General features: G+C 51.8%; 3 protein-coding genes and 1 pseudogene across 13 annotated transcripts in view; all 4 read left to right on the top strand.

Moving 5' to 3' along the window:
• Positions 1–6,395: 6,395 nt before the first annotated feature.
• CYP2D50 (cytochrome P450 family 2 subfamily D member 50) lies at positions 6,396–11,670 on the top strand. Of its 2 annotated transcripts, none has more exons than XR_011433440.1 (9): positions 6,396–7,513; positions 8,211–8,382; positions 9,044–9,196; positions 9,288–9,448; positions 9,800–9,976; positions 10,151–10,292; positions 10,520–10,707; positions 11,165–11,320; positions 11,418–11,670. XR_011433440.1 is itself a non-coding variant. In NM_001111306.1 (9 exon segments), coding segments are annotated over 9 exon segments (1,503 nt in total).
• A 12,971-nt stretch (positions 11,671–24,641) lies between these two features.
• Positions 24,642–30,035, top strand: LOC138921151 (cytochrome P450 2D14-like). Of its 6 annotated transcripts, none has more exons than XM_070253752.1 (9): positions 24,642–24,985; positions 25,682–25,853; positions 26,520–26,672; positions 26,764–26,924; positions 27,279–27,455; positions 27,630–27,771; positions 27,999–28,186; positions 28,657–28,798; positions 28,896–30,035. In XM_070253752.1, exons 1-9 carry the CDS (start codon positions 24,797–24,799, stop codon positions 29,072–29,074), a joined length of 1,503 nt encoding a protein of 500 aa, XP_070109853.1. In that variant the 5' UTR covers positions 24,642–24,796; the 3' UTR covers positions 29,075–30,035. The 6 variants fall into 6 exon arrangements, 5 of the variants coding, with proteins under 5 accessions (XP_070109853.1, XP_070109856.1, XP_070109854.1 ...); XR_011433472.1 differs by having other exon boundaries at positions 24,665–24,985; positions 28,643–28,798; XM_070253753.1 differs by having other exon boundaries at positions 24,665–24,985; positions 26,764–26,801.
• Positions 30,036–36,645: 6,610 nt separating this feature from the next.
• LOC100147428 (cytochrome P450 2D14-like) lies at positions 36,646–41,071 on the top strand (annotated as a pseudogene).
• An 11,372-nt stretch (positions 41,072–52,443) lies between these two features.
• LOC100070905 (cytochrome P450 2D14) overlaps positions 52,444–60,948 on the top strand; it is a 13,525-nt gene continuing 5,020 nt past the window's right edge. For 2 of the 5 annotated variants that reach the window (XM_023631142.2, XM_070253757.1), the window contains exon 1: positions 59,684–59,982. In XM_023631142.2, coding sequence (XP_023486910.2) covers positions 59,794–59,982 — 189 coding nt within the window. In that variant the 5' untranslated portion in view covers positions 59,684–59,793. Of the gene's footprint in view, positions 52,639–59,669; positions 59,983–60,948 lie in introns of those variants that run through there. The other 3 variants (XM_023631141.2, XM_023631140.2, XR_002804512.2) reach the window with 3 other exon arrangements.

Raw genomic sequence — 60,948 nt, 5'->3', positions numbered from 1 at the left:
TAGTTTTTGTTCTTCATTCTGCTAATGTGGTGTATAACATTGACCAGTTCTCGTATGTTGAAACTTTCTTGAATCCATTAATAAACCCCACCTGGACATACTCCTTTCCCACCTGTATAATCCTTTTAGTAGGCTGCTCAATTTGGTTTGCTAATATGTTCTTGAGGATTTTTTCGTCAATGTTCATATGGGATATAGGTCTGTCATTTTCTTTTCTTGTAGTGTCTTTCTCTGGCTTTGAAATCAGGGTGATGCTGGCCCCATTGAATGGGTTCGGAAGTGTTCCCTCCTCTTCCATTTTGTGGAAATGTTTGACTAGGATTGGTGTTAGTTCTTCTTTAAACATTTGGTAGAACTCAACAGTGAAGCCCTCAGGTCAAGGGCATTTCTTTTTGGGGAGATTTTTTATTACTTATTCAATTTCCTTATTAATTAAAGGTTTCTTCAGATTTTCTATTTCTTTATGATTCATTCCTGGTAGCTTGTCTGTTTCTAGAATTTGTACATTTCATCAAGAGGTTATTCAATTTGTTGGATACAGTTGTTCACAGTACTCTCTTATAACGCTATATTTTGGTAGAAAAAGTAGTAATGTGTCCACTTTCAATTCTAATGTTAGTAATTTGAGTCTTTTCTCTTTTTTCCTTAGTCCCTCTAGCTAAAGGGTTGTCAGTTTTGAACTTCTTGAAGAGCCAACTTTTGGTTTAATTGGTTTTCTCTATTATTCATCTAGTCTCTATTTCCTTTATCTCTGCTCTACAATATTTCCTTCATTCTGCTCCCTTTGAGTTTAGGTTGCTCTTCCTTTTCTAGTTCTTTGAGGTGTTGTAACCGAAAGTTCAGTCTCTGAACCCGATGCCAATCCAAATAACGAGAACAGAGTCTTGAGTGGAAGAGGAAAGGTTTTTACTATGCCAGGCACAGGGAGCAAAGCAAGGGCTCATGCCTCAAAAATTGCTAGCTCCCCAATGAGGAATGGGTAGGGATTTTTATTTGGGGTTTTGGGTAGGGGAGGGGGCGCATGCAGCTTGTGCAGGTCGGTGTTTTCCCACCAGCCTGCCAGCCTGCGTTTGGCCTTGAGAGGCTGCTTGCAGCAAGGGGGGGGGGGGGGTGAGAGAGGAGGATGGCAGGTGGGCGTCCTTCGTCCTTCACCCGTTGTCTCTTGTCTCCTCTTCCTGTTTGAGGCGGGTTCGAGCGCCGGGAGTGAGGAGTTGAGGTCTGGGACGCCTCCGCTCCTTGATATTCTTGGCTTTCCTGGCAAACTCAAGGACACATAATTAGCTAAACTTTAGTGTGCCTCCAACTCCAGGCCACCTGGGCTTTTAACAATTTGTAACTCCCATTTAGTTGTAAAGCTCAAAGAGTCCAAGTTTAAAGAAACAGGTATTTACATATGAGTGGAGCTAGAGAAGCAGGAGAGGGGATGGTGGGTTTTAGTTTTAACCCCATATATGCTGGGTTCAATGTGGGGGAACTGATATCAGGGCTGATGTTAAGAGCCTGTAACAGTGTAGAGCTAGGAAATTGATTTGCTATCTGTAATAATGTAGCCATTTACAATTAGAGACTTCCCTCTGAACAGAACTTTTGCTGGATTCCATAAGTTTTGGTATATTGTGTTATCATTTTCATTCATTTCAAGCTATTTTGCTTCCTCTTATGATTCCTTCTTTGACCCATTGCTTGTTTATGAATGTCTTGTTTAATTTCCACGTATTTGTGAATTTTCTAGTTTTTCTTCTGTTATTATTTCTAGGCTGTGGTGGACGAATATCCTGGTCACTATGAAGCCAATCCAGAAGTGCAGATCAGCCACTTCATCTGGAAAGTTCCACATGGCATTTAAAGGAGGGAAGGAAAAATCCCCCTTCTCAGTTTAAAGAGAACTTTTCATTAGTTTCCTCATTTTGCCCTACCCCAACTTGGACTATGTTCTTCGTGACCAGAGGCCAAAGAGGTGCTTTCTGTTGTCCCAGCATAATTTTCCCCTTTGGGAACATCCCTGACACAAATGGCCACAACTCGGACCAGATGAAACCTGAGCTCGGTGCAGTGTCAGTATCTAGCCTCACCCTCTCTTTTATTTTCATTTTAGCTCATTATCTAGAGCATTACCATAAGATTGTATATTAGCTTCTTTTGGAGGGTTGCGGGGGGGGGGGGGGTTGCCTTTTGTTTGTTTGTTTGTTTTGCATTTCCTTACATACGCAGTGAGCCAACCACTCCAAGGTTGTTACCTCTGTCATGTCAATTTCATAGGTAACTTTTACCTCCAGTAACTGACCACAATGCAGCTGTGCATCATACTACAGTAATGCAGTAACCATTCGGCTGAAGGTTCATCAACCTCCACCCCCATTCTTCTTTTCCCCAAACTATGCCTTCACCATGTTCCATTGAGTCAGGGGTATTTTACTAAATGCCACTGTTGAAGCCAAGTGTGTCTGGGGTTTCCCGAGACCATCGTAGATTCAATCATTTCCCAGCATTTCACAGACTTCAGAAATGCTGTCATATTCAAGGTTACTGTCTTAGTCGGCTTGGGATGATAGAACGAAATACCATAGAATGAGTGATATCAGAAGAAAAATCAGCGAACATGAGGACAAGTCAGCTGAGCTGACCCAGGCTGAGGAACAGAAACAAGAATGAAGAACAACGAGCAGAGATTCAGAAACTTGTGAGGGACCGTCAAGTAAACCGTATACCCCTAATGGGAGTCCTAGCAAAAGAAGAGAGATGCAAAGGACTAGAAGGAATATTTGCAGAAATATGGAAAACTGAATACACCTCAAATTTGGCCAAAAATGTTAATCTATACATCAAGGAAGCTCAGTGAACTCCAAGCAGGATAAAATCAGAGATCTACACCTACACGTCATAATCAAACCGTCAAAAGACAGAGAATTTTGAAAGCAGCAAAAATGATGGGAGAAACACCTCGTCATGAGCAAAGCATCTGTCCTCAATAACATTGACATCAGATTTCTACTCAGAAGCCATAGAGGCCAGAAAGCAGTGGGATGAGGATATCCCTCAGGAAGCGACTGGAGGATGTGACAAGCTTGGGAAAGGGCCTCCGGGCTCCAGCAACTGTCCAGTCAGGGTAAATGGGGAGCCCAGGAAACACCCTGTTACACTCCAACACCCAGATTTAAACCGGCCATGGCCAGGCCAGAGCCTAGGAATCTGGGCTGTGCTGTAAGCCGGGTGGGGACCCTGAGCTCCACGGGGAGAAGCCTGCACCAGAAGAGGTCCCGTCCAGGCATCCGTGAGCATTGATGAGAACCAGGGCACTTATGTTGGGTCTGGGTGTGCATGTGAGAGAATCCCTCTGCCTTGTGTGCAAGTGTGTCTGTGTTCATGTGAGTGGTGAGAGTGTGGCTGGCTTTGTGGATGTGTAGATTTCTGTGCGTGTGTGTGCATGTGTGAGCATCAGGGTAAGCGTCTGGGAATGGATGAGTGGTTTGTGTGTGATGAGGTGTGTCTGTGTGTCAAGTGTGTGGTGTGAGGTTCAAATGGAGAACCTCAGCCCCCTCTGTCTCCCTGCCACTCCCTGCAGGCGTGGTTCCTCTCATCATCAGGCAAGTGCCAATGACCTCCCAGGGGAAGGCCTCTCAGGAGGAGGCAGGTGTGATGGGGAAAGCAAGGACTTGTTCTGAGGACGAGGCTGTGACCACATTGGGGAGTGTGAGCCTAATGCGACAGGTGGGCGGCAGGATCAAATCGGACTCAGTAAGACTCTGGGGAGTCAGGCTGGGGGTGGGGACATCCTTCTCCTCCCCCAACCCCACAACCCAGATAAGCACCAGGAGAGGACAGATCAGGACTTCTCTGGCCACCCCTGCACTGACCTTCCCTGGCCCCTCCCTGCACCCTCTGGCAGCGCAGCCATGCCCACAGATAGACTCAGGGCAGAGGACAAAGGCCAGTCTCAGCTCCCTTTATACAGGGGCCCAGGCTGGTTGAGCCCTCAGGTTGGTGGGAGAGTCCTGCCTGGCTTGGTCCTAGTTGCCTGGTGACATGCGTGGTCCTTGGGGATGCTCACCCCTCTACCGCAGCAGCTTCACCAGAGCAGAAGCCCAGGGTGGTCGGGCTGAGTGTGTTTCCAAAACAATGAATCTCAGTAAGTTACACATACAGCAGTAGCTCAGAGCCGGCGTTTTGAGATGGCCCCGAATACGGCTCTGTGACTTTGACCTCTTACGTAGCCCCTGAGACTCAGTCTCCTCCATGCCTTTGGGACCATAAAGCCACCTGCTGTACAGGGCTGAGGAGGACACGCAGAGTGAGCAGCAGTGCCTGGCACGCAAGTGCCTCATTAATGGGACCTGCAATTGCACTATGATTGCAAAGGCCGTTGGCCTCACGGTTGTTCTGTGTGCTCATTGTACTCATGAGGTTTCCTTACGGCCGCGCTGTCCTGACCCACAGGCCCCAAGTATCGGGGGGCCCAGCCTGAATTACAGGCATGTCGGGCTCTGCCCTTCATATCCACCTTAGGGCGACTGCTGGGGGAGAGTGTGACACATCCAATACAAGGGTGGCTGAGGACAGTTTAACCAGAGCCGCTGTGTGACCAACTGTCGGACCATCCTATCCACCTGCTAACACCACTTGATTCTCTGACAGTCCTGGAAAATAAGTAGGTGTCCACAGGACGGGACATTAAACTGAGTCCAATGAAAGGCCACAGGCTGGATCTGAGAAGTCCCCAGGGTGTCCGTGGGTCTTACCTTCCTGGTCTGTTGAGTGGCCTCAAAACTGGTCTCCCTGCCGACTGGAGGCCCAGAGACCCCAGTTACCACCAGGCCATCCTTTGACCAGACTTTCCAAGTGCCTCCCTCCCGCTGCCCCTCACCCCCTGCACAGGACTCTGCTGTGGCCCTGTTGTCCCACTGCCAGGTCACCTTCAATTGTGGTGCCAAGCCAGTCAAAGTCCTTCAGGAAGTCTTCCCAGAAAGTCCTGCTCCAGGCTGGGGCAGTGTCCCCATGACCCTCAGCGCAGTCCGCGCACTGCTGGCTTGGCCTGTCAGCTCTCTGCCAACCTGCTCCTCCCCTTGGCATGAGCATCTTGGAGCAGGGGCCCACCATTGTCTCCCGCCAGGCTGCGAGTGTCCCGCCAGCACCCAGCACATGGGACGTCCAGCGGGGCTGGAACACAGTCCAAGGCCTGAGCAAGGAACGATGCAGGGAAGGCTGGGTAAACTGAGGAAGGCCCACTGGGCCCCAGCAGGCTACACCCTCAGGCCCTGGGCCATGCAGGAGAGTGGGGCTGCGGGCATTCAGAAGGGGAGGAGCAGCTTTCACAGGCCAAGCGGGAACTGCAAACGCTGAAAGCCAACAGCAAGAGGACATGGCCCCTGGAAGCCATCTCTGGATGGTCATCTCTGAATGGGGGATGTCCAGAGGCTCCCTGGGAAGAAGCTGGTCCTCTTATTGTTGGGGGGTAAGGGAGGGAGAAAACTGTGGGACATGGGGCTGGGGAGTTCCTCCTGCAGGCACTGCTTCATCTGGGTGACAGAATTCTCCAGATGTCTCCAGATTGAGAACTTGCCTCACATACACCAGGGATGGGGGAGGGGGCCTGACCCCCTGATCCCTACCCAGAAATGCCCCTTGTCCACCCTCTGGGCTCCTGCCCCTTCCCATCTGAGTGGGTTTTAGTCTCAAGGTTCCCATCAGCTTCACTGATTTAAAAACTCAGCCTCATACCCTCCTACTTTTCTTCTTGAAGAAGGAGGGTGCTGAGGCCAGTGGGCAGTGGCCCTGCCCTGGCATGGTGTGGCCACCCCTGCTTGGAGGCTGAGCAAGAGGCTGAGCAAGAGGGAGCACCTGTTATCCATAATTCCAGCCAGACAGTTGCAGGCCCTGGAGCGGGGTGATGCACAGATTTGCCTCTTTCCTGGAGGGACCTCAGAGTCACAGTGGGAGTGAACCTGGCCCAGGGAGACGGAGGAGGCCGGTAACGGGGGAGGCCCAGGAATCCATTCCGTGTGGCCCTCAGCAGGCCTGTGCGGGTGGAAAGAAATTCCTTGCTTTCCATCCCCTTGTCTTCCGGAAAGAGTTTGAGCAGCTGATGTTCAAGGACAAATGACACTGAGGAGGAAGCAGGCCCACTCCTCTGGGGACAGAGTCACATCCTATGCTAAGCCATCCTAGTACCTTGAGCTTCCTGGCAGCTCAGTCTACGAGGGCGAGTGCCCTCCCCACATCTCTGTGAGTCAGGAAAGTGGACACAGGCAGGAGGAGACTCAGCACCTGAGTGGCCTCGAGAGATAGGAGGTCCAAGGACCAGCCTGTATCCAACTTAGGAAGGGTCTCCTGGCCTCTGAACTGGTGGGTTGGGTGACTAGGGAGCTCTGAAAACAACCCTGCTGCCTCCCCACCCCCAGATTCAAACGTGTGATGGCCACGACGACGGGGAACCCGAGGAGCTGAGCCAACCCCCAGCCGGGTGAGGGTCTCACTGATACCAACCTCCATGCAGGGAGAGGAGGGAGCCCAGGGGATCAGTTCCAGGCAACCACTGAGGACAGGTGCCCTGGTGATCGGTTTATGTGTGTGTGTGTGTGTGTGTGTGTATAAGTGGTACATGTATTACAGTGTGTGTGTGTAGTTTGCTGGGTGTGAAAATGTGTGTGTCATGTGCTTTGTCAGTATGTGAGCAGGTGGGTTGTGTCAGAATGTGTGAGTGCTTTGTGAGTGTGTGGTCTGTGTCTGTGTGTACTGAGTGTGCTAGCGTGAGGTCAGGGACACGGAGAACTTCATTCCCCCTATGCTCCCTGTGGTCCCTCTGATCATGTGAGCTCCCCACAGCCAGGGACAGTACAGACCTGGGGGGTGAAGGTCACTCAGGAGGAGGCAGGTGAGATACGGGGAGGTGAGGATGTCTTCTGGGGATGAGGCTGTGACATCATTGGGGAGGGTGAGGCTAATGTGACAGGTGGGTGGCAGGATCAAGTCCAAAGACCCCTGCTTCTTCCTACACAATGCTGAGGAGTCAGGCTGGTAGTGGGGACACACTGTCTCTCCCCAACCCCACCGAGGGTAAGCACACGGAGAGGACAGCAGGGACAGACCCACTGTGCCACCCCTGCACTGACCTTCCCTGGCTCCTCCCTGCACCATCTGGCAGCATGGTCATGTCAACAGGTAGGCTCAGAGCAGAGGGCAAAGGCCAGTCTCAGCTCCCTTTATAAAGGGCCCAGGCTGGTCACACCCTCAGGGATGGTGACAGTGACCTGCCTGGGCTGGTCCTGGTGCCTGGTGTGGTGAGGGGCCCCAGTGTATCCAGAGGAACCCAGTGTGCACTGAGGCAGCCATGGGGCTGCTGACCTGGGATAAACTGGGGCCTGTGGCTGTGGCCGTGGCCATCTTCCTGCTCCTGGTGGACCTGATGCACCGGCGCCAACGCTGGGCCCCACGCTACCCCCCAGGCCCCATGCCCCTGCCTGGGCTGGGCAACCTGCTGCAGGTGGACTTCCAGGACACGGTTTCCAGCTTTACTCGGGTGAGGAAGGTCGAGGTGGGCACAGAGGTGCTGAGGACCATACATTTCAGCAGACAGTGGGTGGTGGTGAAGCCACAGGCTGGACAAGGAGTCGGTGGAAAGGAGGAGGCAGGTGTGAGAGGCCTCCTGGGGGAGGGCAGCTGCGCAGGGCCTGGGGGACAGTTTGAATTTCCCATCAAAGGTCAGAGAGGGCAAAGGCCTGGAGGGGGTGGGCCTTGGCAGAGCGTTTGGGATGCAGTGGGACAGAGCTTCACTTCTGTGAGCCTGAGTCCCTTCTGATGACATCAGGAGGAAAGGTCCTGAGATTGTGCGAGAGGAATCTGGTCATGAGCCCCAATGAATTCAGGAAATTGAGGTTGGGAGGGGACAGTGAGCAGGCTCAAAGCTTTTGCTGCTATGAGACCTTGGCCACCACTGACCTTTGTGAATGTCACTTTTTTCACCTATGAAACGAGATGGTAGCTTAGCCCACCCGACAATGTTGGTGACCTCTGTAAAGTCGTGGCTAGGTGGTCGGATACTTCGTGATGTCCTTCACCATACAGGTTGTGATCCCTAGTGTCACAAGGCCAGGTAAATTCCTGGCACCCCACCGCTGCTGCGGCTCGGGGATTCCCCAAGACTAGAGCCAGGAGACTGCGTCTCAAAGCTTAGGGTGGGGCGGGACTTCTCCAACGCCCTTGACCCTGGCCTGCAGCTGCGGCGCCGCTTCGGGGACGTGTTCAGCCTGCAGCTGGCCTGGACGCCCGTGGTCGTGCTCAACGGGCTGGCGGCCATTCGCGAGGCGCTGGTGCACCGCGGCGAGGACACCTCCGACCGCCCACGTGTGCCGGTGATGGAGCACCTGGGTTTCGGGCCGCACGCGGAAGGTAAGAGGAGGAGGGGAGGACAGCGGCCCGGCGGGGACGGGGCCCACAGTGACCCGAGACCCGGCAGGGTCTAGTGGCTACAGGGTGGTGGACCTGCGGTGCAGGGAACAGTCAACGAAATTGTAGGGGCGGCAGGTGGAGGAAGGAGTCTGTGCCAAGCAAGAGTTGGGTGGGCGCTGTGGGCGGGGCGTTAAGCGAGTGGGCGGGCCCGGCCATTGGGAGCAGGAAGGGGACGTCCGGGTGGGCGGGAAGGAGGAGAATGGAGTCAGTGTGGGCGGGGTAGGGGGCGGGCCAAGACTTTCCGTGAAAGGGAGCGAGTCGCGGTGGGCAGAGGCAAGAGCAGGATCAAGACCTGTCCCTGTAGGGAGAGCTGGCGAGCAATGTGGGAGGGCAGAGGCTGGGACCTGTCCCCAGCCAGAAGGATATGTAAAGTGGGCGGGATTTGGTGGCAAAGAGAACAAGGTTAGAACGGGCGAAACAGGGGCCAGGCTGTCCGAACAGGTGCCACGCCTTCACCAAACCGAGCGGCAGAGAAGGGCGGGGAAGGGGGCCCAGATCTGACCTGTAGCAAAGGGGATGGCAGACCAGGCCTTGAGCAGAGTGCGCGCAGAGGCGGGGCCAGGGCACAGCTGAGCCACGCCCACGTCCGCCCCGCCCCCAGGGGTGGTCTTTGCCCGCTATGGGCACACCTGGCGGGAGCAGCGGCGCTTCTCCGTGTCCACCCTGCGCAACTTCGGCCTGGGCAAGAAGTCCCTGGAGCAGTGGGTGACCCAGGAGGCCTCGTACCTCTGTGCCGTCTTCGCCGACCAGGGCGGTGAGTGCTGGGCTGAGGGCCAGGAGACAGGGGTGGAGGCTGTAGAAGAGGAGATGGAAGCGACCCCCTGACCTGCACCGTCCCCTCCCAGGAAGGCCCTTTAGCCCCGACGCCCTCCTGAATAAAGCGGTGAGCAACGTGATCGCCTCCCTGACCTTCGGGCGCCGCTTTGACTACAACGACCCGCACTTCCTTGAGATATTGGACCTAACAGAGGACATACTGAAAGAGCAGTCAGGCTTCCTGCCCCAGGTGAGGGGTGGAGGGGGCCAAGGAGCCCTGCAGGCGAGCTCCGTGGAGGGGGCCTCCGCCCTGCAGTGGGCCCCCGCGGAGGACGATTTGTACAGATGGGTGTTGGGTCAGCGGGCCCAGGAGGGAGCTAAGGAGCCTCTACCTCCTTCAGTGGAAGCATCTGGACCCCCTTAGATGTAGATTTTAGGTTTATCCTCCTGGGACCCAGGCAGGAGAGAGGGTAGAGGTATGGACTTCAGGAGAAGTCAGGTCAATCATGGTGACACCTTGGGAGCGGCTGGGACTTGACTGTCCAAGGTGAACCAATGAGCAGAGGGAGGACCCAGGACCCCACATCTATGGCCTGCACAGGTGCTGAACGCGATCCCCATGCTCCTGCACATCCCGGGGCTGGTCGCCAAGGTCTTTCCTGGGCAGAGGGCCTTCATGGCCCAGTTGGATGAGCTGGTTGCTGAGCGCAGGATGACCCGGGACCCGGCCCAGCCTCCTCGAGACCTGACTGATGCCTTCCTGGACGAGGTGCAGAAGGTGAGCCGCCAGGGACACAGGTGGTGGGTTGAGGGGCCCATGAGGTGAGCCCAGGTAAGATGGGGCCTAATTATCCCCCAGTGATAAGGTATCCAGGCTGATTGGTACAGAGTGGGAGGCCACTGGGGGGCTTCCTCCCCCTTTCCGTGAACCCACCCTCTCTGCATGGCCCAGGCCAAGGGGAACCCGGAGAGCAGCTTCAATGATGACAACCTGCGCCTGGTGGTGTCTGACCTGTTCGCCGCTGGGATGGTGACCACCTCAACAGCGCTGGCCTGGGCCCTCCTGCTCATGATCCTGCACCCGGATGTGCAGCGTGAGCCCAGCCTTGGGGCCCGGTGGGAAGGGCCGGGGTGGAGGGGGACAGGCTGGGGGCCCTGAGCTTGGTTTGGCCACCAGGAGCTCTGAGCAGAGGCTGGGCCTGGCTCACAGGTCAGAGTGACCTTCTCCTCCATGTGGGCACAGCCCCTGCACAGGAGTCAGGAGGAGGGTGGGGTGCAGCCCCCTGGGTTCTGACGACTGTGGGGACGCTTGTCTGTGCAGGCCGTGTCCAACAGGAGATCGATGAGGTGATAGGGCAGGCGCGGCGACCAGAGATGGGGGACCAGGCCCGCATGCCCTTCACCATGGCCGTGGTCCACGAGGTTCAGCGCTTTGGGGACATCGCCCCAGTGGGCGCGCCCCACATGACGTCCCGTGACATTGAAGTGCAGGGCTTCCTCATTCCCAAGGTAGGCCTGCGGCCCTCCTCAGCCCAGCTCAGCTCCACCTGTCCCCTGGTAGCCCCAGTATGGCCATTGTCAGGTGGGGCCAGGATGGAACCCGAGCCATGTAATTCTCATTTCCATTGGCACCAACCCTCCAGCCTGGGTGGATGTGGGAATAAAGCAGAGGCAGGGTTGGCGGTGTACACTGGGAGCCCAGTTCCAGGGTTGGGGTGTGGGTAAGAAACACTAAAACATGCCTAAGTTTGTTGGAGGAGCCCGTGCATGCAGCACAGGTGGCAGTGAGGGCTTCCATGGGAGGCAGGTCACTCGGCCCTTCCATGGGGACAGAGAGGGTGCTGTGATCTCCTTGTGTTTTAATGACTTGAAAGAGTCCATGTGTGTGCCAGGCAGAGAGTGTGGCCCATGCATGTTTGGTGGCAGGGGTCGAGGGTTCCCCCAGCCTGGATCTCACTCACGGCAGGCGTCTCCTGCCAGGGGACCACGCTCATCACCAACCTGTCATCGGTGCTGAAGGACGAGACCGTCTGGAAGAAGCCCTTCCGCTTCCACCCCGAGCACTTCCTGGACGCCCAGGGCCGCTTCGTCAAGCAGGAGGCCTTCATGCCCTTCTCAGCAGGTGCCTGTGGGGAGCCCGGCTCGCTGCCCCTCCTGGGGAGTCTTGGAGGCGTGGAGCCCAGGCCCCCAGGCTCGCTGACCCCCATCCCCACCCACAGGCCGCCGCTCGTGCCTCGGGGAGCCCCTGGCCCGCATGGAGCTCTTCCTCTTCTTCACCTGCCTCCTGCAGCGCTTCAGCTTCTCGGTGCCCGCTGGGCAGCCCCGCCCCAGCGACCACGGTGTCTTTGGCACCCTGGTCTCCCCGGCCCCCTACCAGCTCTGTGCTGAGCCCCGCTAGAGGAGGGCAGCAAGCCCCCAACCGTGTCCTTCACGGGGGACCTGATGTCCAATAAACCATTCTGATGGCTCCAACCTGGCTTGAGTCCCACCTGAGCCTCCTGAACAGCACCCTGGGAGTGATGTGGCCTCAGCAGCCTCCTCAGGATCAGGTCCTATGCCTTCCTGATCCAGCGTTACTTGGCATTTGACCCCATTTCAGAGATGGGTATACTGAGACTCAGAAGGTGACAGCTTGCCCCCCAGTCACCCAGGCAGACCTAACACTGGCTGCCCTGGTTGGTGACTAAGTCCATGTAGGTCTTGACTCCTGCGTGTGAGGGGACAGGTGGAGTGTGAATGGGCTTCTGATGGAATCAGCCCAATCCCCAATCTCTGGCTGGGGGAGTGCCCTCAGGATCAGGGATTCACTGCAAGGACTCCCGGGAGTCAGAACAGCTGTTATACTCACGGTTATGGTTTTCCAGGGAAAGGATCCAGACAGAATCAGCAGTGGTCAAAAGCACATGGGCGGAGTTCAGGAAGAGCAGGCACAAGCTTCCAGCTGTTGCTCTGAGGATTCATGCAGACAGTGCTCAGTTCTGCCAGCAGTGATGTGTGACACAAGCAGAGAGTTTGCTCGCCAGAGAGTCTCCCCCAAGTCTGGGTGTCCAGGGATTTTGTTGAAAGTCAGTCACTTAGACTCGGAGAGCCCCATGGCTGACCTCAGTTACTCAGTCCCCTCTCAAGGTCCAACAGTGTGGCCCAAGGCCCCCACCATGAAGCACATTGTTGGCAGACACTGTGTGGTGTGACTAAGCCCAAGTTACAAAGACACTCTCATCCCAAGCAGGTAGGGCATGCTTCCCAGCAGCTGGTCAAGGGCCAGACAGTTTTTTGGAATGCACAGGGATTGTAACCCTGAAAACTACTGAGTAAACTTTTTACTGCACTGCCCACCCTGCTGGTTTTTGACTCTTACAGAAAAATGGTCATATTTGTTTGAGTATCTACATTTTGTTAGTGCGTGGTGGGGGGCAACACACAACATAATATTTACCATCTCCATCATTTTTGAGTGTGCGGTTCAATGCTTTAAGTTCTCATATTGTTGTGCAACCATCACACCATCCATCCCAGAACTCTTTTCATCCTGCAAAACTGAAACTCTGTCCCTGTTAGACAATAGCACCCCATGCCCCCTCCCCATAGCCCCGGCAGCCGACGTTATCCTTTCTGTCTCCGTGAATTTGACTACTCTAGAGACCTCCCATCAGTGGAATCCTACAGTATTTGTCTCTTTGTGACTGACTTATTTCACTAAGCATGATGCCCTCAGGTTCATCGATGTTGTGGAGTGTCTCAGTATTTCCTTCCTTTTTCGGGCTGAATAATACTCCATTGTATGTATAGACCACATTTTCCTTATCTTTTCATCTGTCATTGAACACTTGGGCTGCTTCTGCCTTGTAGCTATTGTGAATAATGCTTCAGTGAACATAGGTACAAATGTGTCTTTGACACTCTGCTTTCAATTTTCAATAGATAACCACTGAATTGCTTTCCACAGGAGCTGTACCATTTTACACTCCCACCAGTGGTGCACCACGGTTCCGATACTCCACGTCCTAGCCCGAACCATTTCCTGTTTTGATGCTAGTAGGCATTCTAATGGGTGAGAAGTGATATCTCACTGTGGTTTTGATTTGCATCTCCCAAATGATGAGTGATGTTGGGCATCTTTTCATGTGCTTCTTGTCCATTTATGTATCTTCTTTGAAGAAATGTCTATTCAACTCCTTTGCCCATTTTAAAGTTAGGTTGGGTATTTTGTTCTTGTAGTTGTTTTTGAGTTTTAGAAGGTCTCTGTGTATTCTAGATACTAATCTCTTACCAGATATAGTCGTGTGCCGCATAGCGATGTGTCGGTCAACAGCAGACCACAGGTCTGATGGTGGTCCATAAAATTAGTACCATACAACCTAGGTGTGCCATAGGCTACACTATCTGGGTTTCTGTAAGTACATTCTGTGATGTTCACACAACAACAAAATTGCCTATCAACACATCTCAGAACCTGTTCTCCTTCTTAAGCAGGGCATGTCTGCGAAACATTTGCAAATATTTTCTCCCATTCCATAGGTTGGCTTTTCATCCTGTTGATGGTATCTTTTGATGTGAAAAATTTTTAATTTTGATGAAGTCCAACTTGTCTACTTTTTCTTTCGTTACCTTCGCCTTTGGTGCCATATCCGTATGTCATATCCATATCTCACTTTTGAGAACATTTTGTCCTATGTTTTCTTCTAAGAATTTTCTAGTTTTAACTCTTACATTCAAGTCTTTGATCCATTTTGAATTAATTTTTGTATGTGGTGCTGGGTGAAGGTCCAACTTCTTCTTTTGCGTTAAGATACCCAGATTTCCCAGCAACATTTGTTGAAAAGACTGTCCTTTCCCCATTGAATGATGTTGGTGCCCTGTGTCGAAATCGTTGGACTGTGGATGAGGGTAGGTTTCTGGTCCTTCTATTCTCTTCCGTTGGTCTGTGTCTCTGTCTTTATGCTGCTACCACAGTGTGTTGATTACTGTAGCATTGTAGTAATTTTTGAAATCAGGAAGTATGAGTTTTATTCTTCCTTTTCAAGATTGTTTTGGCTATTTGGGGTCCCTTGAGATTCCATATGAATTTTGGGATCAAGTTTATATTTCCGCAAAAATGTCATTGGGATTTAGATAGGGATGGCATTAAATCTGAAGATCACGTTGAGTGGTCTGGATGTCTCTCCCATATTCAGTCTTCCAATCCATGGATATAGGATGTCTTTCCATTTACTTGTGTCTTCTTTAACATCCTTCAGCAGTGTTTTGTGGTTTTCATGGTAAAGTCTTTCACCTCTTTGGTTAAGTTAATTCCTAAGTATTTTATTTTTTTGATGCTATTGTAAATCAAAGTGTTCTCTTAATTTCATTTTTGGATTGTTCTTTGTTAGTGTAGAGAAATACAGCTGATTGTTGTGCATTGATTTTCTATCCTGCTACTTTGCTGAATTTGTAAGTTCTAACATGATTCTTTGCTGAATCTTTAGTTTTTTCTACATACCATCTCATATCATCCGCGAACAAAGATAGTGTCAGTTCTTATTTTCCAGTTTGGATGCCTTTTATTTCTTTTCCTTTCCTAGTTGCCCTGGCTATGACCTTCAGAGCTCTGATGAATGGAAGCAGCAAAAGTGACCATCTTTTCTTTATTCCTAATGTTAAAGGAAAGGTTTTTAGTTTTTACAATTCGCTATCATGCTTGCTGTGGGTTTTTCATATATGGCTTTTGTTATGTTGAGGTAGTTTCCTTCTTTTCCTAGTTTGTTGAGTGTTGTTAACACGAAAGTGTGTTGAATTTTGTCAAATTCATTTTCTCCGTCAATCGAGATGATCATGTAGTTTTTGTTCTTCATTCTGCTAATGTGGTGTATAACATTGACCAGTTCTCGTATGTTGAAACTTTCTTGAATCCATTAATATACCCCACCTGGACATACTCCTTTCCCACCTGTATAATCCTTTTAGTAGGCTGCTCAATTTGGTTTGCTAATATGTTCTTGAGGATTTTTTCGTCAATGTTCATATGGGATATAGGTCTGTCATTTTCTTTTCTTGTAGTGTCTTTCTCTGGCTTTGAAATCAGGGTGATGCTGGCCCCATTGAATGGGTTCAGAAGTGTTCCCTCCTCTTCCATTTTGTGGAAATGTTTGACTAGGATTGGTGTTAGTTCTTCTTTAAATGTTTGGTAGAATTCAATAGTGAAGCCATCAGGTCAAGGGCATTTCTTTTTGGGGAGATTTTTTATTACTTATTCAATCTCCTTATTAATTAAAGGTCTATTCAGATTTTGTATTTCTTTATGATTCATTCCTGGTAGCTTGTCTGTTTCTAGAATTTGTCCATTTCATCAACAGGTTATTCAATTTGTTCGCATATAGTTGTTCACAGTACTCTCTTATGATGCTATATTTTGGTGGAAAAAGTAGTAATGTGCCCAGTTTCAATTCGGACGTTAGTAATTTGAGTTTTCTCTCTTTTTTTCCTTAGTCCCTCTAGCTAAAGGGTTGTCAGTTTTGAACTTCTTGAAGAGCCAACTTTTGGTTTAATTGGTTTTCTCTATTATTCGTCTAGTCTCCATTTCCTTTATCTCTGCTCTATAACATTCCCTTCATTCTGCTCCCTTTGAGTTTAGGTCGCTCTTCCTTTTCTAGTTCTTTGAGATGTAGAGCTAGGAAATTGATTTGCTATCTGTAATAATGTAGCCATTTACAATTAGAGACTTCCCTCTGAACAGGACTTTTGCTGGATTCCATAAGTTTTGGTATATTGTGTTATCGTTTTCATTCATTTCAAGCTATTCCGCTTTCTCTTATGATTTCTTCTTTGACCCATTGGTTGTTTATGAATGTGTTGTTTAATTTCCCCATATTTGTGAATTTTCTAGTTTTTCTTCCGTTATTATTTCTAGGCTGTGGTGGACGAATATCCTGATCACTATGAAGCCAATCCAGAAATGCAGATCAGCCACTTCATCTGGAAAGTTCCACATGGCACTTAAAGGAGGGAAGGAAAAATCCCCCTTCTCAGTTTAAAGAGAACTTTTCATTAGTTTCCTCATTTTGCCCTACTCCATCTTGGACTATGTTCTTGGTGACCAGAGGCATTACAGGTGCTTTCTGTTGTCCCAACATAATTTTCCCCTTTGGGAACATCCCTGACACAAATGGCCACAACTCGCACCAGATGAGACCCAAGCTCGGTGCAGTGTCAGCATGTAGCCTCACCCTCTGTTTTATTTTCATTTCAGCTAATTACATAGAGCATTACCATAGGATTGTATATTCGCTTCTTTTGGAGGGTTGCGGGGTTTTTTGCCTTTTTTTTTTTTTTTCTTTTTTGCATTTCCTTACACATGCAGTGAGCTAACCCCTCCAAGGTTGTGCCCTCTATCATGTCAATTCCAGAGGTAACTTTTCCCTCCAGTAACTGACCACAATGCAGCTGTGCGTCATGCTACAGTCATGCAATAACCATTCGGCTGAAGGTTCATCAACCTCCACCATCATTCTTTTCTTCCCCAAACTAAGCCTTCACCATGTTCCATTAGGTCAAGATTATTCTATTGAATGCCACTGTTGAAGCCAAGTGTGTCTGGGGTTTCCCAAGACCATCGTATATTCAATCATTTCCCAGAGGACTCACAGACTTCAGAAATGCTGTTATATACAAGGTTACTGTCTTAGTCTGCTTGGGATGCTAGAACCAAACACCATAGAATGAGTGGCTTACAAAGTACAGACATTTATTCCTCACAGTTCTGGAAGCTGACAGCTCCAAAATCAAGACTCTGGTAGATTTGATGTCTTGTTAGGGCCCAATTTCTGGTTCATATACAGTCAGCTTTTTTACTGTGTCCTCACCTGGCAGAAGGGTCAAGGAGTCTCTGTGGGCTCTCTCTTATAAGGGCAGCAATCCCATTCGCAAGCACACCACCCTCGTGATCTAATCAGCTTCAAATGCCCCACTAACAAATACTTTCACGCTCGGGTTTAGGTTTCCACATATGAATTTAGGGGACAAAAACATTCCATTTATAGCAGCTATGGTTTATTACAGTGAAAGGATACAGATTAAATCAGCAAAAGTAAAAGACACACAGAACAGGCAGACAGAGACACAGGAGAGCCTGGCACAGGTTTCCATTTGTCCTCTCCCAGGGGACTCATATGGACAGTGCTTAACACCCCAGCAATAAAGTGTGAACGTACACAGAACATTGTCAGTCAGAGAAACACAACTGAACCTTAGCGTCCAGCGATTTTACTGAGGTTGGTGTCGCAGGCGTGGAGCACCTCTGTGGCTGACAGGAGTTACAAAGTTTCCAGCCCCTCCAGAGGCCAGACAGATACTGGGAGATGAAGGGTCCCCACCACATGTGACACTGTTAGCATGAATGATCTGGCATGGCCTGAGGCTCCAGGAAAACAGAGACTTGGTGATCTGGCAGAATATTCCCAGGGTCATCTCCCTGGGGCTGGTGAGGGGCCAGTCACTGCTTTACAGTGTGCAGGATTTGAACCCTCCAAATGTGCAGACTTTACCCATTGGTACAAGGAAGTCACCTGGCCTGGATGCCCTCATCCCAGCCCCTACACTACCCACCCCAAAAAGGGCCAGGAGCTCGGCCAGCGCTCTCAAGTCTGCTGTCCCACTTCATCTATGACACCCCAATAGGTTGGGAACTCAGGGACGGCTGGGAAGAGATGTGCCAGGTTAACACCCAGGCTCAGTCCTCCAGGTGCCAGCACCCTCCCTAGGAAGCCTGATGGCAGTCCAGGAGTGAGCACCTCCCTGAGCCTCTTAGTTACCCCAAGATCAGAAGGGCTCCCATTCCCAGGCCCTCAAGGATGATAATAGGTATCTTCCCAGTAGTAGCTGGCTCCCAGACAGGCTAGGGTCGCAGGAGGACACTAGTCTGGGCTCCAACCCATAACACCACCCTTTGAGTGGCCCGTGAAGGCTGGGCTCTCAGGAGGCTTGGCCAGGGGCAGAGAATGAGCCCTTTGGGCCACAGGCACACCCTAGGGACATGAATCAGCCTTGGACCCATGTGAGAGTCAGATGGCCAGAGCAGATGGAGGCTACATGGGGAACATGGAGGAGGACCCCAGACTCTCGTCCTTGCTCTCCCAGGGCACTCTGTGACTCTGGGCCACTCACACTCTGCCCTGGCCCATGTTTCCCTTTCAGCCCGTGAGATGAGTTTTACCAAATTGCATCTGGGTCGTGCATTCCTGCTCCAACTCTGGAACCATGACCTTGTTAGCATGGAGCCCTGGCTGAGGGCTGGGACTGCCATCCTCTCCACCAGTCCCCACCCCCACAGTTGACTGGCTCTGGACTGAGCACACCGATAGTGCCAAAGATTTCTGTCCGCTTACCTGAGTCAGGCAGACCCGCTGGTGCCTTTAGGTAACAGCTTGGGGACCACAGGTGCTCAGGGCCAAAGCAGCCCCGTCACACCTCTAATGCCAGAGGAGCCCACCCAACAGCATCCCAGCCAGGGATTACACAAGCGTCTTCCAGGCACCTCATGGCAGGGAGCTCCCAGCTCTCAGCACTCAGGGAACTTGGTGTGCCCCTTGGCACTGAGTCAGAAAGCCAGCAGGGCCCCCTTCAGCCACTCCAGAGTGTCCACTGTTGAGTCAGGGCTTGGAGGGAGGAGGGAGAGTTCCTGCAGGTTGTTGGGACAGGGAGTGTGGATGGGGCCACACCAGGTTTGTGAAGACGTGAGGACCCTGAGAGGAAGCAGGTGAGCCTGCAGAAGCAGCAACTCTGAATTTATTGATACTTTGTCATTCGTGGTGATGAGTCTTGGGGACGTCAGAGGCTGGGAACTAGCCCAGCCACGGCTTCCTCAGGAGCTGGGGGACCCTACCCAGGTATCTTTCCTCCTTTCTCTCCACCTCAGAGGCCTCTGAAAAGCACAAACAGGCATGACCTGTGGATCCCTTGCTGGGAGGAAGTTTTCCAGGGCCAAGGGACTCCAGATGCCAGGGGAGCAGGTCAGCATTGATAAAAGGCTAGGATTTCTCCAACCTAAAGGAGTGGCCTCAAGTCCCTGTCAACTAGAAAGGAAGCAGGAGGCAGGGGAGGCTCATTCAGGAAGGTCAGGGCCTCTGGCTTTCTGGGCTTCTTCTCCATTCTGAGGTGTTTGACTCCATTTTCTGATGTTTGCCTTTTGACAGTTTTAAGCATCACCTCTGTCTCTTCCCTTGTCCCTCACATCTGGACCAGCTGATAATAAATCCCTGGTGCTCTCTCCTTTGGTCCCCTTTAGAGTTTGAAACCACCAAGCTGCTGCCAACACAGGTGAGCCCTCACCCCAGCCCATGCCAAAGCCACAGTCAATAGCCAGGCCAGTTTCCTCTTCTGGCTCCCTCAAGCCATTGTGGACCCGCTTGAGTGTCCAGGCCAGCTCTGTCAGAGATCTCAATGCAAATAGGAAAGCTTTTCACATCCTCTTTGTGTCATCAGTCCACATTAAAATCAAATTTTCCGTCACAGATTTCTCCTGCTTTTGCGGGATGACCACAAGAGATTAAAGACTTGCAGAGTTACAAAGAAGAGAGAAGACACAGTTTGAGGAATTCAAGTAGCATCAAACTCTCAACACCAATCATCGAGGTAGAAGACAATGAGAAAAGTCTTTCCAATTCCATGGGAAAGTTATTTCCAAGCTAGAATTCTATACCCAGCTGAGCTATTAGTCAAGTCTGAGTGGACACATTTTGAGACATCTAAGTTCTCATAAACACCCCTCAGGAGAGCAGAAGTATCAGCAAAAATGGTGGATATCTGAAAATTTGCCACTCCAGATAAGCAATGAAAAATCTGGCCAAATGATCAGACACCTTTTCAGAAGTCTTGGAATGAACCAAAATGTCACACCTGTTCAGGACCATTTTTGTGAAGACACATGGCTGAATCTCAGAATGAACAGCAAGCTCTGTGGCATTTCCACTTCCCTGGTCTTATCCTCCACTCTCCAGCTCAGCAGTAGCCTTGAAAAGAACCATCCACATGCAGGGAGGCCTCGTGAGGGAGCACAGGACATGGAGCATTTTAAAAATCTCATTTCCCAAGATTTGTCCCTATTTTACCTGGATAGGGGCTCCCTGGAAGATCCCATGTGCAGGCATGTCTACATTTGCCCTGAGAGCTCCCTTAGTGCAAACAGCCTTTTCTCAAGAGAGTTGGTTGAAAGTAATGAGAGGCCACTGTTGAAAATCAAAGTTGCTTGAGTCAACAGATACCAGTTGGGTCAAATGATACACTAACTGCACAAGTTAAAAGGAGAAGCTGGGGCATGAGGTGTCCACAGGGGCTTTGAAGAACTCTGACGTATTCAAAGGAATCTAAGGGGCCATCCCTGTGTGTAGGGCTGTGTGGAGCTGTGTGCAGGCTCAGGAAAGACCTGGGAGTTGGGTCCTAAACTCTCCTCTTTGACCGACCTGGAGGTTCTACAGAAACCAGAAGTGAAGGCAGAGGGAAAGTTGTAAACTCTAAATCCTGGCTGAGTTTTGAAAGCATGTCCCAACACACACAGAGAGCACCTCTGTGCAGCAAAGACTGGGTGGGTTATTGGTTCCAGACATTTAAGGAAATCTCTAACCCATCATTAGCTGACCACTAAGCCAAGTGAGTAGAGACTTCACTGGCTACACACAACAAGAAATGGAGACTGTAAACTTAGTTCAGAAAAGTCACTAAGCAAAGAAACAACTACAATACAAAACCACAACACAAACCAGGGGGAACTAAGAGAAACTGATTTCCAGTTGCCATATTATCTGACTTGAAATGTTTAGTTGTCAACAAGGAAATTTCAAGACATGCAAAGGAACAAAAACGTATGGCCCATACACAGGAAAAAATTAATCAATGGAAACGTTTCTGAGGGTGGAGTTACTGGACGAATATCGCATATTGCCTAATTCAGTATGTTCATAGAAGTAAATGAAACTGTGTTTAAGAACTAAAGGGAAGAGGCAGAAAGATGTCTCACCAATTAAAGAACATCTGCAGTGAGACAGAAATTATAAAAAGGACCCAAGTAGAAATGCTGGAGTACAAAAGTACAATAACTGAAATGAAATTTCACTACAGGAGCTCAAGAGCAGATTTCAACAGGTGGAAAAGAAATCAGCAAACATGAGGACAAATCTGCTGAGCTGACCCAGGCTGAGGAACAGAAACAAGAATGAAGAACAATGAGCAGAGATTCAGAAACTTGTGAGGGACTATCAAGTAAACTGTATACTCCTAATGGGAGTCCTAGCAAAAGAAGAGAGATGCAAAGGACTAAAAGGAATATTTGTAGAAACATGGAAAACTGAATACACCTCAAATTTGGCCAAAAATATTAATCTATACATCAAGGAAGCTCAGTGAACTCCAAGCAGGATAAAATCAGAGATCTACACCTACATGTCGTAATCCAACCGTCAAAAGACAAAGAGAGAATTTTGAAAGCAGCAAAAACTATGGGAGACTCACCTCGTCATGAACAAAGAATCCGTCCTCGATAACATTGACATCAGATTTCTACTCAGAAGCCATAGAGACCAGAAAGCAGTGGGATGAGGCTATCCCTCAGGAAGCGACTGGAGGATGTGACAAGCTTGGGAAAGGGCCTCCGGGCTCCAGCAACTGTTCAGTCAGGGTAAATGGGGAGCCCAGGGAACACCCTGTTGCACCCCAACACCCAGATTTAAACCGGCCATGGCGAGGCCAGAGCCTAGGAATCTGGGCTGTGCTGTAAGCCAGGTGGGGACCCTGAGCTCCACAGGGAGAAGCCTGCACCACAAGAGGGCCAGTCCAGGCATCCGTGAGCATTGATGAGAACCAGGGCACTTATGTTGGGTCTGGGTGTACATGTGATGGAATCCCTCTGCCTTGTGTGCAAGTGTGTTTGTGTCCATGTGAGTGTTGGGAGTGTGGCTGGCTTAGTGGGTGTGTAGATTTCTGTGCGTGTGTGTGCATGTGTGAGCATCAGGGTAAGAGTCTGGGAATGGATGAATGGTTTGTGTGATGAGGTGTGTCTGTGTGTCAAGTGTGTGGTGTGAGGTTCAATGGAGAACCTCAGCCCCCTCTGTCTCCCTGCCACCCCCTGCAGGCGTGGTTCCTCTCATCATCAGGCAAGTGCCCAAGACCTCTCAGTGGAACGCCTCTCAGGAGGATACAGGTGTGATAAGGGAAAGCAAGGACTTCTTCTGGGGACGAGGCTGTGACCACATTGGGGAGTATGAGCCTAACCTGCAGGTGGGCGGCAGGATCAAATCGGACTCAGTAAGATTCTGGGGAGTCAGGCTGGGGGTGGGGACATCCTTCTCCTCCCCCAACGCCACAACCCAGATAAGGACCAGGAGAGGACAGATCAGGACTTCTCTGGCCACCCCTGCACTGACCTTCCCTGGCCCCTCCCTGGACCCTCTGGCAGCACAGCCATGCCTACAGATAGACTCAGGGCAGAGGACAAAGGCCAGTTGCAGTGAAGGCCGGGTAAACTGAGGAAGGCCCACTGGGTCCCAGCAGGCTATACCCTCTGGCCCTGGGCCATGCAGGAGAGTGGGGCTGCGGGCATTCAGAAGGGGAGGAGCAGCTCTCAAGGCCAAGCAGGAACTGCAAACATTGAAAGCCAACAGCAAGAGGCCCCGGCCGCTGGAAGCCATCTCTGGGTGTCCATCTCTGGGTGGGGGATGTCCAGAGGCATCCTGGGAAGAAGCTGGTCCTCTTACTGTTGGGGGCTGAGGGAGGAAGAAAACTGGGGGACATGGGGCTGGGGAGTTCCTCCTGCAGGCACTGCTTCATCTGGGTGACAGAATTCTCCAGATGACTCCAGATTGAGAACTTGCCTCACATACACCAGGGATGGGGGAGGGGGCCTGACCCCCTGATCCCTACCCAGAAATGCCCCTTGTCCACCCTCTGGGCTCCTGCCCCCTCCCATCTGAGTGGGTTTTAGTCTCAAGGTTCCCATCAGCTTCACTGATTTAAAAACTCAGCCTCATAACCTACCCTTTTTCTTCTTGAAGAAGGAGGGTGCTGAGGCCAGTGGGCAGTGGCCCTGCCCTGGCATGGTGTGGCCACCCCTGCTTGGAGGCTGAGCAAGAGGGAGCACCTGTTATCCATTATTCCAGCCCGACAGTGGCAGGCCCTGGTGCGGGGTGATGCACAGATTTGCCTCTTTCCTGGAGGGACCTCAGAGTCACAGTGGGAGTGAACCTGGCCCAGGGAGACGGAGGAGGCCGGTAACGGGGGAGGCCCAGGAATCCATTCCATGTGGCCCTCAGCAGGCCTGTGCGGGTGGAAAGAAATTCCTTGCTTTCCATCCCCTTGTCTTCCGGAAAGAGTTTGAGCAGCTGATGTTCAAGGACAAATGACACTGAGGAGGAAGCAGGTCCACTCCTCTGGGGACAGAGTCACATCCTATGCTAAGCCATCCTAGTACCTTGAGCTTCCTGGCAGCTCAGTCTACGAGGGCGAGTGCCCTCCCCACATCTCTGTGAGTCAGGAAAGTGGACACAGGCAGGAGGAGACTCAGCACCTGAGTGGCCTCGAGAGATAGGAGGTCCAAGGAGCAGTCTGTAACCAACTTAGGAAGGGTCTCCTGGTCTTCAAACTGGCTGGTTGGGTGACTAGGGAGCTCTGAAAACAACCCTGCTGCCTCCCCACCCCCAGATTCAAACGTGTTTTGGCCACGACGACGGGGAACCCGAGGAGCTGAGCCAACCCCCAGCCGGGTGAGGGTCTCACTGATACCAACCTCCATGCAGGGAGAGGAGGGAGCCCAGGGGATCAGTTCCAGGCAACCACTGAGCACAAGTGCCCTGGTGATCGGTTTATGTGTGTGTGTGTGTGTGTGTGTGTATAAGTGGTACATGTATTAATGTATGTGTATATGTAGTTTTGTGGGTGTCAAAATGTGTCTGCCTGTCCTGTGTGTCAGTATGTGAGCATGTGGGTAATGTCGGAACCTGTGTGTGGTTTGCGAGTGTGTGGTCTGTGTCTGTGTGTATTGAGTGTGCTAGCGTGAGGTCAGGGACATGGAGAACTTCAATCCCCCCCACCCCCACTCGCTGTGGTCCCTCTGATCATGTGACCTCCCCACAGCCAGGGACAGTACAGACCTGGGAGGTGAAGGTCACTCAGGAGGAGGCAGGTGAGATACGGGGAGGTGAGGATGTCTTCTGGGGATGAGGCTGTGACCACATTAGGGAGGGTGAGCCTTGTGACAGGTGGGCATCAGGATCAAGTCCAAAGACCCCTGGTTCTTCCTACACAACGCTGAGGAGTCAGGCTGGTGTGGGGACATATTGTCTCTCACCAATCCCCACCCAAAGTAAGCACATGGAGAGGGCAGCAGGGACAGACCCACTGTGCCACCCTTGGACCGACCTTCCTTGGCCCCTGCCTGTACCATCTGGCAGCACAGTCATGTCAACAGGCAGGCTCAGAGCAGAGAGCAAAGGCCAGTCTCAGCTCCCTTTATAAAGAGGGCCCAGGCTAGTCACACCCTCAGGGTTGCTGACAGTGACCTGCCTGGCCTGATCCTGGTGCCTGGTGTGGTGAGGGGTCCCAGTGTATCCAGAGGAGCCCAGTGTGCACTGAGGCAGCCATGGGGCTGCTGACCGGGGAGACACTGGGGACGCTGGCCGTGGCCGTGGCCATCTTCCTGCTCCTGGTGGACCTGATGCACCGGCGCCAACGCTGGGCCCCACGCTACCCCCCAGGCCCCATGCCCCTGCCTGGGCTGGGCAACCTGCTGCAGGTGGACTTCCAGAACCCGCACTGCTGCTTTACTCCGGTGAGGAAGGTCGGGGTGGGCACAGAGGTGCTGAGGACCATACATGTCAGCAGACAGTGGGTGGTGGTGAAGCCACAGGCTGGACAAGGAGTCGGTGGAAAGGAGGAGGCAGGTGTGAGAGGCCTCCTGGGGGAGGGCAGCTGGGCAGGGCCTGGGGGACAGTTTGAATTTCCCATCAAAGGTCAGAGAGGGCAAAGGCCTGGCGGGTTGGGCCTTGGCAGATGGTTTGGGATGCAGTGGGACAGAGCTTAAGTGTTGTGAGCCTGAGTCCCTTCTGAGGACATCAGAGGACAGGTCCTGAGATTGTGGGAGAGGAGTCTGATCATGAACCCCACTGAAATCAGGAAATTGAGGTTGAGAGGGGACAGTGACAAAGTTCAAAGCTTTTGCTGCTATGAGACCTTGGGCCACCACTGATCTCTGTGAACGTCACTCTCTTCACCTATGAAACGAGATGCTAGCTTAGCCCACCCGACAATGTTGGTGACCTCTGTAAAGTCGTGGCTAGGTGGTCGGATACTTCGTGATGTCCTTCACCATACAGGTTGTGATCCCTAGTGTCACAAGGCCAGGTAAATTCCTGGCACCCCACCGCTGCTGCGGCTCGGGGATTCCCCAAGACTAGAGCCAGGAGACTGCGTCTCAAAGCTTAGGGTGGGGCGGGACTTCTCCAACGCCCTTGACCCTGGCCTGCAGCTGCGGCGCCGCTTCGGGGACGTGTTCAGCCTGCAGCTGGCCTGGACGCCCGTGGTCGTGCTCAACGGGCTGGCGGCCATTCGCGAGGCGCTGGTGCACCGCGGCGAGGACACCTCCGACCGCCCACGTGTGCCGGTGATGGAGCACCTGGGTTTCGGGCCGCACGCGGAAGGTAAGAGGAGGAGGGGAGGACAGCGGCCCGGCGGGGACGGGGCCCACAGTGACCCGAGACCCGGCAGGGTCTAGTGGCTACAGGGTGGTGGACCTGCGGTGCAGGGAACAGTCAACGAAATTGTAGGGGCGGCAGGTGGAGGAAGGAGTCTGTGCCAAGCAAGAGTTGGGTGGGCGCTGTGGGCGGGGCGTTAAGCGAGTGGGCGGGCCCGGCCATTGGGAGCAGGAAGGGGACGTCCGGGTGGGCGGGAAGGAGGAGAATGGAGTCAGTGTGGGCGGGGTAGGGGGCGGGCCAAGACTTTCCGTGAAAGGGAGCGAGTCGCGGTGGGCAGAGGCAAGAGCAGGACCAAGTTCTGTCCCGGTGGGGACAGCTGACGAGCAATGTGGGAGGGCAGAGGCTGGGACCTGTCCCCAGCCAGAAGGATATGTAAAGTGGGCGGGATTTGGTGGCAAGGAGAACAAGGTTAGAACGGGCGGAACAGGCGCCAGGCTGTCCGAGCAGGTGCCACGCCTTCACCAAACCGAGCAGCAAAGAAGGGAAGGGGAACGGGGCCCAGATCTGACCTGTAGCAAAGGTGATGGCAGACCAGCACTTTTGAGCAAAATGTGCCCGCATAGGCGGGGCCGGGGCACAGCTGAGCCACGCCCACGTCCGCCCCGCCCCTAGGGGTGATCTTTGCCCAACGTGGGCACATCTGGCGGGAGCAGCGGCGCTTCTCCGTGTCCACCCTGCGCAACTTTGGCATGGGCAAGAAGTCCCTGGAGCAGTGGGTGACCGAGGAGGCCTCGTGCCTCTGTGCCGCCTTCGCCGACCAGGCCGGTGAGTGCTGGGCTGAGGGCCAGGAGACAGGGGTGGAGTCTGGGGAAGAGGAGATGGAGGCGACCCCCTGACCTGCACCGTCCCCTCCCAGGAAGGCCCTTTAGCCCCGACGCCCTCCTGAATAAAGCGGTGAGCAACGTGATCGCCTCCCTGACCTTCGGGCGCCGCTTTGACTACAACGACCCGCACTTCCTTGAGATATTGGACCTAATGGAGGGCTTTCTGAAAGAGGCGTCAGGCTTCGTGCCCCAGGTGCAGGGTGGAGGGGGCGTGCCAAGGAGCCCTGCAGGCGAGCTCCGGGGAGGTGGCCTCTACCCTGCACTGGAACTTCAGGAAGGAGGATTTGTACAGAGGGGTGTTGGGTTATCAGGCCGGAGAGAGCTAAGGAACCTCTACCTCCTTCAGTGGAAGCCTCTGGAACCCATGAGATGTAGATTTTAGGTTTATCCTTCTGGGATCCAGGCATGAGAGAGGGTAGAGGTATGGAATTAAGGAGAAGTCAGGTCATAGTGACACCCTGGGAGCAGAGCGGCTGGGACTTAACTGTCCAAGGTGAACACATGAACAGAGGGAGGACCAAGGAGCCAACATCTATGGCCTGCGCAGGTGCTGAGTGCGATCCCCGTGCTCCTGCACATCCCGGGGCTGGTCGCCAAGGTCTTTCCTGGGCAGAGGGCCTTCATGGCCCAGTTGGATGAGCTGGTTGCTGAGCACAGGATGACCCGGGACCCGGCCCAGCCTCCCCGAGACCTGACTGACGCCTTCCAGGACGAGGTGCAGAAGGTGAGCCGCCAGGGACACAGGTGGTGGGTTGAGGGGCCCATGAGGTGAGCCCAGGTAAGGTGGGGCCTAATTATCCCCCAGTGATAAGGCACCCAGGCTGATGGGTACAGAGTGGGAGGCCACTGAGGGGCTTCCTCCTTCTGTCCCTGAGTCCACCCTCTCTGCATGGCCCAGGCCAAGGGGAACCCAGAGAGCAGCTTCAATGATGACAACCTGCGCCTGGTGGTGTCTGACCTGTTCTTTGCCGGGATGGTGACCACCTCGACCACGCTGGCCTGGGCCCTCCTGCTCATGATCCTGCACCCGGATGTGCAGCGTGAGCCCAGCCTGGGGGCCTGGTGGGACGGGACAGGGAGGAGAGGGACAGGCTGGGGACCCTGAGCTTGGTTTGGCCACCAGGAGCTCTGAGCAGAGGCTGGGCCCTGCTCACAGGTCAGAGTGACCTTCTCCTCCATGTGGGTGCAGCCCCTGCACAGGAGTCAGGAGGAGGGTGGGGTGCAGCCCCCTGGGTTCTGACGACTGTGGGGACGCTTGTCTGTGCAGGCCGTGTCCAACAGGAGGTCGATGAGGTGATAGGGCAGGCGCGGCGACCAGAGATGGGGGACCAGGCCCACATGCCCTTCACCATGGCCGTGGTCCACGAGGTTCAGCGCTTTGCGGACATCACCCCACTGGGTGTACCCCACATGACATCCCGTGACATTGAAGTGCAGGGCTTCCTCATCCCCAGGGTAGGCCTGCGGCCCTCCTCAGCCCAGCTCAGCCCCATCTGTCCCCTGGTAGCCTCAGGATGGCCATTGCCAGGTGGGGCCAGGACTGGAACCCGAGCCACGTACTCTCATTTCCACTGGCACCAACTGTCCAGCCTGGGTGGATGTGGGAATGCAGTAGAGGCCAGGCCAGCAGTGTACACTCAGCCCAAGTTTCAGGGTTGGGGTGGGGGTAAGAAACACTAAAATGTGCCCAAGTTCGTTGGAGGAGCCCGTGCATGCAGCACAGGTGGCAGTGAGGGCTTCCATGGGAGGCAGGTCACTCGGCCCTTCCATGGGGACAGAGAGGGTGCTGTGATCTCCTTGTGTTTTAATGACTTGAAAGAGTCCATGTGTGTGCCAGGCAGAGAGTGTGGCCCATGCATGTTTGGTGGCAGGGGTCGAGGGTTCCCCCAGCCTGGATCTCACTCACGGCAGGCGTCTCCTGCCAGGGGACCACGCTCATCACCAACCTGTCATCGGTGCTGAAGGACGAGACCGTCTGGAAGAAGCCCTTCCGCTTCCACCCCGAGCACTTCCTGGACGCCCAGGGCCGCTTCGTCAAGCAGGAGGCCTTCATGCCCTTCTCAGCAGGTGCCTGTGGGGAGCCCGGCTCGCTGCCCCTCCTGGGGAGTCTTGGAGGCGTGGAGCCCAGGCCCCCAGGCTCGCTGACCCCCATCCCCACCCACAGGCCGCCGCTCGTGCCTCGGGGAGCCCCTGGCCCGCATGGAGCTCTTCCTCTTCTTCACCTGCCTCCTGCAGCGCTTCAGCTTCTCGGTGCCCGCTGGGCAGCCCCGCCCCAGCGACCACGGTGTCTTTGGCACCCTGGTCTCCCCGGCCCCCTACCAGCTTAGTGCTGAGCCCCGCTAGAGGGGGCACCAAGCCCCCAACTGTGTCCTTCATGGGGGCCCTGATGTCCAATAAACCATTCTGATGGCTCCAACCTGGCTTGAGTCCCACCTGAGACCCCTGAGCAGCCTTTGGCAGAGATGCTGCCTCAGCAGCCTCCCCAGGCTGAGTTCCTACTCCTTCCTGATCCAGCCTTACTTGGCATTTGACCCTGCCGGGAGCCATGTTACCAACGCCTATACAGCCTTGTGACAGGGTCCGGGCTGAGAAGGGCCGAGGGGCGCAGGGACGCCCCTCGGTGAAGACTGGCCGGGCGACACCCCTGATATTTCCTGAAATGTATGCATGCTTTCTATCAAGCTTATGACTATACTTGTTTCGGCTTTTTATTCTTGACGATACTTAGTTTAACTTAGCTTTTCAGCCTGATACCTTACTAGCAAAATGATATTTGCTCCGTGCAGTGTGCTCAAGGGACAATTAGCCCTACCTCCTGAAAGACAAAGGAATGCTTTCACCCCCTAAGGGTTGCGGGGATGTAAAGAATTTTAACTACCCACTGAGAAGGCACGTAGCCCTGAGGATAAGATACCTGGGAGTTGCCTTTTGTTCCCATTAACCATCTACACTAATGACGTAGATGATTGATGGAGGCAGGGGTAGCTCCCCCAGGACGTGAACAGACGGAATGCTGTCCTGTCCGGAGGTCTGGACCTTCTCTCTTTGATTTAACTTTACCATGAATTACAACAGATGTCAGGGTACCTATCTCTTTTAGCTTAGGGACAATAAATAATAATCAACTGCGGAGAAGACGATCATTAACCTTATGCTCTATAGAACGGAATGCTAATAAATATTCTTGTGCGCGCTTTGTATCTCCTTATCTCTCTGAGAATATTTGTAGAGCTATTTCTGTACTAATCCTGAAAAATATAAAAACGACACTTGTGCACAGTAAAGACAGACTTGATTGCAGCGACTCAAGTCTCACGTCTCTTCCTTCACTGCGCCGACTCTGTCCCTCCCTCAGGAACCTGGACTTGGCTGGAGCAGGACTCCTGCAGACCCCATTTGACAGATGGGCATCCTGAGGCTCAGAAGGTGACAGCTTACCCCCAGTCACCCATGCAGACCTAACACTGGCTGCCCTGGTTGGTGACTAAGTCCACGTAGGTCTTGACTCCTGGGTGTCAGGGGGCGGGAGGAGTGTGAATGGGCTTCTGATGGAATCAGCCCATTCGGGGCTGGGTGGGCGCCCTCAGGTTCAGGGATTCACTGCAAGGACTCACGGGAGTCAAAACAGCTGTTATACTCACGGTTATGGTCTTTCCAGAGAAAGGATCCAGACGGAATCAGCAGGGGTCAAAGGCATGTAGGTGCAGGTCAGGAAGAGCAGGCACAAGCTTCCAGCTGTCTCTCTGAGGATTGGTACAGACAGTGCTCTGTTATCCCAGCCGGGGTGTGTGACACTAGCAGAGAGTTTGCTCACCAGGGAGGCTCCCCCGAGTCTGAGTGTCCAGGGATTTAGTTGGGGTCAGTCACTTAGACCGGAGAGCCGCATGGCTGACCTCAGTTACTCAGTCCCCAGCCTCTCTCAAGGTCAACCACTGTGGCCCAAGGCCCCGCCATCAATCACATTGTTGACATGAACTGTGTGGTGTGACCCAGGCCCCAGACGCAGAGACCCTTGTGAAGCAGGTCATCCCTCGGGCTTAGGGGCTGTTTCCCAGGAACTTGTCAGGGGCCAGGCAGTTTTTTGGAATGTGCAGGGATTGAAATCCCAAACCTACTGCGTAAACCTTTCACTGCAGAGACCACCTCTCTGGTTTTCGGCTCCTACACCAACATAAGTATCTACACTTTATGCGTGTATGTGGTAAACTACACAGAACATAAAATTTGGCATCTTAATCATTTTCGAGTGTTCAGTTCAATGGTCTTCAGTCCTCGCATCGTGGAACCATCACACCATCCATCCCAGAACTCTTTCATCCAGCAAAACTGAAACTCCGTCCCCCTTAGACAATAACTCCCTATGGCCCCTCCCCATAGTCACTGGCAACCACTGTTCAACTTGGTGTCTCTGTGAATTTGACTCCTCTAGAGAATTAACATTAGTGGAATCACACAGTATTTGTTTTTTTTTGTACTGAGTTATTTCACTTAGCGTGATGTCCTCAAGCTCCATCCATGTTGTACCATGTGTCAGGATTTCCTTCCTTTTTTAGGCTCAATAATGTCCCTCTCTATGTACAGACCACGTTTGCTTTCCCTTCATCTGTTGTTGGACCCTTAGGTTGCTTCTACTGTTCAGCTACTGTGAATAACGCTGCTGTGAACATGGGGCACAAATACCTCTTTGAGACTCTGCTTTCAGTTTGCGCATATATAACCCAGGACTCTTTCCCACAGCAGCTGCACCAGTTTACACTCCCACCAGCAGTGCACAGGGATTCCGATTCTCCACGTCCTCGCCAGAACTATTTTCTGTTTTGATGACAGTAGCCATTCTAATGGGCGTGAGGTGGTATCTCATTCTAGTTTTGATTTGCACTTCCCAAAAGGTGAGTGACGTTGAGCATCTCTCCATGTGCTTATTGTCCCTATTTGTATCTTATCTGTAGAATTGTCTATTCAAGTCCTTTGCCCATGCTGAAACTGGGTTGTGTGTTTTGTTGTTGTTGTTGTTTTGAGTTTTAGGAGTTCTCTCTAGATTGTAGATATTAATGCTGTATCTGACACAGTCATGCCCCACATAATGACATGTCCCTCAATGACAGACCTCACACACGACAGTAATATTAGTACCATATATCCAAGGTGTGTAGCAGGCTATACCATCTAGGTTTGTGTAACTACACTCTTACTTTCCCACACCGACTAAATCACCTAATGAGACCTTTCTCAAAACCTGTCCCCATTGTTCAGTGACACATGACTGTATATGATTTGCAAATACTTTCTCCCATTCCATACATTACCTTTTTACTCAGTTGATAGTGTCTTTCATGTGCAAATTTTTAAAATTTTCCTGACATCCAATTTGTCTTTTTCTTCTTTTTAAATTATTTTATTAAGGTCATAGTGTTTCATAACATTGTGAAATTTCAGGCTTACATTATTATTTTTCACTTTCTGTATAGGCTGCATTGTGCTCACCACCAATAGTCTAATTTTCATCTGCCCCTTTACCTCTTTCGCCCACCCCGCAACCCGCTTCCCCTCTGGAAACCACTAATCTGTTCTGTTTGTCCATATGTTTGTTTATCTTCCACATATGAGTGAAATCATGCGATGTTTGTGTTTGTCTGGCTTATTTTGCTTAATGTTATACCCTCAAGGTCCATCCATATTGTCGCAAATGGGACGATTTTGTCTTTGAGTAGTATCCCAGTTTGTATATATGCCACACCTTCTTTATCCATTCATCAGTTGATGGGCACTTGGTTGCTTCGATGTCTTGGCTGTTGTGAACAATGCTGCAGTGAACATAGGGGTGCGTAAGTCTCTTTGAATTGTTGATTTCATGTTCTTTGGATAAATACACAGTAGTGGGATAGGTGGATCATATGGTATTTCTGTTTCTAATTTTTTGAGAAATATCCATACTGTCTTCCATAGTGTCTGCACCAGTTTGCATTCCCACCAGCAGCATCTGAGGGTTCCCTTTTCTTTACATCCTCTCCAACACTTGTTATTTCTTGTCTTGTTAATTATAGTCATTCTGATGTGCGTGAGGTTATAGCTCATTGTAGTTTTGATTTGTATTTCCCTAATAATTAGTGATGTTGAACATCGTTTCATGTGCCTATTGACCATCTGTATATCTTCTTTGGAACAATGTCTGTTCATATCCTCTGCCCATTTTTGATTGAGTTGTTTTTCTGCTGTTGTTGAGCTGTATGTGTTCTTTATGTATTTTGGAAATTAACCCCTTGTCACATATATGATTTGCAAACATTTTCTCCCGTTGGTGGGTTTTTTGTTTTGTTGATGATTTCTTTTGCCTTGCAGAAGCTCTTTAGTCTGATGTAGTCCCATTTGTTTATTTTTTCTTTTGTTTCCCATGCATGAATAGACATGGTATTTGAAAACATGCTGCTAAGACTGATGTCAAAGAGTGTGCTGCCTATATTTTCCTCTAGGAGTTTTGTGGTTTCAGGTCTTACATTCATGTCTTTAATTCATTTTGAGTTAATTTTTGTGCATGGTGTCAGATAACCATCTACTTTCATTCTTTTGCATGTGGCTGTCCAGTTTTCCCAACTTCATTTGTTGAAAGACTTTCCTTTCTCTGTTGTATGTTCTTAGCTCCTTTGTTGAAGATTAGCTGTCTATAGATGTGTGGTTTTATTTCAGGGCTCTCAGTTCTGCTCCATTGATGTGTGTGTCTGTTTTTGTGCCAGTACCATGCTGTTTTGATCACTATACTTTGTAGTGTATTTTGAATTCAGGGATTGTGATACCTCCAGCTTTGTTCTTTTTTCTCAGGATTGCTTTCATTTCAGGGTCTTTTATTGTTCCATATAAGTTTTAGGATTCTTTGTTCTATTTCCACGAAGTATGTCATTGGGATTCTGATTGAGATTACATTGAGACTGTACATTGCTTTAGGTAATATGGACGCTTTAACTATGACTATTCTTCCAATCCGTGTGCGTGGAATGTCTTTCTGTTTGTTGACGTCATCTTCTACTGCATTCAATAATGTCTTACAATTCCCACTGTACAGGTCTTTGACCTTCTTGGTTAAATTTATTCCTAGATGTTTTATTCTTTTTCTTGTGATTGTATTCTTGAGTTCTCTTTTTGCTAGCTCATTATTAGAGTATAGAAATCCAACTGATTTTTGTAATTTGATTTTGTACCCTGCAACTTTTCTCCTGTTGTTGCTTATTTCTAACAGCTTTTGTGGATGGATTCTTTAGGGTTTTCTATATATAGAATCATGTCATCCACAAATAGTGACAGTTTTATTTCTTCCTTTCCAATTTGGATCCTTTTATTTCTTTTTCTTGCCCAATTCTTCTGGCCAAAACCTCAAGTACGATGCTGAATATTGAGTGGCGAGAGTGGGCAGCCTTGTCTTTTTCCTGTTCTCAGAGGAATAGCTTTCACTTTTTCAATGTTGAGTATGATGTCGGCTTTGGCTTTGTCATATACAGCCTTTGTTATGTTGAGGTAGAGCATGTGGTTTAAGATGGTCCCAAATGCTGCTCTGTGACTTTCACCTCCTGATGTGACCCCTGAGACCCAGTCTCCTTCATGCCTTGGGGACCATAAAGCCACCTGCCTTACAGGGCTTGGTGAGAACACGTGGAGTGAGCAGCAGTGCCTGGCACGCGAGTGCCTCATCAATGGGAGCTGCAATTGCACAATGATTGTAAAGGCCATCAGCCTCACGGTTGTACTGTGTGCTCATTGTACTCATGAGGTTTCCTCAAGGCCGCGCTGTCCTGGACAACAGGCTTCTAGAGTCGGGGTGCTCTGCCTGAATTACAGGCATGTCTGTCCCTGCCCTTCATATCCATGTTAGGGTGACTTCTTGGGAGGGCGTGACACATTCAAAACAAAGGGTGGATACAGACAATTTATCCAAGGCCACTGTGTCACTAATACTCAGACCATCCTGCCCCCCACCAGCACCACCTGATTCTTTGACAGTCCTGGGTAGAAAGTTGCTGCCCACAGGACAACTGAGGCTAATGAGAGGCCACAGGCTGGATCCAGGCAGTTCCCAGGGTGCCTGTGGGTCTTGCCCTCCTGGTCTGTTCCGTGGCCTCAAAACTGTTCTCTTGGCCATCTCGAGGTCCAGCAAACTCAGTTCCCCACAGTCCAGTCCTCGGCCAAGAGTACCAAGATGGCTCCCTTATGCTTCCCCTCACTCCCCTGCACAGGACTTTGCCCTTTGGTCCCACTGCCAGGTCACCTTGGCTTGCAGTGTGAAGCCAGCCAAAGTCCTCCAGGAATTCTTCCCAGAGTCCTGCTGCAGCCTGGGGCAGTGTCCCCATGACCCTCAGGGCAGTCCCCACACCGCTGGCCTGGCCTGTCAGCTCTCTGCCTTCCTGCTCCTCCTCTTGGCATGAGCACCTTGGAGCAGGGGCACACCATCATCTCCCCGCCAGGCTGTGAGTGCCCCACCAGCACCCAGCACGTGGGACGTCCAGCGGGGCTGGAACACAGTCCAAGGCCTGAGCAAGGAAAGATGCAGGGAAAGCCGGGTAAACTGAGGAAGGCCCAGTGCGCCCCAGCAGGCTACACTCTCTGGCCCCCAACCTGGAGGAGAGTGGGTATGTGAGACTTTGGAAGGGGAGGAGCAGCTTTTACAGCAAGCAGAAATTTCAAACTTTCAAAGCCGATACCAAGAGGCCCGGCCCCAGGGAGCCATCTCTGGGTGGCCATCTCTGAGTGGGGGTTGTCCAGAGGCGCTCTGGGAAGAAGCTGGTTCTCTTACTGTTAGGGAGTGAGGGAGGGAGGAAACTGGGGGCTCACTGGGGGCAGGGGGATTTCCTGCAGCAGGCCCTGCTCCTTCTGGGGGAGAGAATTCTCCAGCTGTTTCCAGGATGAGAGCTTGCCTCACATACCCCTGAGGTGGGTGAGGGAGCCTCATCCCTCCTGGGAAACGCCCCTTCCCTAAGCTCTGTTCTCCTCTGCCTTTTCATCTGAGTGGGTTTAGGCCTCAGATTTCCCATCAGCTTCACTGATTTAAACTCAGTCTCAAATCCCACCTCTTTTCTATTGGAAGAAGGTGGGTGCTGAGGCTGGTGGGCAGTGGCCCTGCCCTGGCATGGTGTGTTCACCCCCCTGCTTGGAGGGGGCGAGAGGCTGAACAAGAGGAGGGCCTGGGAGCCACAGTTCCAGCTGGGAGGTGGCACACAATGTGGCAGGGTGGTGCTGAGGTTTGCATCTTTCCTTGAGGGACCACAGAGTCAGGGTGCGAAGGGATGGGGCTGGAGCAGGGGGACCTGACCCAGGGAGAGGGAAGTGGCTGGCAAAGGGGGAGGCCCTGGAATCCACTCCATGTGGTCCTCAGCAGGCCCATGAGGGTGTAAAGAAATTACGTCGGCGCCACTTGCTTTTGATCCCTGTGTCTTCCAGAAGGGGTTTGAGTAGCTGATGTTCAAGGACAAATGATACTGAGGAGGAAGCAGGCCCACTCCTCTGGGGGCAATGTCACATCCTATGCTAGGACACCCTGGTACCCTGAGCTTCCTGGCAACTCAGTCAACAAGGGGGAGGGCTCACCCCGCAGGTGAGATATGGGAAGGTGAGGATGAGTTCTGGGGACAAGGTTGTGACCACATCAGGGAGTGTGAGCCTAATGCGTCACGTCTGTGGCAGAATCAACTCCAAAGACCCCTGGTTCTTCCTCAGAGCTTGTACTGGGGGGAGATGCTGGGGAGTCAGGCTGAGAGCGGGGACTTCCTCTTTCTCCCCCACCCCGGATAAGCACCTGGCGAAGGAGGAGGAACAGGACTTCTGTGGCCCCCCCTGCTCTGAACATTGGCTGGCCCCTCCCTGCACCCTCTGGCAGAACAGTTGTCCTGACAAGTAGGCTCAGGGCAGAGCGCAAAGGCCAGTCTCAGCTCCCTCTATAAAGGGGCCCAGGCTGGTCAAACCCTCAAGGTTGGTGAGAGAGGCCAGCCTAGCCTGGTGCTAGGTGCCTGTGTGTCCAGAGGAGCCTAGTGTGCACTGAGGCAGGTATGGGGCTGCTGACTGGGGAGACACTGGGGCCGCTGGCCGTGGCCGTGGCCATCTTCCTGCTCCTGGCGGACCTGATGCACTGGCGCCAACGCTGGGCCCCACGCTACCCCCAGGCCCCAGGCCCCTGCTTGGGCTGGGCAACCTGCTGCAGGTGGACCTCCAGGACTCGGTTTGCAGCTTTACTCAGGTGAGGAAGGTGGGGTTTGGCAGCAGAGGTGCTGGGGACGCCACCTAGAAGCAGACAGTGGGTGGTGGTGAAGCCACAGGTTGGACAAGGAGCTGGTGGAAAGGAGGAGGCAGGCATGAGAGGCCTTCTGGGGGAGGGCAGCTGGGCAGGGCCCGGATGACGGTTTGAATTTTCCAGTCAAAGGTCAAAGAGGGCAAAGGCCTGGAGGGGGTGGGCCTTGGCAGAGGGTTTGGGATGCAGTGGGACCGAGCATAAGTTCTGTGAGCCTGAGTCCCTTCTGAGGACATCAGGAGGACAGGTGCTGAGACTGGGGAGAGGAGGCTGGTCATGAGCCCCATCTAAATCAGGAAATCGAGGTTGAGAGGAGGCAGTGACCAGGTTCAAATATTGTGCTGCTGTGAGACCCTGGGCCTCATTTTCTTCGCCTGTAAAATGGGATGCTAACTTGGCCTTCTGACAATGTTGGTGACCTCTGCAAAGTCATAGCTGAGTGGTTTGCTCCAATGTGAGGTCCTCAACCATAGAGAATGTGACCTCCAGGGTCACGAGGCCAGATTAAGTCCCTCCAAACCCTTGCTGCTGGCAGCCCACCTGTTGCCCAAAGCTCTGCCAGGAGATTGGGGCGGGCCCCTGGCAGCGGCAGGACTTCTCCAACGCCCTTGCCCCCGGCCTGCAGCTGCGACGCCGCTTCGGGGACATGTTCAGCCTGCAGCTGGCCTGGACGCCCGTGGTCGTGCTCAACGGGCTGGCGGCCATGCGCGAGGCCCTGGTGCACCTCGGCGAGGACGCCTCCGACCGCCCCCCTGAGCCCATTTTCCAGCACCTGGGCTTCGGGCCTCATGCGGAAGGCAAGCGCAGGCGAGGGGATCCCGGCCCAGTGGCAACTGAGCCTGCAACTACCAGAGACCCGGCAGGGCCAGTTGGAGGCAGGGTAGGGGACCCGCGGTGCAGGGAAGAGTCAGCGAATTTGTAGGCGCCACGGTTTGAGGAAGAAGCCTGTGCCAAGGTTGGGAGGTGATGTGGGCGGGGTGGAGGGCGTGGTCCTACAGGGAGTGGGCGGATCCCGGGCTATGGGGCTCTTGAACGGGATATCTCAGGGGCGGAAATGAGGAGGATAGAGTCAGTGTCTGCTGACCCCGGCCTTCCCTGAACCGGAAGGGGGTCTCGGTGGGCAGAGCCAAGAGTAGGGCCAAGGCCTACACCTGGTGGGGAGAACCCGCGTGCAATATGGGCGGGTGGATGGTGGGACATGTCCTCAACCAGAAGGACGTGTAAAGTGGGCGAGACTTGGTGATCTAGGGGTGGATGTGGATACTGTGGTTGGAACAGGAGCCGAGAGTAGGGGCACGGCCTTCTACACAGGGGATGCGACTATGAGAGTAGGACAAGTGGCAGGGCCGGGATCTGTCCTGCAGGTGAGGGAGAGGACAGAGGAGCCAGTGAGCTCGGTGTGCGCGCAGAGGAGAGCCGGGACACAGCCGAGCCACGCCCCGTGCCCGCCCTGCCTGCAGGGGTGGTCTTTGCCCACTATGGGCACACCTGGCGGGAGCAGCGGCGCTTCTCCGTGTCCACCCTGCGCAACTTCGGCATGGGCAAGAAGTCCCTGGAGCAGTGGGTGAACGAGGAGGTCTCGACCCTCTGTGCCGCCTTTGCCGACCAGGCTGGTGAGTGCTGGGCTGAGGGACAGGAGACAGGGATGGAGGCTGGGGAAGAGGAGATGGAGGCGACCCCCTGACCTGCACCGTCCCATCCCAGGATGTCCCTTCAGCCCCAACGCCCTCCTGAATAAAGCGGTGAGCAACGTGATCGCCTCCCTGACCTTCGGGCACCGCTTCGACTGCAAAGATCTGTGCTTCCTCAAGCTCATGGACCTGACAGAGGACATTCTGAAGGAGGACTCCAGCTTCGTGGCCCAGGTGCGGGGTGGAAGAAGACAAGGAGCCCTGCAGGCGAGCTCCGTGGAGGGGCCTCCGCTCTGGGCCGCCGCGGAGGAGGATTTGTACAGAGGGGTGTTGGGTCAGTGGGCCCAGGAGGTAGCTAAGGAACCTCTAGCTCCTTCACTGGAAGCCATGAGATGTAGATTTTAATTTTATCCTTCTTGGGCCCTGGGCAGGAGAAAAGTTTGAGGTCTGAACTTAGGGAGGAACCAGGTCAATAGTGGGGACACCCTGGAGTTGCCTGGGCCCTCACTGATCCTGGTGAGCACCTGAGCACAGGGAGGACTCAGGGCCTGGCATCTCTGACCCACACAGGTGCTGAACGCGATCCCCGTGTTCCTGCACATCCCGGGGCTGGTCACCAAGGTCTTTCCTGGGCAGAGGGCCTTCATGGCCCAGCTGGATGAGCTAGTTGCTGAGCACAGGATGAACCGGGACCCGGCCCAGCCTCCTCGAGACCTGACTGATGCCTTCCTGGACGAGGTGCAGAAGGTCAGGTGACAGGGACAAGGACGGGGTAGTAGGTTGAGGGCCCCATGAGATGCGCCTGGGCAATGAGGGGCCTAATTATCCCCTAGTAATCAGGCAGTTAGACTGACGGGTGCAGAGTGAGAGGCGATTTGGGGGCTTTCTCTCTCTGCCCCTGAGCCCACCCTGTCTGCATGGCCCAGGCCAAGGGGAACCCGGAGAGCAGCTTCAATGATGACAACCCGCGCCTGGTGGTGGGTGACCTGTTCATTGCTGGGATGGTGACCACCTCGACCACGCTAGCCTGGGCCCTCCTGCTCATGATCCTGAATCCGGATGTGCAGCGTGAGCCCAGCGTGGGGGCCTGGTGGGATGGGCCAGGGTGGAGGGGGACAAGCTGGGAGCCCTGAGCTTGGTTTGGCCACTAGAGGCACTGAGCAGAGGCTGGGCCCTGGCTCCGAGATCAGAGCGACTCTTCCTCCACATGGGCACAGCCCCTGCACAGGAGTCAGGAGGAGGGCGGGGCTCCTGTGTTGTGACCACTGTGAGGACGCTCGTCTCTCCAGGTCGTGTCCAACAGGAGATCGATGAGGTGATAGGGCAGACGCGGCGACCAGAGATGGGGGACCAGGCCCGCATGCCCTTCACCATGGCCGTGGTCCATGAGGTGCAGCGCTTTGGGGATATCACCCCACTTGGCTTGCCCCACATGACATCCCGTGACGTTGGAGTGCAGGGCTTCCTCATCCCCAAGGTAGGCCTGCAGCCCTCCTCAGCCTAGCTCAGCTCCACGTGCCCCCCTGGGAGCCCCAGGATGACCATTGCCAGGTGGGGCCAGGACTGGAACCCAAGCCACCTAATGATTTCCACAGGTGCCAACTGTCCAGCCTGGGTGGGTGTGGGGATGAGGAGAGGCAGGGCCGACCCTGTCCATTCAGAGCCCCAGTAGGGTGTTGGGGAAAAAGACAACTAAAATCTGCTGCAGTGTGTTGGAGGCATGCAGGGACAGGTGGCAGTGAGGGATCCCAAGGGAGGCAGGTCACTTGGTTCTGCCTTGGGGACAGGGAGGGTGCTGGGAAGTTTCTTGGGCTGAGATTAACTTGAAAGAGTCCAGGTGTGTGCCAGGCAGAGAGTGTGGCCCACACATGTTTGGTGGCAGGGGTCAGGCCCCCCCTAGCCCAGACCCCACCCATGCCAGGCATCTCCTGCCAGGGGACCACACTCATCACCAACCTGTCATCGGTGCTCAAGGATGAGACCGTCTGGAAGAAGCCCTTCCGCTTCCACCCTGAGCACTTCCTGGACGCACAGGGCCGCTTCGTCAAGCAGGAGGCCTTCATGCCCTTCTCAGCAGGTGCCTGTGGGGAGCCCGGCTCGCTGCCCCTCCTGGGGAGTCTTGGAGGCGTGGAGCCCAGGCCCCCAGGCTCGCTGACCCCCATCCCCACCCACAGGCCGCCGCTCGTGCCTCGGGGAGCCCCTGGCCCGCATGGAGCTCTTCCTCTTCTTCACCTGCCTCCTGCAGCGCTTCAGCTTCTCGGTGCCCGCTGGGCAGCCCCGCCCCAGCGACCACGGTGTCTTTGGCTCCATGGTAACCCCATCCCCCTACCAGCTCTGTGCTGTGCCCCGCTAGAGGGGGCACCAAGCCCCCAACCTGTTCCTTCACGGGGGCCCTGATCTCCAATAAACCATTCTGATGCCTCCAACCTGGCTTGAGTCCCACCTGAGCCCCCTGAGCAGCCTCCGGCAGTGATGTGGCCTCAATAGCCTCCCCAGGGCAGCCCTACCCCTCCTTGATCCAGCCTCACCTGGCATTTCACCCTACTTGAGACACAGGCATACTGAGGCTCAGAAGGTGACAGCTTACCCCTAGTCACTCATCCAGACCCAACACTGGCTGCCCTGGTTGGTGACTAAGTCCATGCAACTCTTGACTCCTGGGTGTCAGGGATGGGAGGAGTGTGATTGGGCTTCTGATAGAATCAGCCCATCCCGGGCTGGGGGAGCGCCCTCAGGTTCAGGGATTCACTGCGAGGACTCACGGGAGTCAGAACAGCTGTTATACTCACGGCTATGGTTTTCCAGAGAAAGGATCCAGACAGAATCACCAGGGGTCAAAGGCAGGTTGGTGGAGTTCAGGAGGAGTGGACACAAGCTTCCAGCTGTCTCTCTGAGGATTTGTGCAGACAGTGCTCAGTTCTCCCAGCAGTGATGTGTGACACAAGCAGAGAGTTTGCTCACCAGGGAGGCTCCCCTGAGTCTGGGTTTCCAGGGATTTTGTTGGGGTCAGTCACTTAGACTGCGAGAGCCACATGGCTGACCTCAGTTACTCAGTGTCCAGCCTCTCTCAAGGTCAACCAGTGTGGCCCAAGGCCCTGCCATCAATCACATTGTTGACATCAATGTAGTGTGACCCAGGACCACAGGTACAGAGACACTTGACAGGCAGGTCATCCTAAGGGCAAAGGGCATGTTTCTCAGGAGCTTGTCAAGGGCCAGGCATTTTTCTGGAATGTGCAGGGATTAAAATCCCAATTCTACGGAGTAAATTTTTCACTGCACAGGCCCCCACCCTGGTTTTTGGCTCCTACAGGAAAATGCTCATATTTGTCACTACATTTTGTGTGTTTAGGGGGGAAATGCACACAACATATAATTTGCCATCTTAATCATGTTTGAGTGTACAATGCAATGCTATTAAGTACCGATATTGTGCAAACGTCACCGCCATCCGTCTCCGGAACTCTTCATCCTACAAAACTGAAACCCTGTCCCCATTAGACAGTAACTCCCCCTACCCCCTCCCGGTAGCCCCTGGCAACCACCATTCTACTTTCTGTCTCTGTGAATTTGACTCCTAGGGACCTCACATGCAAGGAATCATAGAGTATTTGTGTGATAAGTGACTGACTTCCTTCACTTAGTGTGATGTCCTCAAGCTTCAGCCATGTTGTACCATGTGTCAGAATTTACTTCCTTTTTAAGGCTAAATAATATTCCATTGTATTTATACACCCCATTTGCTTATCCCTTCCTCCGTGGATGGACACTGGGTTGCTTCCACCTTTCAGCTATGGTGAATTATGCTGCTATGAACATGGAGTAAAAGTATCTCTCTGAGACTCTGCTTTCAGTTTGTGGATATATAACCCTGGGACTTTTTCCCACGGCAGCTGCGCCATTTTACACTCCCACCCACAGTACACAAGGGTTCCGAATCTCCACGTCCTCGCCAACACTTGCTTTTTCTGTTTTGATGATAGTAGTCAGTCTAATGGGTGTGAGGTGTTCTCTCATTGTGGTTTTGGTTTGCATTTCCAGAAAGATGAGGGACATTGAGCATCTTTTCATGTGCTTATTGTCCATTTGTATATCTTCTTTGTAGAAATGTCTCTTCAAGCCCATTTTACAATCGGGTTGTGCGTTTTGTTGTTATTGTTGTTGTTTTTGAGTTTTAGGAATTCTCTATATATTCTAGACATTAATCTCTTATCTGATACAGTCATGTGGTGCCTAATGACATTTCAGTCAACAAAGGACCCTACATATGATGGTGGTCCCGTAAGATAAGTACCATATAGCCTAGATGTGTAGGCGGCCATACCATCTAGGTTTGTGTAAGTACACTCTATGATGTTTACGCAATGACAAAATCACCTAAAAACACATTTCTCAGAACGTGTCCCCGTCATTAAGCGACATGTGATTGAATGCAATTTGCGAATATTTTCTCTCATTACGTAGGTTGGCTTTTTACTCTGTTGATAGTATATTTTGATGCGCAAATTTTTTTAATTTTCATCAAGTCCAATTTGTCTACTTTTTCTTTTCTTTCCAGTGCCTTTGGTGTCATATCCAGAAATCACTGCCAAACCCAACATTAAGAATCTTTTCTCCGATGTTTTCCTCCAACAATTTTCTAGTTTTAGCTCTTACATTGAGGCCATTGATCCATTTTGAGTTCATTTTTGTAGATGGTGCTGGGTGAAGGTCTGACTTCATTCTTTCACGTTAAGATATGCAGATTTCCCAGCACCATTTGCTGAAAAGACTGTCCTTTCCCCATTCAATGGTGTTGGCACCCGTGTCGAAATCATTGGCCCATAGATGAGGGTCTGTCTCCGGGCCTTCTGTTCTCTTCCGTTGGTCTATGTCTCTGTCTTTATGCCACTGCACAGTGTGTTGATTACTGTAGCTTTGTAGTGAGTTTGAAATGAGGAAGTATGAGTTTTACTCCTTTTCAACATTGTTTTGGCCATTTGGAGTCATTTGAGACTCCATATGAATTTTAGGATTGATTTTTCTAATTCTGCAAAAAAGTCATTGGGGTTTTGATGGGGATCGCGTTAAATCTGTAGACGGTTCTGTGTGGTGTTGACGTCTTGGCGATATCAAGTCCTCCAATCCGTGAACGTAGAGGTCTTTCCACTTCCTTGTGTCTTTCCTTTCTTTCAGCAATGTTTTGTAGTTTTCACGGTACAAGTCTTTCACCTTTTTGATTGAGTTAATTCCTAGGTGTTTTATTCTTTTTGATCCTATTGTAAATCAAGTTGTCTTCTTAATTTCAATTTCACATTGTTCATTGTTAGTGATTTTGGTGCATTGATTTTGTATCGTACTACTTTACTGAATGTATTGACCAGTCCCAATGTGGTTTTTTGTGGCATCTTTAGGTTTTTCTGCATACAAGATCATATCATCAGCAAACAGAGATAACGTTATTTCTTCCTTTTCAGTTTGGATGTCCTTTATTTCTTTTTCTTTCCTAATTGCTCTGGCTAGAACCGCCAGTACTCTGATGAATGGAATTGGCAAACATGGGCATCCTGTCTTTGTTCCTGATGTCAAAGGAAAAGCTTTCAGTTTTTCACCATTGAGTGTCACACTTGCTGTGGGTTTTTCATATATGGCTTTTGTTCTGTTGATGCAGTTTCATTCTATTCCTAGTTTGCTGAGTGTTTTTAACATGCAAGAATGCTGAACTTTGTCGAATGCTTTTTCTGCATCAGTTGAGGTGATCATGTGGTTTTTGTTCTTCATCTGTTATGTTGGCGTACAATGTGGATCAATTTTCATATGTTGAATCCTTCTTGAATTCCGTTAATAAACTCCAATAATACAAGTGGTCATAACCCTTTCCCACTTATATAATCCTTTTAATATGCTGTTCAATTTGATTTGCTAGTATTTTCTTGAGGATGTTTGCACAATGTTCATGAGGGATATTGGTCTGCAGTTTTCTTTTCTTGTGGTCTCTTTCTCTGCCTTTGATATCAGGGTGATGCTGGCCTCCTAGAATGAGTTAGGAAGCGTTCCCTCCTCTTCCATTTTGTGCAAATCTTTGAGTAGGATTGGTGTTTGGTGGAATTCAACAGTGAGGACATGAGGTCCAGGGCATTTCTTTGTCGGTAAATTTTGATTACTCATTCAATCTCCTTATTAATTAAAAGTTTATTCAGATTTTCTGCTTCTTTATGATTCAGTCTTGGTAACTTTTGTGTCTCTAGGAACGTGTCCATTTCATCAATAGGTTATTCAATTTGTTGGCATACAGTTGTTCATAGTACTCCCTTATAACGCTTTTTATTTCTGTAGAATCAGTAGTAATAGATCCACTTTCATTTCTGATGTTAGCAATTTGAGTCTTCTCTCTTTTTTTCTTAGTCCACCTAGTTAAAGGCTTGTCAGCTTTGTTGATCTTTTTGAAGAACCAACTTTCAGTTTGATGGATTTTCTCTACTATTGATGTAGTCTCCATTTCATTTATCTCTGCTCTGGATTATTGCCTTTGTTTTTTAGCTTTGGGTTTTGTTTGCTCTTCTTTTTCTAGATCTTTAAGGTGTAGAGTTAGGTAATTGATTTGAGATCTGTTTTAATGTAGCCACTTACAGTTACAGACTCCCCTCTGAAGATCACTTTTGCGGGGTTCCATAATTTTTAGTATATTGTGCTGTCATTTACATTCATCTCAAGGTATTTTGTACTTTCTCTTGTGATTTCTTCTTTGGCTCATTGGGTTTTTTTTTTTTTTTTTAAGATTTTATTTCTTCCTTTTTCTCCGCAAAGCCCCCCAGTACATAGTTGTATATTTCTCGTTGTGGGTTCTTCTAGTTGTGGTATGTGGGACGCTGCCTCAGCGTGGTCTGACGAGCAGTGCCATGTCCGCGCCCAGGATTCGAACCAACGAAACACTGGGACGCCTGCAGCGGAGTGCGCGAACTTAACCACTCGGCCACGGGGCCAGCCCCTGGCTCATTGGGTTTTTTAGGTGTATTGTTTAATTTTCACATATTTGTGAATTTTCCAGTTTTCAATCTGTTAATGACCTCTAGATTGTGGTGGACGAATATCCTGATCATTCTCAAGTCAATCCAGCATGGCTTGCATGCATAGGCAGCACATCAGCCTCTTCATCTGGAAAGTTCCACATGGCATTTAAAGGAGGGGGGAATAACCCCCTCTGAAGATAAAGGCAACTTTTCAGTAGTCTCCTGATTTTGCCCTTCCCCCGCTTGACTACATTCTTGGTGCTCAGAAGTCATAGAGATGCATACGTCTCAGCATGATTTGTCCCTTTCGGAGCATCCCTGACACAATCCAACCAGATGAAAAACGAGCTTGGTGCAGTGTCAGCATCTAGCCGCAGCCTCTCCTTTACTTCTGTTTTAGCTAATTATGTATAGAAATAACCACTGGATTGTATATAGGCCTGCTTCTCAGGTTGGTGTTTCTTTTATTTTTTTTCATTTCCTTACATATCAGTGGCCAACCCCTTGGAGGTTAGCCTTATCAGTTCCCAGTTCCATAGGTAGCTTCTACCTCCAGTAACACACCACAGTGCAGCTGCTGCATCATCCCACAAGTGATGCAGAAACCATTCGGGAGTGAAGGATGGTCTACGACCACACGGCATTCTTCCTTTTCCCAAACTATGCCTTCGCCATGTTCCAGTGAGTCACGGTTATTCTAATGAATGCCACTGTTGAAGCCAGCTGAGTTGGGAGCCCAAAGACGATCCTAGGCTCAATGATTTGTTCACAGACTTCATTAATCCGTTATTGGCATGGTTATTGTCTTAGTTTGTTTGAGACGCTTGAACAAAATACCATAGACTGAGTGGGTTATAAACAACTAACATTTACTCCTCACAGTTCTGGAGTCTGGGAAGTCCAAAATGAAGGCTCTGGCAGATTTGATGTCTAATGAGGGCCCACTTTCTGTTTCTGGACAGTCAGCTTTTCATTGCATCCTCATCTGATGGGAAAGACAAGGGATCTCTCCAAGTTCTCTTGTATAAGGGCGTCAATCCCATTCATGAGGACTCCATCCTCATGACCTAATCAGCTCCCAAAAGCCTCTCTAACAAATACTATCACCCTGGGGATTAGGTTTCAAAACGTGAATTTAGGGGAGACACAGAGATTCTGTCTATAGGAGCTGTGCTTTATGACAATGAAAGGATACATATTCAAATCAGCAAAGGTAAAAGACGCCCAGGACAGACAGATAGAGACACATGGGATCCTGGCACAGGTTTGCATTTGTCCTCTTCCAGGGCGGTCATATGTACAACGTTTAATCCCCCAGCCACAATGAGTGACACAAGCACAGAATATTGCCAGTCAGGGAAGTGCAGCGGAGCCTTGGCATCCAGGGGATCTATTGAGGTTGGTGTCACAGGCATGGGGCACCTGCGTGCCTGACAGGAATGACTAAGTCTCCAGCCCCTCCGGAGGCCAGACAGGCACAGGGAGATGCAAGGTCCCCACCACATGTCACATTTACGGCATGAATGATCTGGCAAGGCCTGAGGCGCCGAGAAAACAAAGACATTGTGATCCAGCAGAATGTTCCCAGAGCTAAAGGTCGTCTCCCAGGGGCTGGTCAGGGGCCAGTCATTTCTTAACAAGGTGCAGTATTTGAATCCTCCAAACTTTCTCATTTTACCCTTTACTGCAAAGGACTCACTTGGCCTGGATGCCCATATCATAGGCCCACCTCCATCCACCCACCGCAGGCCAGGAGCTCAGCGAGCACCATCAGGCCTGCTGCCCTGCTTCATCTTCAACAGCCCAATGCGTGGGGAATTCAGGGATGGCTAGGAAGGGATGTGCCAGGTTTATACCCAGGTTCAGTCCTCAGGTGCCAGTGCCCAACCTGGGAAGCCTGATGGCAGTCCAGGAGTGAGCACCTCCTTGAGCCTCTCAGATACCCCAGAATAGGATGGTCTCCCTTTCCCAGCCCCTCAGAAATGGTAATAGGCAGCTGCCCAGTAGAAGTTGCTCATGGCCAAGCTGTAGCTGCAGGTGGACACTGGTCTGAGATCCAACACAGGGCACTGTCCTCTGAGTGGCTCATGAATTCTGGGCTGTCATGAGGCTTGGCCAGGGGCAGGGAATAGCTCTGTGGGCCACAGGCATGCCCTTGGGCAGGAGTCAACTTCGGACCCATGTGACAGTGGGGTGCCCAGAGGAGAAGGAGGTCACATAGAAACCTTAGAGGAGGACACTCTCCTCCTTGCTCTGTCCTGCTGCTTTGTGGCCCTGGGCCTTCCCTTCCTGCCCTGGGCTTCTGTATCCCCTTCAGCAAATGAAATAGTATATCAGATGGCCGTTGAGTCCTGTGTTCCTGCTCTGTCTCTGGAGCTGTGACCTTGTCAGCCTGGAGCTCCGGTCCAGGGTAGGTACTGCCATCTTTTATACTGTCCCCACACCCACAGTTGACGGGCTCTGGACTGAGCACCCGGGCACTGCCCAAGGGTTTCTAATGACTATCTGCTTACCTGAGTCTTAGGTAGACCCACTGGTGCATTTAGGTAACAGCTGTGCACCACAGACACTTAGGGCAGAAGCAGGCACTCCTGGCCTGTTTTTCCAGAGACCCCACCCAACAGCATCCCTGACTGGGTCCCACCAGTGTCTTCTAAGTGCCCTTAGGGTGCTCCCCAAGCTCTCATTGCTCACAGAACTTCGTCTGTCTCTTGACACTGAGTCAGAAAACCAGTCAGGGCCCCCTGCAGCTTCTCCAGAGTATCCACTATTGAGTCAGTGCTTGGTGGCAGGTGGGGGTCCTGAAGCTTGTTGGGACAGGGAGTGTGGATGGTGCCCCACTGGGATTGTGAAGATATAAGGACCCTGAGAGGAGGCAGGTGGGTCTGCAGTGGCAGCATCTCTGTGGATTTATTGATACTTTATCCTTGGTTTCAGTCTTGGGGATGTCAGAGGTTGGGACCCAGCCCAGCCAGAGCTTTCACAGAAGCTGGGGACCTAGTCATAAGGCCTTTCCTCCTCGCTCTCCACCTGGGAGGCCTCTAAAAAGCACAAGCAGGCATGCCTGTGGGACCCTTGCTGGGAGGACTTCTCCCTAGGGCCAAGGGACCCCTCAATGCCCAGGGAGCATAAAAATCCTCCAGCCATAGGGGAGTGGACTCAAGTTCCTACCAACCAGGAAGGCAGCAGGAGGCAGCGGAGGCTCATTCAGGAAGGTTGGAGCATCTGGCTATCTGGGATTGTTCCGGACTCTGAGGAGTGTGACTACATCTTTTGATGTTTGACTTCTGACAACTTTTAAGCATCACCTCTGTCTCTTCCCTTGTCCCTCACATCTGGACCAGCTGATGAAATATCCCTGGTGCTCTCTCCTTTGGTCTCTACTAGAGTTTCAAACCACAAACTTTCTCTTCACACAAGCGAGCCTGACCCCAGCCCATCACCAAACCACAGTAAATATCCAGGCCAGTCTCCTTTCCTGTCTCTCTCAAGCCATTTTCAACCTGCTTGAGATGCCAGTCTTGCTCTGCCCAGACCCCTCAATGATGCATATAGTCAAGCTTTTCATTGACTCATTGAGGGAATGAATGGTGTCAACAGTCCAGATCTCAATCAGATTTGAGTGGGTAATCTCTTCTGCCTTTGCTGGTGACCACAACAAGAAGGCAAAGACTTGGAGAGTTATAAAAAATAAAGACGTCTCAGTTTTAGGAATTCAAGAGGCATCAGACCTCTTACCATCAACCCTTGAGGTAGAAGAGAGTGAGAAATGTCTTCAAAACACTAGAGGAAACTTATTTCCAATCTCTAATTCTATACCCAGCTGAACTATTACTCAAATATGAGTGGAGACATTATAAGACATCTAAGGTCTCATAGACATCCCTCAGGAGGGTGGTGATATTAGCATAAATGGTAGAACTCTGAAAGTGGCCACTCCAGAAGAGTGACAAAAAAACTGGCAAAATGATCAGATACTTTTTCAGAAGTCTGGGAATTAGTCAAAAGTTCACGGCCACCAAGAAATTTTTTCAAGAGAGATGGCTGAATCTCAGGATGGAAAGCAAGCTTTGTGTCATTTCCACGTGTCTGATTGTATCCTCCACTCTCCAGCTCAGTAGTAACCTTGAAAGTATCCACCCACACTCCCAGGGAAGCCTCCTAGGGAGCCCATGGTGCAGGAGCATTTTCAAAGCCTCGTTCCCAAAGAATTGTCACTATTTTACCTGGCTGGGGGTTCCCTGGAAGACCCCGGTTGCAGGGCTGTCTGTATGTGACCTGAGAGCTCCACTAGTGCAAACAGCCTTTTCTCAGGAGAGTTTGATGAAAGTAATCAAAGGCCGCTGCTGAAAACCAAATCTGCCCAATGCAACAGATACCCGTTGGGGCAAATGATACACTAACCACAAAGCTTAAAGGAAAAGCTGGGGCATGCGGTGTCTACTGGGGCTTTGAAATCTCTGACACATTCCTGGGAATCTAAGAGGCCATGCACATGTGTAGGGCTGTGTGCAGCTGTATGCAAGCTCAGGAAACACCCAGGGGGCCCTAAGCTTTCACCTCTGACTGACCTTAAGGTTCTGCACAAACAGGAAGTGAAGGCTGAGGGAAAGTTGCAAATTCAGCACCTAGATGCGTGTTGAAAGCGTGTCCCAACACAAAGGGAGCACCCCTGTGCAGCAAAGACTGAGCAAGTTATTGGTCCTAGACATTTAAGGAAATCTCTAACCAATCAGCTGGGCAAGTCAGCTAGCTGACCATGCTAACTGAGTAGAGACTTCAGTGGCCACTCATGACACAGAATAGATACTTTATAGAATCAGAATTAGATTAGAATAGAATCTATACAATAGGATCAGAAAAGTCCCTAAGCAAAGAAACAACTACAACGACAGCAAACAACCACCACAACAAACCCTAGGGAGCAAAGAGATTCTGATTTAGAGAGTTGTCACATTATCTCATTTGAAATGTCCAGTTTTCAACCAAAAATTGCAAGACATGCAAAGGAACAAGAAATTATGGCCCCTACGCATGAGAAAGGCACTTGATGGAAACTGTCCCTGACGGTGGGGTTGCTGAACACAGACTGCATATCAGCTAATTCAACATGTTCACAGAACTAAATGAAAGATGTCTAAAGAACCAAAGGAAAGTGGGAGAATGAGGTCTCACCAATGAAAGAATATCTGTACTGATAGAAACTATAAAAAGGACCAAGTGGAAATTCGGATGTTGAACAGTGCAGTAACTGAAATTAAAATTCACTACAAGACTCAAGATCAGATTTGAACAAAGAGACGAAAAATCAGTGAACATGAGGACAGGTCAGCTGAGCTGATCCAGCCTGAGGAACAGAAACAAGAATGAGGAACAATGAGCAGAGATTCAGAAACTTCTGAAGGACCATAAAGCAAACTGCATACACGTAACAGGAGTCCTAGCAGAAGAAGAGAGAAGTAAAGGACTAGCAGGAATATTTGAAGAGATACTGAAAACTGAATATTCCCTAGATTTGATGAAAAGCATTGATCCACACATCCAAGAAGCTCAGTGAACTCCAAGTAGGATACAGAGATACACCTACACACATCATAATCAAACCATCAAGAGACACAGACAACTTTGAAAGCAGCAAGAAAGATGAGAGACGCGCCTCATCGTGAACAAAGCATCTGTCCTCAATGACATTCACATCAGATTTCTAATCAGAAGCCGTTAGAGGCCAGAAAGCAGTGGGATGACAATATCTCTCAGGAAGCGACTGGAGGATGTGACAAGCTTGGGAAAGGGCCTCTGGGCTCCAGCAGCCGTCCAGTCAGGGTAAATGTGGAGATCAGAGAAGAATCTTTTGCCACCTGAGTCCCAGAGTTCAACTTACCACGGCTACACCAGAGCCTGGGAATCTGGGCTGTGCTGAAAGCCGGGTGAGAACTCTGAGCTTCTCAGGGAGCGGCCTCCACCAGGAGAGGTCCCACCCAGGCATCCAGGGGCCTCGCTGAGAACCAGGGCACTTGGTGCTGGGTCTGTGTGTGTGTGAGAGAGAGAATCCGTGCATTTCTTGTGCAAGTGTGAGTTTGTGTGTTCATATGGGTGTTTTCTGAGTGTGGGTGGCATTGTGGGTGTGTAGATCTCTGTGTGGTGGTCTGTGTGTGTGCGCATGTGTTAGCATGAGGGTAAGAATCTGGAAATGGGTGAGTGGTTGTGTGTGATTAGGCGTGTCTGTGTCTGTCAAGTGTGCAGTGTGAGGTGCCAGGTGCAAATGGAGAACCTCAGCCCCCTCTGTCTCCCTGCCACCCCCTGCTGTCGTGGTTCCTCTCATCATCAGGCAAGTGCCAACAACCTCCCAGGGGAAGGTCTCTCAGGAGGAGGCTGGTGAGATATGGGAAAGCAAGTTCATATTCTGGGGACGAGGTTGTGACCACATTAGGGAGTGTGAGCCTAATGTGACAGGTGGGTGGCAGGATCAAGTACAAAGATGTTGCTTCCTCCTCGGAGCCTGTACCATGCTGCAGAGTCAGGATGAGGGTGGGGATTTCCCCTTTCTCCCCTCCTACCTGAGACAAGCTCCTGAAGAGGAGGTGGGACAGGACTTCTGTGGGCCCCTTCCACTGACTTTCTGTGTCCCTTCACTGCACCCTCTGGCAGAAAGTCATCGCAACAGGTTGGCTCAGGGCAGAGGACAAAGGCCAGTCTCAGCTCCTTTATAAAGGGCCCAGGCTGGTCAAACCCTCAGGGTTGGTGAGAGAGGCCTGCCTGGCCTGGTCCTGGTGCGTGGTGTGGTGAGGGGCGCCAGTGTATCCAGAGGAGCGCAGTGTGCACTGAGGCAGCCATGGCGCTGCTGACCAGGGATACAGTGCGGCCCCTGGCTGCGTCCTTGGCCATCTTCCTGCTCCTGGTGGACCTGATGCACTGGCGCAAATGCTGGGCCCCATGCTACCCCCAGGCCCCATGCCCCTGCCTGGGCTGGGCAACCTGCTGCAGGTGGACTTCCAGGACACGGTTTGCAGCTTTACTCGGGTGAGGAAGTTGGAGGAGGGCACAGAGGTGCTGAGGACCATACATGTCAGCAGACAGTGGGTGGTGGTGAAGCCACAGGCTGGACAAGGAGCTGGTGGAAAGGAGGAGGCAGGTGTGAGAGGCCTCCTGGGGGAGGGCAGCTGGGCAGGGCCTGGGGGACAGTTTGAATTTCCCATCAAAGGTCAGAGAGGGCAAAGGCCTGGAGGGGGTGGGCATGGGGGGGGGGGTGGGCCTTGGCAGTGGGTTTGGGATGCAGTGGGACAGAGCTTAAATTATGTGATCCTGAGTCCCTTCTGATGTCATCAGGAGGAAAGGTCTTCTGATTGGGGAGAGGAGTCTGGTCATGAGCCCCATTTAAATCAGGAAATGGAAGTTGACAGGGGACAGTGAGCAGGTTCAAGTCTTTTGCTGCTGTGAGACCTTGGGCCTCACTGCTCACCTCTCTGAACCTCAGTTTCTTCAGCTGTAAAATGGGATGCTAACTTGGCCTGCTGACAACGTTGGTGACCTCTGCTAAGTCATAGCTGGGTGATCTGATCCAAGGTGAGGGCCTCAACCATAGAGACATGACTCCCAATGTCACGAGACCAGATAGAGTCCTTGCACCTCCACTGCTGGGGGTCCAGTAGTCCCCCAATGCCAGGAGACTAGGGCTGGCATCCTGGCGAGAACTGGGCTTCACCAACACCCTCGACCCTCGGCCTGCAGCGGGGGCGCTGCTTCGGTGATGTGTTCAGCCTGCAGTTGGCCTGGACGCCCGTGGTTGTGCTCAACGGGCTGGCGGCCGCGCGCGAGGCGCTGGTGCACCGCGGGGAAGACTTGCCCGCTGCTCTTGGGCCCACACTTGGGCTGGAGGCCACACCCAAGGTAAGCAGAGGAGGTGCAAATCGCGTCCTGGCGAGGACTCGGCCTGCAGTGACACAGAAAAGGCCAGGCCTAACACGCGGTGTCTCAGACGCGAGGCAGAGAGAATGGTTAGCAAGTGGTGGGCCCAGGGCATGGAGAAAGCGGCCTGTGTAAGGGCTGGGGCAGGAGGGGTGTGGGCTGTCAGAGGACGGGGCCTGTAGGAACAGGGGCAGGCACTGCGTGAGCAAGGACAGGGGGCAGGGCCGGGACTTGTCCACTGTTGGAAGGCGTGGATCAAAGCGGGCAGGGATGGGGCGGAGGAGCACAAGGCCTGCGTGGGGGTGACGGGGGTGATGGCAGCGGGTGGGCCTGACCTGAAGAGGCAGGACTGTCTGAGAGGTGCACAGGGTGGGCTGGGTCAAAGGGGGTGGGACTGTGACAGCAGGGCCCGGGGCGGGGCCAGGACCCACAATCACACATCATTTATCACTCAGAGTCCACAGTTTCCACCAGGGTTCATTCAGGGTGTTGTACATTCTGTGGGCTTGGACAAGTGTATACTGACATATGTGCACCAGTATAGGGTCATACGGAGAAGTTTCACTGCCCAGAAAATCCTCTGCATTCCGCCTATTCCCCCCTCTCAGCCCCTGGCAACCACTGACGTTTTTCCTGTCTCCATAGTTTTGCCTTTTCCAGAAGGTCATATAGGTGGAATCATACAATAGGTAGCCTTTCAGATTGCCGGGAGCTTCCTGGCTCCCCATCGTGCTGACGTCACCCCTGGACTCTAAGTCTCAGTCTTAAGGGGACCCTTCCGTGCGCAGGTGAACCCCTGTGACACGCGTGGTCCCTGGGGACGCCCACCCCTCCATCCCAGCAGCTTCACCAGAGCACAAGCCTAGCCAGGGCGGGCTGAGTGTGTTTCTCAAGTAAGAAATCTCAGTAACTCAGCATTTAGGGTTTTTTAGTATTTTTTTTAAATTATTTTATTGCAGTCATATTGGCTTACGATATTGCGTACATTTCAGGTGCGTGTTATTATGTTTCAGTTTCTGTATAGACGGTATCATGTTTACCACGAATAATCTAGTTTCTATCCGTCACCATACGTATGTGCTCCTTCGCTCCTTTCGCCCTCCCCTTGTGCTCTGATAACCAGCAATCTGTTCTCTTTATCCATGTGTTTCTTTATCTTCCACGTATGAGTGAAATCATACGGTATTTGTCTTTCTCTCTGGGACTTATTTTGCTTAGCATAAAACCCTCAGAGTCCATCCATGTTGTCACAAATGGCACCATTTTGTCATTTTTATGGCTGAATAGTATTCCATTGTGTATATACACCACATCTCCTTTCTCCAGTCATCTGTTGCTGGGCACTTGGGTTGCTTCCATATCTTGGCTATGATGAACAATGCTGTAATGAACAGAGGGGTGCATATATCTTTTTAAATTACTAATTTCTTGTTCATTGGATAAATACTCAGTAGTGGAATACCTGGATCATATGATATTTCTATTTTTAATTTTTTGAGGAATCTCCATACTGTTTTCCTAGTGGCTGCACCAGTTTGCATTCCCACCAGCAGTGCATGAGGGTCCCCTTTTCTCCACATCCTCTCCAGCACTTGTTATGTCTTGTCTTGGTGATTATAGCCATTCTGACAAGTGTGAGGTGATATCTCATTGTAGTTTTGATTTGCATTTCCCTAATGATTAGTGATGTTGAACATCGTTTCCTGTGCCTGTTGGCCATCTGCATATCTCCTTTGGAAAAATGTCTGTTCATATCCTCTGCCCATTTTTTGATCGGGCTGTTCATGTTTTTGTTGGTAAGCGGTATGAGTTCTTTATGTATTTTGGAACTTAACTCGTTGTCAGATATATGATTTACTAGTATTTTCTCCCAGTTAGTTGGTTGTCTTTTCGTTTTGCTGATGGTCTCCTTTGCCATGCAGAAGCTTTTTAGTCTGATGCATTCGTTTATTTTTTCTTTTGTTTCCCTTGCCTGAGTAGACACGGTATTCAAAAAGACACAATGGAAACCCTGTCAAAGACCATACTGCTTATGTGTTCTTCCAGGATTTTTGTGGTTTCAGGTCTTACATTCAAGTCTTTAATCCGTTCTGAGTTAGTTTTTGTGTATGGGGTAAGATAATGGTCTACTTTCATTCTTTTGCACAGAGCTGTCCAGTCAATTCCACTTATTGAAGAGACTTTCTTGTCTCCACTGTATGTTCTTGGCTTCTTTGTGGAAGATTAGCTCTCCATAGATGTGTGGTTTTATTTCTGGGCTCTCAGTTCTGTTCCATTGATCTGTGTGTCTGTTTTTCCACCAGTACCATGCTGTTTTGATTACTACAGCTTTGTAGTAAATTTTGAATTCACAGGGTGTGATGCCTCCAACTTTGTTCTTTTTCCTCAGGACTGTTTTGGATATTTGGGGTCTTTTGTTGTCCCACATACATTTTAGGATTTGTTGTTCTATTTCAGTGAAGAATATTATTGGGCTTCTGATTGGGATTACATTGAACCTGTAGATTGCTTTAGGTACAATGGGCTTTTTAACTATGTTTGTTGTTCCAGCCCGTGGGCATGGAACAGCTTTCCATTTCTTCGTGTCTTCTTTGATTTCTTTCAGTCATGTCTTCTAGTCTTCAGCGTCTAGTTCTTTCAGCTCCTGCTTAAATGTATTCCTAGATGTTTTATTCTTTCTGTTGTGATCGTCAATGGGATTGTATTCTTGATTTCTCTTTCTGCTAGTTCGTTATTAGTGTAGAGAAATGCCAGTGCTTTTTGTATGTTGATTTTGTACCCTGCAACTTTGCTGTATTCATCGAGTATTTCCTATAGTTCTGGTGAATTCTTTATGGTTTCTATGTATAGAATCGTGTCATCCTCAAATAGCGACAGTTTTACTCCTTCCCTTCCAATCTGGATCCCTTTTATTTCTTTTCCCTGCCTAATTGCTCTGGCTCAAACTCCCAGGACTGTGGTGAATAGGAGCGGGGAGACCGGGCAGCCTTGTCTTGTTCCTGTTCTCAGAGGAACAGCTCTCAGCTTGTCACTGCTGAGTATGATATTGTCCCTGGATTTGTCATATATGGCCTTTATTATGTTGAGGTTGAGATGGCCTCAAATGCTGCTCTGTGACTTTGACCGCCTGACATGACCCCTGAGACTCAGTCTCTTCCATGCCTTGGGGACCATAAAGCCACCTGCCTTACAGGGCTGTGGGCAGGACACTGAGAGTGAGCAGCAGTGCCTGGCATGCGAGTGCCTCATTAATGGGAGCTGCAATTGCACAATGATTGCAAAGGCCGTCGGCCTCATGGTTGTACTGTGTGCTCATTGTACTCATGAGGTTTGCTCAAGGCCGCCGTGTCCCGGACAAGAGGCCCCTAGTATCGGGGGGCCTGCCTGAATTACAGGTGTGTCTGTCCTTGTCCTTCATGTCCACATTAGGGTGACTGCTTATGAGGGCATGACACATCTAAAAGAAAGGGTGGATAAAGACACTTTATCCTGGGCCACTGTGTGACGAACACTCAGACCATCCTGCCCCCCCCAACCCCCGCTAACACCACCTGATTCTCTGACAGTCCTGGGTAGAAAGGTGCTGCCCTTCAGGACAGGACATTCAACTGAGGCCAAAGAGAGGCCATAGGCTGGATCTGGGAAGTCCCCAGGGTTGCCATGTATCTTGCCCTCCTTGTCTGTTGAGTGGCTTCAAAACTGCTTTCTCAGCCTCCTGGAGGCCCAGCAACTACAGCTCCCCACAGTCCAGTCCTCAGCCAGACATGCAAAGCTGCCTCCCATATTCTGCCCCTCACCCCCTTACACAGTTCTTTGAAGTGACACTTTGGTCCCACTACCAGGTCACCTTGGCTTGTACTGCCAGCCAGCCAAAGTCCTCCACGTAGGCTTCCCAGAGAGTCCTGCTGCAGCCTGGGGCAGTGTCCCCATGACCCTCAGAGCAGTCCCCGCACTGCTGGCCTGGCCTGTCAGCTCTCTGCCTTCCTGCTCCTCCTCCTGGCATGAGCACCTTGGAGCAGGGACCCGCCATCGTCTCCCCGCCAGGCTGCGAGTGCTCCGCCAGCACCCAGCATGTGGGACGTCCAGCGGGGCTGGAACACAGTCCAAGGCCTGAGCAAGGCAAGATGCAGGGAAGGCCGGGTAAACTGAGGAAGGCCCACAGGGCCCCAGCAGGCTACACCCTCTGGCCCTGGGCCCTGCAGGAGAGTGGGGCTGCGGGCATTCAGAAGGGGAGGAGAAGCTTTCATGGGCCAAGCAGGAAGTGTAAATGTTGAAAGCCAACAGCAAGAGGCCCCGGCCCCGAGGAGCCATCTCTAGGTGGGGGATGTCCAGAGGCACCCTGGGAACAAGTGGCCCTATTACTGTTAGGGGTGAGGGAGGGACACAGCTTGGGGGACATAGGGGTGGGAGGTGCCTCCCGCAGGACCTGCTTCAGCTGGGGGAGAGAATTCTCCAGCTGGTTCCAGGATGAGAGCTGGCCTCACACACCCCTGGGATGGGGGAGGGGGCCTGACCCCTCCCCGGATATGCTCCTCCCCCACCCTCTGGGCTCCTGCCCCTTCCCATCTGAGTGGGTTTTGGCCTCAGAGTTCCCATCAGCTTCACTGATTTAAAAACTCAGCCTCAAATCCCACCTCTTTTCTATTTGAAGAAGGAGGGTGCTGAGGCCAGCGGGCAGTGGCCCTGCCCTGGCATGGTGTGGTCACCCCTCTGCTTGGAGGGGGAGACAAGCGGAATAAGAGGGAAGGCCTGGGAGCCACAACTCCAGCCAGGAGGTGTCACACACTGGTGCAGGGTGGTGCTGGGGTTTGTGTCTTTCCTTGAGGGACCACAGAGTCAGGGTGGGAAGGGATGGGGCTGGAGCAGGGGGACCTGACCCAGGGAGAGGGAGGAAGCTGGCAAAGGGGGAGGCCCTGGAATCCATTCCAGGTGGTCCTCAGCAGGCCTGTGAGGGTGTAAAGAAATTACATCCACCCCACTTGCTTTTCATCTTCTTTTCTTCCAGAAAGAGTTTCAGCAGCTGATGTTCAAGGACAAACGATACTGAGGAGGAAGCAGGCCCACTCCTCTGGGGACAGTGTCACATCCTATGCTAAGCCTCCCTGGTACATGAGCTTCCTGGCAACTCAGTCAACAAAGGCGAGGAATCACCCCACATTTCTCTAAGTCAGGAAAGTGGACACAGGCTCGAGGAGATTCAGCACCTGGGTGGCCTCAAGAGCTAGGATGTCAAGGACCAGTTTGTGGCCATCTTAGGAAGGGTCTCTTGGCCTCTGAACAGGCTGCGTGAGTGACAAGGGAGCTCTGAAAACATCCCTGCTGCCTCCCCACTGGAGATTCACACTTGCCACAGCCAGGACCAGGTGAAACGGAGGAAGCTGAGCCACGAGCCAGCCAGGTGAGGGACCTTGACATCACTGCTAGCTGCCTCCAGGCAAGGAAAGGAGGGGTGGAGCCCATGCAACCAATGAGAACAGGTGCCCTCATGCCGGGTCTGTGTGTGTGTCTAAGTGGTGCATGTATTAATATGTGTGCGTACGTGGGTTTCTGAGTGTGTAATGTGTGTGTGCCTGTGCTGTGTGTCAGTTTGTGAGCATGTGGGTAGTGTCTGAACGAGTGAGTGGTTTGTGAGTGTGGGATCTGCGTCTGTGTGTGTTGAGTGTAGTAGAGTGAAGTGAGGGACGTGGAGAACTTTAATCAACCCTCTTTCCACCCCATCACAACCTGGGGTCCCTCTGATCCTGTGGCCTCCCCACAGCCAGGGCCAGTACAGACCTGGGGGGTGAAGGTCACTCGGGAGGAGGCAGGTGAGATATGGGGAGGTGAGGGTGTGTTCTCGGGACGAGGCTGTGACCCCATTAGGGAGGGTGAGGCTAAGGTGACAGGTGTGGGGGAGGATCTAGTCCAAAGACCCCCGGATCTCCCTGGGAGCCTGCACAATGCTGGGGAATCTGGCTCAAGGTGTGGAATTCCCTTTTCTCTTACCCCAACCAGGGTAAGCATCTGGATAGGAGCAGCAGGGACAGACCCACTGTGCCACGCCTGCAAAGAACTTCCCTGGCCCCTCCCTGAACCCTCTGGCGGCACAGTCATCCCAACGTGTTGGCTCAGGGCAGAGGGCAAAGGCCAGTCTCAGCTCCCTTTATAAAGAGCCCAGGCTGGTCACACCCTCAGGGTTGGTGACAGTGACCTGCCTGGCCTGATCCTGGTGCCTGGTGTGGTGAGGGGCGCCAGTGTGTCCAGAGGAGCCCAGTGTGCACTGAGGCAACCATGGGACTGCTGGCCGGGGAGACACTGGGGCCGCTGGCCGTGGCCGTGGCCATCTTCCTGCTCCTGGTGGACCTGATGCACCGGCGCCAACGCTGGGCCCCCCGCTACCCCCCAGGCCCCATGCCCCTGCCTGGGCTGGGCAACCTGCTGCAGGTGAACCTCCAGGACACGCTTTGCTGCTTAACTCCGGTGAGGAAGGTGGGGGTTGGCAGCAGAGTACCTGGGGACCCCACCTAGCGGCAGACAGTAGGTCATCGTGAAGCCACAGGCTGGACAAGGAGCTGGTGGAAAGGAGCAGGCAGGTGTGAGAGGCCTCCTGGGGGAGGGCAGCTGGGCAGGGCCTGGAGGACAGTTTGAATTTTCCCATCAAAGGTCAGAGAGGGCAAAGGCCTGGAGGGGGTGGACCTTGGCAGCGGGTTCGGGATGCAGTGGGACAGAGCTTAAGTCATGTGATCCTGAGTCCCTTCTGATGACATCAGGAGGAAAGGTCCTGAGATTGGGGGAGAGGAGTCTGGTCATGAGCCCCATTTAATCAGGAAATCGAGGTTGAGAGGAGAGGGGACAGTGACTAGGTTCAAAGCTTTTGCTGCTGTTGGGGCTGGCCCTGGGCCGCAGCAGTTGAGTTCACACATCCCACTTCCTCGGCCCGGGGTTCACCGATTCGGATGCCGGGTACCGCCATGGCACCGCTTGGCATGCTATGCTGTGGTAGGCGTTCCACATATAAAGTAGAGGAAGATGGGCGCGGACGTTAGCTCAGGGCCAGGCTTCCTCAGCAAAAAGAGGAGGATTGGCAGCAGTTAGCTCAGGGCTGATCTTCCTCAACAAAAAATAATAAATAAATAAGCAAAGCTTTTGCTGCTATGAGACCTTGGCCATCACTGACCTCTGTGAACGTCACTTTCTTCACCTATGAAACGAGATGCTAGCTTAGCCCACCTGACAATGTTGGTGACCTCTGTAAAGTCGTGGCTAGGTGGTCGGATACTTCGTGATGTCCTTCAGCATACAGGTTGTGATCCCTAGTGTCACAAGGCCAGGTAAATTCCTGGCACCCCATCGCTGCTGGCGGCTCAGGGAAGCCCCAACAGTAGCAGCAGGAGACTGGGTCCCACAGCTTAGGGTGGGGTGGGACTTCTCCAACGCCCTTGACCC

Source organism: Equus caballus, chromosome 28 (genome assembly GCF_041296265.1).
Source record: "Equus caballus isolate H_3958 breed thoroughbred chromosome 28, TB-T2T, whole genome shotgun sequence".
In the NCBI taxonomy this organism is placed as follows: Eukaryota; Metazoa; Chordata; class Mammalia; order Perissodactyla; family Equidae; genus Equus; species Equus caballus.
Note: the sequence above shows the minus strand (reverse complement) of the source record. Positions and strands in the feature narration are given on the sequence as shown.

Excerpts from the sequence above, each read along its gene's own strand:
- LOC138921151 (XM_070253752.1), top strand. The coding sequence starts at position 24,797 with ATGGGGCTGCTGACCGGGGAGACACTGGGGACGCTGGCCGTGGCCGTG. Across the intron at positions 24,986-25,681 it reads CGCACTGCTGCTTTACTCCG|CTGCGGCGCCGCTTCGGGGA; the intron begins GTGAGGAAGGTC and ends CCTGGCCTGCAG. Across the intron at positions 26,925-27,278 it reads CGTCAGGCTTCGTGCCCCAG|GTGCTGAGTGCGATCCCCGT; the intron begins GTGCAGGGTGGA and ends TGGCCTGCGCAG.